Raw genomic sequence first — 72,089 nt, 5'->3', positions numbered from 1 at the left:
GGTTCATCACCGAATTAACCAAAGCCCTCCACCGGACCCTGTCCTGGGCCAACAAAATCCAGTCTCCTTCAACTCCTATCTCCCATAGATCCCGCCAGACATTATCCTCCCATCTATGTCTAGGTCTCCCCAGCTGTCTCTTCCCCTCAGGTTTCCCAACCAATACCCGGTGCACACCTCTTGTCCCATCCATGCGTGTCACATGCCCAGCCCATCTCATTCTTCTCGACTTAATCACCCTGACAATGTTGGGGGAGGAGTACAGATTTTTAAGCTCATCATTATGCAGTTTTCTCCATGCCCCATCGTCTTCCCTCTTAGGCCCAAATATCCTCCTCAAACACCTGCAATCTGTGTTCCTCCCTCTGAGTGAGAGACCATGTTTCGCACCCATACAAAACAACGGGTAAGATTATTGTTTTGTATACTTTAATTTTCAGATTCTTAGAAATCAGACGGGAAGACAAAATATTTTGAACTGAGAAGTAGCAAGCATTTCCGGAATTTAATCTCCTCCTAACTTCCTCATGAGTGTCATTTTCATTTGTTATTGTTGTTCCCAGATATTTGAACTTTGTAACCCTTTCAAAGGATTTAATAACTCCCTACCAAATTTTATTCGACGGATCAGATTTATATGTTACCTAAGCAGTCTACATTGCGAAGTAATCGAATGAACAAATTCTAGAGATGTCTAGATGTTGTACACACACGTAAAATCGGTGTTTCAACCGTCACAGTTGGTTCAGACTCTGTCGCAATTGGTGCTCGTATGTCTCATTGTGCTCAGAGCGGTCTACTAATACCCGAATAAAAAGACGCCCTTAGGCGTGAGAAGTTCAGTGACCTTTTCGTCTCGTCTCAATTGCCGCTAGGGAACGGATGTAACTCACATTTACACTACAGGGCACTTCAAATTGCAGTGCTGTTTCTTAACCATTTCTTTGTTTATCTCCAAAACGGCGATGAGGTTTTCATTCAACCACTACGATGAAAAAAATATCGCCATTGTCAGTCAGCGCTCCCATAAGTTGGAAAGATGTAAACCGTACGCGAGAGGTTTTGTTCCAAATGCGTTCTCTTCAACTTGGCATTCTGAATGTTCTGAACACTTGCGATGAACACATCTCATGCACAAGAGAAAAAACGTTGAGCGCATTCCAGTCGAATTTAAGTGTTTCATGACCACATGTACTCCTCCTACTTCCCTCTACCGCAGGAATTCACAGACAACAGACGGACACTGTGTGGAAAAACACACCTCAACAACTGACATTTGATTAGAGGCGTCAGCTACGTCGGAGTTGTCCGGAGTCAGTGACGCTTACAGGAACTGTCTGGTATGCGTGATGCCTGTCTGGCCGGGCGAGGCCCTAATAACGGCGACTGTCCACGTGGTCGCGCAACAAGGGGAATACCATTCCCGGTATTCCCCGGTTCGCGATTTTCCCCTCGGAGATTCTTCATAGTCATTTCGCGTGCAGAAATGGATGTAGTCTTCATGCAAAGTGACCGATCTTGTTATCCTGTTTTAAACTTTAGTGTTAAAGATTCACAGAAAGTACCGTCTTATTCGTATATCTTTTATGGATTAGGCGTAGTAGTCTGTTCTAAGTCAGAATAACTTCCTGAAATCACGAATCGTTTTAGACTTCCTGTATGACTTTACGAATGGGGGAGATCGGCTCGTTACAGCACAGCACATATAAATGCGAACATACATCATTGCCTCCAGTGGGACTGGAATCAACTTTCCCAGTTTTTGAGTGGTCATGACGCTCGACTTAAGACCGGTTACCACGATTAGAAAATATAACGTCAGAAAATATAAGCAAAGATATGCTTATTCAGTAGTCACCAACACCCACCAATTAATGAGTCGCAAATAGGATGGAGGAATTCATGTTCGGGATGTACTTATGATTTGGGTGGTTGTGTAAACAAGACACTAGGAGGAAACATTTGGGTTAATTTTCTTCAGGACAGAGACGATAAAATACCTCTCAAATTTGAATTTAGCTCTGACCCAGAGAAATTTCAGATAATGCAAATGACTTCAGAAACTACTGGTTATTTGTTGAAACTTTTAAGAGCATCGAAAGACGACCGCACAGCTGATAAATCTTTCTGTTGAAATTCGTATTATAATGAACGAATCCACTGTAATCGTGTGACTGAGTAGTATCCCTCTTTATCGGCGCTGTGTAGTGTAAGATTTCAGGTTCTCAAGGCGACGAATATGACGATGGTTATCTTATGGAATGTTGCGTCATATAGAGTCATCACACTGGTAATGCAAGCAGCATGTTGCTCTGAAACGTCTGTCATTATATACCAGGCTGAATTGTGCGATATTACAGATGACAGCCAAACTTCAGGAATCATATGACCCACTGTGGTATGTAACGAACGGAACGCTATTAAATTGCACGCGAGTTCTTTGCGACTGACTGCGAGACGCCGAATGAAATACATCCAGCTTTATCTAAAGCTGAAGATCGTACAATCAGAAGAAAACCACACAACGGGATATGACTCAGGAATAAAACACTCGTCCTCAACTTATCACCTTCCTCTCCTGATACTTTTACCATTTTATCTTATTTTTCTACCTCTCCTCATTTATCCTCTTCAGTCTTCTTTTACCCGTCCTTTATCTTCTTTGTCCTGTCCTTCACTTTATAATCTCCTTCTTTTACCTCTTTTACTCTTCCTTCTTGTACTTCTTTCGCTCGTCCCCTTCTTATTCGTCAAGCATTTTGCCCGAAGCCGCCTTCCTTATCTGCCCATCCTTCCTGGCTCACCCATTTTTCACATTCCGCAAGGTCTACACAAGAGAAGTAGGCTGCTGTTCGTACCTGGATTAAACACCTGTCTCTGTATCCCACCTCAGTACGGATTCCCAGCGTTATAGAAGCCTCCAGGTCATATGACACCAAATGGGCTGTCTTCTGGGTTTTTTTGCTACGTGTAGTTCTGTAGTGTTTACCGACGTTTCAAATGTGCTTACTGACAGGGCGACAATTACTGAGGGAGTAAGCACCTCTGAAACGTTGTTAAACCACAATGTCAAGAATCTATTGTGCAAATGAGCTAAAGCTGTTAATTATAACGATCTTAAACAGTTGTCGAATTCTTCGTACCGCAGTCAATAATCCCGAAATTGTAGCAGTCGGAGGAACTTGTTTCCTTTGCATTTCGTGGTAAAGAAGAGGGAAATAGGAGATATTTACTGATCAATAATGTCAGACGACACTCAAAGTCGCAGGTAAATAATTCGCACAAATGAGAGTACATCTGTGCCAGTCATCGAGCAGAAGGAAATCCGGTGCGCTGTCACGTGACACAAACACCGTCTTCCATGCGTAAACTTCATCCCAACCGCAGTGTTTCCGTGATGACATTTGGCTACGTCTCTTGATTACAAATCCATCTCATTGATAAACCCCGTCGATGCAGTGAAAACTTCTGACTCTTGTGTGATGTGATCTGTTGTATTTTCTTTGAAATAATTATTTTATAAAGTGAAGCTTTCGCGGCGACTGAAGTTGATGAAAGACTCTAGAAACGTTGGCATCATTCACCATTCAGTCACCTGACGCGGCTTGTAACCCGAGAGTCTTTCATCAATTATTTTATATCTTCATCGTCTTCCTTTTAAGGTACAGGCCCATTAGTAAGTCATGTTCTAAGGTTACAGAAACTGCTTAAACAATCTCGTTCGTGATACAATAATTAATAACCGCCAGGCTCTTCGATTGTCCAAAATTACGAAGGACGAGTAGGTTTGGATAATACGTGCTGGAGCTCAGTTTTATAAGCTTGTTGTTTATAAGCATCTCAGAATAGTTTCAGTTTATTCAAGATCGCTCTTCGATGCCATTTGGAATGTCAATGACTACCAAGAAGCTGTTATTTGTGGAAATGCTTCGGAGTCGGCGCTCATTGATATCACGTGATCATTATTTCCGACGTTACATGTATATGGTACCCCAAAAATAAATCCTTTCACTGACAATTGTGCCAAGAATATAGTTACAGCATGGGTAAATACCATCAGTAATATCCAACACACGCGGAGAACTAAGACAAATTGGCAGTCCGGCAAACAAAATACTGCAAAAATATCCTAAGACTTCCTTGACATTCCGACAGATTATGTTAATGCAAATATTACGCGATTGTCGCTTAATGTAACAGCACGTTGGTTTATGTTGTGAGGGCGAGTCCTAGATTGGTGTTTTCCCGCTTCGCTCGTTTAGATGTTGCGGTCACGTGGTCTGTGAAAGTTTATTTTGTGTTAGTTGTGTATCGATAAATGTCCAAAAGCGACGGACGTCATAGAAAATATTTACAGAATCTATTGTTAATTGTTAGCGATTTCCGGATTTGCTCTGTCGAGTTGTGACGTCCGAGGATCTTCCAATGACGTACCACGCACTGGCTAGTTGACCATGGACAGTACAGTGTTTCCTGCTGACGTCTAGATGCTAGAATAATCAGCCCAACACCCCCACTTTCATGGTACACAATTTATATCGGGTATCATCCTGTCCAGTGCTGCATTATCGATTAATACCAAACCATCCGAATGTCGAGTTCTTCGTGAAATGAGGATTTCGGGTTCGATACCATCCTGCTGCAGCTATTACCGAAAATTAAAAATATAAAAGTATTTATGAGTGTAATGACAACCACACTTGTGAATTTATTTATTTATTTAGTGTTCTGTCTGACGACAGGTCCATATGAACAGGATCCTTCCATCCTTTTCTCGGACTGGGACCTGTTCATATACGTTCTTGGCAGATGATCCAGAAGTGGTTTGCCATTGCCTTCTTCTGTGTGTGAATGGAGTAATTGTTGGGATGCCACGGAGGAAAACTCCGTGTTGCCTAGACCACGGCCTTGCCCAACACAAGTTATAAATTCGGGCACCGCCGGGAATCGAACCCGAGACCCCAGGATTACAAGGCCAGCGTTCTAACCGCTAGACCACCTCATCTTATTATTATTTAGTGTTCTGTCTGACGACAGGTCCATATGAACAGGATCCTTCCATCCTTTTCTCGGACTGGGACCTGTTCATATACGTTCTTGGCAGATGACCCAGAAGTGGTTTGCCATTGCCTTCTTCTGTGTGTGAATGGAGTAATTGTTGGGATGCCACGGAGGAAAACTCCGTGTTGCCTAGACCACGGCCTTGCCCAACACAAGTTATAAATTCAATTAAAATTAATTTCCTAAAGATTGTGTGTGTCAAATATGCATACAATATTAAATGTCTAACTTAATTACGAATAGACGACCTACAGAAACCTTTAATGAACCTTTCTGTTAGTATATTATTTGCATAATTAATCCCTTGCGAGATGCTCTAACAATTTAGTTTACGTTGCCTGGAATCTTTGTTTATTCAACGCAGTTCTGATTAAAAAAAATTGTAAAACGTATAAAGAGTGGTAGATTTAAAGAATCTGTTCAGATACGACAATTGGTAAAAAAACGATGTGAGAGGATAACATTCATACGGATCTGACTGTAATAGGTTATGGGGAGGGTTGATAGAATCATAATAGGATCCTGTCGAGTGGTAAACCTTTGGGTTCTATTACCTGAGATGTTTTCTTTTTAGTTAAGCTGTGTACAAAATAGGCCATAATGCTTAACCTCCTTGTCATGCTTCATAAGTTTCAAGTCGAAGTCCTGCTTAATGGAATGAGGAGCTTTAGTCCTGAACTTCACATGGAGTTGGCGTCATTCCAACGTCCAAAATAGATGTGACCATCTGGTGGAGCCTCGCCTGAGGTCATATGTTGTGAGAATACAATTCTCGCTTGTGCACATGACAATCGGTTCAACTTAGAAATTTTGACGGAAGGATAAGTAACTGAACTTTTCCAGCATCACTTTCAGCTGGCACGGCTATGAAGTTCTATCCTTGTATTTGAGGAGTACTGGGTCAGAAGGCCGTTTCAAAACATGACTGTGAAGTCTGAATAATCACTTACGAAACGTCGATAAGATTTGACGCTTTCACCTTGTCTGCAACTCCGTATTTACACGGCTGATCACCAGAGAAGACTTCATTACGTAAGAAAAGTAGTTGCTAACACAGCAACTTGCATGTTCTTTACCAGTAGCGTTAGAGAAATTTACTTGGAAACATAATTTAGGAATGTTATTTTAGCTCGTGTTACAATCTTGGCACTAAATTTCTGGTCTGAAATCGACTGTAGTAAAGTTGTGGTGCTGCTCTAGTTTGCCGAGTGTCGTTCCTGTTAATATGTAAATGACGGTTCTAGAAATTCATAAGTATGCAAAGATAGCATACACAATTTAAAATTTTTTAATACTAAAAATCTAAAACCTGATAATGGGTATCTGTGTTTTTAAATACTAAACAGTAAACACATTATAACATGACAAGTATGGTAATTATAGCTAGCAAGGTTTACATAAACGTATTTTATGACATAGTTTAACCCTCTGAATGTCGACACTTAACTAGCTCGGTGTTTAGTTTATAGTTTCGGATTTGATCCTAAGAAAGCTGAGAACCTGATGTACTCACAAACAGAAAATATTGACTTTATCATTGGCGAAGAATGGGGAAGCTGTACTTAAGCACTGTATACCTCAAGTACACCTTCGGCCATCATCTTACCACTGTAAACAGTGGACCTACCTTACTGTTTTAATAACGACAATCCGAACAAAGGTTTGTCATAATTGTTGATTCATTACACCTCAACTCTTTGGATGTTACCCAAGGACAAAGTTAAATTTTATGTATACGACTTTTGAGAAGTTGACGCTAGAGCCTACATGTGACTGGTTGTGCTAAAAGATTCTTTGTACTGATTTTAATTCAAAATTTGTGGCAAACATAGCAATGGAAAAGCACATCGCTTTGTGGACTGTCCTTGTATATTAATCACAAGAGCCACTCCTATCGCGCATGGAACTCTGTAATTCTAGCGGCTGGAGTGCAATGCAGAACTTCGATTTTCGGGGATGAACAGCGTCGAATGTTAAAAATTATCCAATGTTTCGACAAACATTTTAGTCACCGTCTTCAGGTTGAATTGTGGTTCTGTGAACACAGAGAACTAAGCAGTATTTTTTTTAGTGGTAACACTGAGGTATCTGTTCAGGAGGTACCGGGTGATATACGATTCTCTGTGTTTTATTCACGTATTCAAGACGAATTATGTCACAGTTCCTTAAAACGGGCCACGAACGCCTTCTTTCTTATCTGGTCACCCACTACTCGTAACAATCTTCCCATCTCATTGACGCTTCTCGTATATCTGCAGTTGAATAAGTGGCTTTGAATAAATAACGAGAATCTCGCAGATGAGTACAATGCCATGAGCGTAGCTCTGCTGTGTACTGATATTCAGTGAAGAAGGAAGGAGACCCGTAGGTGTTGACACTAATACCAACCAACTGCCCCCGTTTCACTGACTATACTTTAGTAACCCAATGAATGCAGGGACATTGCCAGTCATTATCAGCGTGGACCCATACAATTATCGTAATACGTTCCAGTTTCTTCTTATATGTCCATCACGTGGACAGGAGAATGTCAAGGACTGCGGAATAGAGAATCAGTCATGACACTGATTCAACAGACGTCACATTGATGCTTTGTTTGTGAAGAGTTTAGGGTTCGGATCTGGACCCAGAGACATTTCTCTCAATGCCGTCATCAAACTAAGGTGACTTCTTGTTCTACCTGGATCGATTCTTGACAGGGGCGCTTTATTCTTCGTCATCACGTCCAGTGAGACTTTGGGACCTATCCAGTGGGTGAAACTGACCTCTGTTGAATGACACGTTATTTACACGTTCTTGGAAGAACTTTAAGCTGAAACTGAGTGATTATGTGATTATCTGGGAGAATTCTGAAGATTCTGTTAAAGTCTATCTCAGGTTGTTGGTGTAGTAAATAGTAGTATGGACTGTAACTTACGTTTTTCGTACTTTCTTAACCGACTGATTGAAGCAGGAGAGCAAAGTCCTTCCTGAGAAACTAGGAGTGCTGAGCTGTTGAAAATCTCGAAGGCTTATTACCGTGTTCACAAGCATCTGGTCTTAAAAGTGTATTGAATACTGAGGGTATCATGCCAGAATGGCGTATCATTATTTGTAAAATGGAAGATATTTGGTCTATGAAAGTAAAATAGTGGGATATATGGTCGGTGGTCTAGCGGTTAGAACGCTGGCCTTGTAATCCTGGGGGTCTCGGGTTCGATTCCCGGCGGTGCCCGAATTTATAACTTGTGTTGGGCAAGGCCGTGGTCTAGGCAACACGGAGTTTTCCTCCGTGGCATCCCAACAATTACTCCATTCACACACAGAAGAAGGCAATGGCAAACCACTTCTGGGTCATCTGCCAAGAACGTATATGAACAGGTCCCAGTCCGAGAAAAGGATGGAAGGATCCTGTTCATATGGACCTGTCGTCAGACAGAACACTAAATAAATAAATATAAGGGTGTAATGCTTATGCTGCTTGGTAGTATGAACACTAATTGCTCATTCGTCAAACCAAGTTAGTGTTAAGAATTCAATCTCTTGTCACCCTTCTGGCATGATGCCCTCAATAAAAGTAAAATAGAATCAGACTACTCAGAAGACCTAGACTTTGGTGTGAAGATAATGTTAAAATGGGTTCTAAGGAATTCAGATGAAATGTTGGTCTTATATTAAAAGTTCTTCATCAGATAATAGTCAGTTATGAGTATGAATGCGGCGTGCTATGTTGTACTTAACGAAAAAGTAACACAGTTTGTACAAAGCATGAATACATAAGTAGTACGTATATTGTGATTCTCACTGTTGTTGACAATTATTTTTCCTTTATTTTTAATAATCAGTACGTGTATTACACATAAATAGTGACTTAGCTTCAATTTTAATGCATTAAACATGAATGCTGGCATTTATTCCAACCAGTTTCTGTTTTATAGCAATGTTCTCTAACCTAATACATGAAAACATGTGGTGACTCGTTTGGAGCCATACGTTCAGTTTAGATAGTTTGGGGGTTGATTTGCAGTATAAAACATAACAGACATAGTACATTTTGATTTTGTGTCCTTCATACCAATTATTAAATTATTGCGTCAGTTACAGTATTTCACACCAAATTAGAATAAATATTCGCGCTTCTATTATTTCATTTTAAATGGCTTTCATGTCGTCTTAGTTTGCGGATGAAGGGGGCGAAATTCTCTGGCGAGCTTTTGTGAAGAGGGCATTGAACCTTCGGCAGAGAATTTCTTGACTACATGAGAGACTATTATCTTGGCAAGAACGACGTTGCCCCGTCGCACTACATATGGACTAAAAGTTATGAATAAGAAAACACACGAAGCTGTTTTGGCCTGCTTATGTTTCCAACTGTTCCTTCAGCCCTTTCACATCCATTGCATAGCCAGTCTCACAGTTTGTACACTTTTTTTAAAAAAAAGTTGACAGTGGAGCCACGGTTCCGGAGAATTAGACGTAAATACGTCTATACGGAAAGGAAGTTTATATATTGGCTTTATTCTAAATATTTCCTTTATACATGCTTTACAATTGAGTAAAGTTTGATTAAGACTTTGCTTATTTAATTTGAATTAGTTATGCTTAAGATGGGTCTGTGGTAGCTGAATGTAATGTAAAGTAATGTTTTATAGGTAACAACAATGCCGAGTAAACAGATGACGTTTCCAAGATAACAATAATGCCGAGTAAATAATTGACATTTCCTAGGTAACAATAACAATTGAAGTTTCCTAGGTAACATAACAATACAGTTACACTTTTTCGTTTCACTTTTTCGTTCCACTTTTTCGTTCCACTTTTTCGTTTCACTTTTTGCCGAATGACACTGACCCTAAAATATAGACGTATTTACGTCAAAAACTGTACCCAAGACATTAAACACTTCGGGTTTTATCACACAATTACCGTAAAGACCCACTTCAGATTCACCGGTACATTATTATTTCTTTCTTGTCTTTATCCCAAGTCCTCTTTCTTCCCCCTTTCTTCCGTATTTTTCCCCAACCTCCCCACATCTGAGTGAATATTTAAAGATACATACGAACAAGAACGTTTCGGAAGTGGTGTCTCCATCATCAGGGTCTACAGACTTCACGGCACAACATCCCAGAGGCAGTGAGAGATCTTTAGAAACTGTTTTATCTCTATATGGACACAGGAAGAAATTGTCTTTAAATTAATTTCTGCCTCAAGGATTTTCGGGCAAGGTCTCCATTTTGTGAAACGCGTTTGGTTGTTAAAGATTATTTACCTAAAGGCATGTTTATGTCTTCTCCTTACGAGCCATTAGGCTTAGATTCCACAGCAGGAGGACATAATCTTACAACCTACAACGTCATCTGTTTACTCGGCATTGTTGTTACCTATAAAACATTACATTACCTTAACTTATGTTACATTACCTTACCTTACATTTCATTACATTACTTTACATTACATTCAGCTACCACAGACCCATTTTAATCGTAACTAATTCAAGTTGATTAAGCAATGTTTTAATCAAACTTATCTCAATTGTAAACCATGTATAAAGGAAATATTTAGAATAAAGCTAATATATAAAATTCCTCTCCGCAACCGTGGTTCCACTGACAACTTTTTATCAGTTAATTACAGGTTAGTGTGCTTCAAGACCGTATGTCTATCGATGATAATCGGTCCCAATGACGAATATAAAAATATCTTGCCAAAGGCGTCAAGTTTGTCCTTCACTAACACTAGTTTCGAAATTTGTTTGTTTAAGGAATCCGCTTACACGAGTCAAAACTAAAGTCATATGGAAGCATAAATAAGGACTTGCGAAGTTGTATTCTAGCCTCATGGCTGAACGAAAATGACCTACCTCTCTGTTGCCCTATTTTCTTCGTTCATAGTTTCTTTCTTTCTTCCTGCCTTATCTTTCTCTTTCCTTATGAGTTTCTCTGCCCCCTTTATGTCCTTTTTTCTATTTTAATCTTCCTTTCTGTCTTTCTTCTCACTCCTTTCCTGTATCTATTTCCATTTTCTTGTCTAATTAATGAAACAAGGCTAACGTCGCTGTTGAGTGGTTAACCCCACCTTCTGCGTATTTACAAAGCACCGGGCTCAGTTCTCGACCCGGAAACCGGCTGTCTTAACAGTTCTTTCGCAATTTCCTCAGTCCGTCCATATAACTACCTGAATAGTTCCCAAAACTAGGTCATTACCACTTCTTTCAACATCCTTTCAAACACACTTAATCATTATATAATTCGAAGCTGCAGACTATAATCTGAATAACTGAAATCATCGTTAAGTAAACCCATAACAAATGAGATACATAGATCAGCTGTATGATTGTATGTTGACACAACTTATCACCTTTAAGCAAGCGCTTAGAACGTTATAGTCTAATATATAAAACTTGAGTTTTATGATACGCGAATGAATAAAGAAATGCGGTGAAGTAATACTGGCAGAGTAAAGCCGAAGGACTCCCAGAAGAATCTGTCCCAGTACCACTTTTTCCTCTACAAAGCCCACTGGATACCCCGGGCGCAAACCGGTCTTCCGCGGTGAGAAGCCGGCGACAAACCTCCTGTGCTGAGGATTAATTCTTCTTGTCATAAAAATGCAAATTCTACTATCGTTGTTTTTCATGGGTGTGAATATTCGTATCTGATTTAACGGAACAGCGTAGACTGGCTACCTGAGAATAAGATGTTGGCCTAGAACATTCATATTTAATACAAAGAAAATATAAGAAAGATAAAGAAATGGACAACGAGGAGTTTCTTAACACAGTTCGTTTTATTGGATCATTACAGCTGGCGTAGTTCAGCCAGTATAGTGACTAGCTACAGACTGAAAGACCGGGGTTCGATCCCCGACGGGGGCAGAGGATTTTTCTTCTAGAGTCTGCATCCAGACTGGATCCTCTCCCCCCAAGCGCCTAGATGGCATATAGTGGGACAGCTTTGCTTCAATTTACTTTTTATTACAGTTGTGAGTTGTTATATTGCTGATGTTACTACTATTACTCAATACTAATGCTGTTTCCATTCTGCGCAACACTTTATTATTAGTTATGTTGCATGGATACATATTCCGACATGTGTATCATCTTCAGAGCATCACGCACTAAGTAAACAAGTATGATAGCCCGAAAGTGACATACGTGTGTCGAAACATATAGCCACATGACGTAATAAAGTGTTGTTAAGACAGAAAATAATATGTGTATTGAGTAATTCGTAATTTTTTCTATTTACCATATCGTACAATGGTGATCAGACTAAATAGTGTAAAGTTGTTAGGATATATGGTACGCATTGGAATTAGAAATGTGTGCATAATTTTGGTGCGGAAACAGACAAAAGACCACTTTGGAGACTTAAGCGTAGATACGAGGATGGATTTTAAAGAAATACGATATAAAAATATGAAATATTGATCTCTGGTTCAATATGAGGCAGAATGACGGGGTTTTATGAACAGGAAAATGAACCTTAGATTTTCATAAGAGGCTGAAATGTCTTTACCAGCTGAGTGATTATTAGATTCTTAAGAAAGAATCTATACCACTGTTAGTCACCTGAAATAAGTGGTTATATTATTAAATTTCCGTGTATGTGTGTAGAAAATCTCGCGCACAGAACAATTTATAATCATTCCTCAAAGGTTGGATGGATTTTCTAGTACCTGTGTGGAAAATTTAATGTACTCATTGTAACTGAAGTTCCTGTAAAGGATGTACTGTTAATAGAGGACAATTAGTATCCTGACTTCAATTGTCCACTCACAATTCGTGAAGCTAAAATACAGAAACGAAAACTTCCACATGACGTGTCTTCGACGAAGAACATAAAACAACTCTATAGTCTATATTCCATCTCCGAATCTGCTTTGCTAGATGTAACTCTTTTTTAACTTGGGATCCGACACTGACTAGCTTTTGGGAGGACTTAATTTTCATTTCTGCACAATTCAGCAAAACTTAATTTATATGAATACAAAATTATGTGAATATATTATTATTTTTTATTTTATTTATTTAGTGTTCTGTCTGACGACAGGTCCATATGAACAGGATCCTTCCATCCTTTTCTCGGACTGGGACCTGTTCATATACGTTCTTGGCAGATGATCCAGAAGTGGTTTGCCATTGCCTTCTTCTGTGTGTGAATGGAGTAATTGTTGGGATGCCACGGAGGAAAACTCCGTCTTGCCTAGACCACGGCCTTGCCCAACACAAGTTATAAATTCTAACCCGTGACCCCAGGATTACAAGGCCAGCGTTCTAACCGCTAGACTACCGTAGCGGTTCACTTAATTTATATGAATACAAAATTATGTGAATATATTATTAAGTAAAAATAAAAGTAATACTTGATTATGCAATGTGACGTCTTCACTGTCATAGATTTTTGCAACAATATCCGCAGTAAATGAATATGTATTAGGACAAACGCGTAATATAACACAGAGCGACTCCATTTGAGTTTCGCATTTCCAATTTTGTCCGTGACGCACTCAATGTGCGTTTCGCTTCCTGCAATTAACTGTTACGAGTATAACAGGTTGTTTGTTGGTCTCTGGAGAAAGTATCACTCCAATCGCAACTTCCGTCTGCCCTAAAAATAGTTGTGTCATGTCTGCCAAACTGGCTCGCTCCTACCAAAATGGCAGTCGAAATAGAACTTCGCAAAGCCGAGTTTATCCTTACCCACATCAGAGTTCTAACTCGCGGTCCGCCGATACGTTTTATGAAACCCCCTTACACTATACGTAATCCTGTGTTATCAGAAAACACGTATTATGAATTTGTTTAACTCCTCCACAACTTCATTTCTAGTATGTTTCAAAATTAAATTATCAAATATATTATTTTATTTTCTATTTCTAATTTATTAATATTCATTTAGTCTTTATATTATTTACTTTACAGGATGATACAAAAACAACAACAAAAACGTTCACCCACACAAAATCATGTTAAGCACGACGTACATATACAGAACAACTTCGAATACGATATTAAAAATACAATAAATCTGGAAGAAAACATCATTTGAAATCTGATAAACATCTGACTAAAAAGTTGCATTTAAGAAATTATATTTAAGTTTATATAATTTTATACACCTGAGGATGGTTCTTTAAGAACTGAAACATGTCGTGTAAAAAGTGATATTCTAATGTAAATCGAACATTTCGATAGAGAACATCATTTAATATATTTTAAATATTTAAATGTTAATTATAGTAATATTTTAATATTTAATAGAAATTTTATTGTGATTAGACTGACAAGATTTAAACAAATATATATATTTATCAAAATATGACGCAACTTTATCATCTCACGTATTATGAACTTGAAGCACAGTGGTCTACCAGACTCTTTACCATTCACTGACTATACATTTTCTCACTGTGTCCTTATGGGTTCTTCTAATTCTGGGAGGAAACGCCGATTATGTTCTTGAACAACACTAACCAGGCCATCGTATTAACAGAGATGTAGTGTGTTTTCTTTGAGGTACGAACTCAACTTCAGACTTCAGATGGTTAATGACGTCATATTTCACTGTGAGTAACTGTACAGCCTTAATGAAGAACACGAGTCAAAAACTAGGGTTAATATCGCGAACAATTGGCGTTTCGCAACATAAATTAAATTAATTAATTAATTAATTAAATAAATTAAACATTTTGTTGAAAGGTTTCTCAAGTAAAATCAGTGTTAAATGTTAGACAAAATGAGTAACAAATCAACTTATTTACAATAAAATAACTATTTAGTAACATTTAAATAATCTCACATTAATTTATAACCCTGCTGTCATTACTCAGATTAAATATCCTGACTGCTTTCGTGGTTTCCGCATTCAATCCAGGCAAATGCCGGGATTATTATTTAAAGTAGGCCGCGATCACTTCCTTTTAATTCACTAATATTATCACCAGAGCCAAGAAGTCTGAGCTGATGAAAGCTTCGTCAAACAAGCCACAAGATGATATGGGCGTGGTTTCTGTATGAGAAATTGACTCTACGGATGCCCGAACATGCGAACGCAGGCAGAATTTTGTGTGGTGATCGATTCTCCCAGAAGTTCACAACTGTTATGACTTTGTCGTAGAACGCAATGTAGTAACAGCAGGACAGTCACGCCACAAATATATTTATAACTCTAGAACGTATATTTAGAGTTTATCATTTGGATACGATGAAGGATGGATCGTTCAAACATGTCACGTCAGACGTCGTAATACAGCATAATCGGCGTTATGGACATACCTAGGATATAAGGTTCAAACCCTGGGCATGTCTCCGGTAATCTAAGTGCTATCTGTGTAGCGAGATTGTAGTCAGCTCGGATAACATGAAAACTATCGGTTGTCATAGATACTGACTTAGTGGGTGACACAAGAGAAGGAAACCGATTACAGGTAGAATGGCGATTTAAGGCTCTAACTGAAGTCAAGAGTTGATGTTCGCCTTCCGAGTGCTACGTGAATTTAATTGTTTCCATCTTCAGGGACCCAAATATCTGCACACAACTCTCTGTGGTGTTATAACCCAAATATTAACGGAGGAAGACGGAATTAAGAAATATGAAAAGAAAAACTTCTGGAAAAATTAAATAAACTCTACGACGTCTGTTTTCGAGATAAGCCGAGACGAATGTTATCTAACGTTTCGGCAAACATCACGGTTACTATCTTCAGGGTGAATGTGCAAAACTTGGATGTATTTTGGAAGCTGTATATAGAGCAGGTGGCAGGTGGCAAGTAACCTCTGTCTGCCATCTTCTTCGTCGCCCAGTAATTCGTACTTTAGAATGGAGTATCCTAAGCTTCAGTTGAAACAACGCTGTTGAATAACACGTTAGACCCGTTTCTTAGAAAAGTTTCTGTCTACCTGTAAGCTTTCTCAGTTGGTATGTCGCTTTTAAATAACATAGGACCCCTATGATACTTGAACGTTCTTTCGGTCATAGCCTATATCAGACCGGGGCGGTAGAACGCATTATGAACTTCTTCAGTTGATACAATGTTGTTAGATAATCCATTGACGCCCTCCCTCCTGCTTCATAAGTTTCTGTCGACCTGTACCTGCAGCAGAGTGCGACGGCTGGTATCGATCGTGTGCCAGTAGAGGGCGTCACGTGTCCGGTGCACATGTACTGACTGCGAACGCCGTCAGCTACAGCCACCCGCTAAACAGGCTGCAAATAAATTGGAGTCCTTGTTAACAGGCGTCAGCATTCGGTTCAAGATTCACGCCTGAAAGTCAGATAACAAACTGATGTCCACAGAAAAATGCCGGCATTTAAGAAAATTAAATATTTATCAAAATGCGATAATACGGAAGATAAAATAAAGGACATTTTGATGGCTGTCTTCTGGAGTGTAGCGCTGTGCCGTAGGAGACAGCCATCTTCGTGCTCTCCGCCGTGAAAACCACAAATCCTACTTTACCTGTTGTTTTGTATGGATAAGAGAAGAACATAGACTCAGGATATGGCCTCCTGGCGGGATTTTATTAGCACGATAATGAATGTTCGGAGTCTATAGAAAGGTCGGGACTTGTTGAGCAAACAGATCTTTCAAGCAAGATTTTGCACCGTAATTACGTACGTGGGTCTTCCTATTTAGTGGATTGGTTAATGATCCTTACGTAAAATATTATCCTATTTATTTATTTTGCATCAATACAAACGATAATTGTCGGACGAAATGACAAGTAAGCTTTATCTTTCGTTGTTGATAGTGACTTCATCAGTCAAGTGTTACTCTTACGTCAAATAAGTGCGTCAGTGGACAAAGAAGGAAATATTTGTATTCTTTAAGAAACCCTTTTCATATTAATTGACAATGGGCGTGTTTAACGAAACAGCAAAAGCCTTAATGAAATATTTGCTTTGCCACAGAACATATTTAAATTAATTCTCAACGAAATTAATTTTAGGGGCGTTGGACTACGTAGTTCTGAAAGGAAATGAAATAAGGGCTTCTTAGGTGTTTGCTGAATCCTAACAATATCACCGCGGCTATCAAATATTAGTTTTAGTCGTAAAATGTGTTTGAAGTTTTTGGAGTTCGTGATTCTGTTTGCTCGCCAGTATTCAGTGTGATGTCATTTGAAGTGTACAAAAACAATGACAAGGGGGAAAAAAACTGCGAAGTTTCCATTGGCCGGTTCAGCGAAAATATTGTCGCTGCCTCATATCGTTCTGTAAGTGGGATTTATGGTTCGTTGAACAGGTGACTTTGCGAAACCTGTCTAAACGGAACCTGCATTAAATGGACACCATTTTATCCATTTTTGTCAGAATTCGACCTTTCGCTTTTAATAAGTGTAGCATTGGTAACCATGGTAACTAACATTTCCTGCAGATCGCACACCGAGTCACCTCGCCTCAAAAACGAATTCGAGTTCTTTATGTTCGATTCCCGGCGGTGCCCGAATTTATAACTTGTGTTGGGCAAGGCCGTGGTCTAGGCAAAACGGAGTTTTCCTCCGTGGCATCCCAACAATTACTCCATTCACACACAGAAGAAGGCAATGGGAAACCACTTCTGGATCATCTGCCAAGAACGTATATGAACAGGTCCCAGTCCGAGAAAAGGATGGAAGGATCCTGTTCATATGGACCTGTCTTCAGACAGAGCACTAAATAATAATAAGATGAGGTGGTCTAGCGGTTAGAACGCTGGCCTTGTAATCCTGGGGTCTCGGGTTCGATTCCCGGCGGTGCCCGAATTTATAACTTGTGTTGGACAAGGCCGTGGTCTAGGCAACACGGAGTTTTCCCCCGTGGCATCCCAACAATTACTCCATTCACACACAGAAGAAGGCAATGGCAAACCACTTCTGGATCATCTGCCAAGAACGTATATGAACAGGTCCCAGTCCGAGAAAAGGATGGAAGGATCCTGTTCATATGGACCTGTCGTCACACAGAACACTAAATAATATATAATAAAATGTAAAGTACCTGTTATTTTTTCCCATTGTAACTAAAAGCGAAAAGTGTCGACAAATTTTAGAGAAGCTTTCCAACATGTAAATTCGTTCAGCGTTTCTCAAATTGTTTCATGCTTACAGATAGACATACAGATGAAGCGACATTGATAGACGCTCCACAGGGATACCAATGCACCTAAATACATTGTAGTTTTCATCGCAAATGACAAATTTAATGGAAACGGAAATTCCCCATTAGCTCCATATCAATTTTATGAACTTTGTTGAAATTCCGTGGAGATACGATGAAGTTAGATAAAATTGTTGATCTATTCATGGCTTGTGCCCGTTGTTGAGAAATTTGTTATAAATTGGTTAGAGCTTCATGAAAAGTAACATGGTTCCCATAGAAATGCTATAGGCGGTTGAAAAGTTCGCTGTTTTTGCTGCTGTTAACTTTGAGCGATTAAATTTAATGGAAAATTCACAGGAACTTTCCATGGTATTTTTCCAGGAACGCAAATTCAACGTAAAATACGACGTATATGCATACATAGAGTATACCTGTGCTAATTCAAGGTAGATTCTTGATTATTTGTTCGCCATAGCTTAAACAATACCTGTTACAACATCATTATACGACACTGGTTGTACATGTTAATGCTCAAATATTACAACAGTCCCAAAAGAGTCAACAACGATCAATGTCGTAATTTCTACTTTGTCAACTTAAGCAAATAAATCCTTCTGCCCTATGATGTAAAGTGTGAAAATCGAAATAAAAGGAAGTTGCCATGCAATTATTGATCTAAAATATTAACAATAACTTCTGTGAAAACCGTCTGACGTCTTTTATCCTCTAGAATTTCCCATTTATTTATAGAAAGGCTAGGACGAATTTTAAGTTCACATTTATATGGCTCAGTGCTCTTTTACTAATATAGAATTCCCATTTCCTGAAACGTCTATGGCATAACATTGAAGTCTTGGACCTTTAACAAGTGTGTAGTTTTTAATGTGCAAGAAAGTTTTAAGCAATATTGGCAAGACAATTTGCTATCAGATCAAGGGGTATGCTATCTGCGGAACACGTAATATGATGAGATGAGATGAGAAATGAACACGAAATTTTAATCGGAAGCTCTGAAAGAAAAGTCTACATGGGAGACATAAGTTTTGGAAGATAATATTAAAGTCAGTTCTAGAAAAATCGGATGTGACTGTGTAATCTGGATTCAGCTGGTTCAGGTAGGATTCTGTGGCGGGTCCTCTGAACAAAGAAGTGATATTTAGGATCACATAATTTTTTGGCCTGTTAAACAAGTATTGCATTTTCAAGGACTCCAATTCATGGAGTTCGTTCAACTGCCAACAACGTTAATGCACTGTATAACAATACTACCCGTACCAAAAACAATAAGTGGCTAGTATTAAGGGTAAGAAGACTTGCTCCTAGGTAGTTAGGCATGTTCTTTCTTTGCGAGTATAATACGCAGGTCCCTCTATTTATTCAGGCGACAAATTAGATAAACTCCTGGCCTTGCATATGGTAAACACGGTATACCACATAGATAGAATGTGATAAATTTGTTAAAAATTACAAACATGGAAACACAGTGAACTTTGAGGTTATAATCTGACAAATTTCATCCTGTGAAAATGTATTTTATCCTTATAATAGACAGGCGTTGGCTGGTGATAAGTTTAAATATCGCTATCAACCTGCAGCCAATGTAAGCGTTTCTGTTCAACATAAGTTTTACTTACTGATTAATTCTTTCATTCGTTTATGGTCAGTCCGTGTGATCTGTCATTGCTGTCATATGTTCGAGTTTGTGTTTAATTTTTGTGTATTTATGTTTCGAATGTTGGCTATGTTGCTACAGTCTTACATTAATAAGAACTTTGAAATAAATTTCGATGTCTGATAGAAAGTTGGGCTGTTAAATGTTTGGTACCTACTCCTTGTTTCGCCTTCGGAAGGGCTTAGGTCCAAATATCGTCTCGAAGATAGGCTGTACTCTATCATGATTTTTGCACTTTTCCTCAGTCCTTCCAGGAAAATTCCAGGATATAACTTTAAATTAGGTCACGATTTATTCCTTGCACGTAATTTACAATTGGTTGATTATTAATCATCTTATCATAAAATTACAGAGAAAGCTATATATTAGTACCGTCTTCGAATCAACCACAAATACAATAACTCGATGTGGTGAATACATTATGAAATGCAAAGAAACATAATTTTTATTGTTCTCTGCGTTCTGTAATATATGCACTAAGGTAAAGGCTAATGAGGTATGTAAAACGACGAACTCATTGGAAATATGTCTCCAAAGGAGAATGTTTTTCTGCTGTCTTCAAGACATACGACCCGAGGTAATTTGCACTGGCTTTGAGCTTTGTTCCCAAGGTAACTTGGCACCCCTAATGGGTTACATCAGCAGATTCATATGTGTTGCATACATGTCGGCGTTACACAGAGTTGCTATGCATCGCACGTGTGTTTACCAACAAATGCGCGTAGCAGACACAATAGCAAAGTGTCGCTGCTTGTGCAATCCGTTTCGCAGTATTCGTACTGTTTGATTCATTATTGATTTCATTATCACTTCTTTATATCAGCTGCAGAGATTGCGTATATAGACTGAGTGGCTCTAAAGTTTGTATATTTTGTAGCAAGGAACTACATGACACCGTGTATGCGAATCAATTAGTATTATTAAGACAGTGAAATATGAAAGATGGTGGTGCCTTGGATGTGTGTCTCGGGTGATGGGATATAATAAACGCATACAGGAAAATGTTGAGATAAACCTCGACATTAGAAGCTGGCTCATTGCCCCGATCATGGAGGCAGCAAGTACCTCTGAAACAATAGTAAACTTCTACCAGACTACATAGCACTGTAACAGCCGCGAGAACCTCAAACCAAACCTCTAAGAGTACCATCGGAATTTGATGTTCTCTGGTATCAGCGACGAGTGCTGTCTGCGTTGCCAGGTGCATATTTTATCTGCTGGTATTAGTTAGGGCTTGCTGCGTTCCAGACAGGGACTATATTAAATATGGATGCCAGCATAACGTTACATTGTGTCATTAAAGCGTCAGTTTTATTCCAAATTACACTGTGTCGTTTGTTACGGACTGAAATGTTTGGTTCAAGAAAAATACACAAAATAGGATACGTATTGTGTCTGTCGTCAGATTCAAATGAGAACCTCGGAAAGAAATTCATGCTTAGTTGTACATTAGTGTTCATTAAAGGACTGAAATTTGTCTGCAAGGATGGACATTGTCTGTCGACACATTCAGTTGTTACTTAAAGAAGCTGAAGGAGGAAGTACTCGCGTTCATGATTGCTAGTTTAAGAAATCCAAACGAAGAAGATTGTTTGAACTCGCAAACCCTTGTTGTTTTATCTCCAGGTTCGTGTGTTGAGTGGATGACTAAATACCTCGCAACGCCCTTGGTAGCTTGAGACTGAATATACACTTTAAACGTTCGAAATACATATTGAAATAAAATACAACATTTATGTTATATATTTGCATAAATTACTTTAAATACGGGAAAACACCATCAGTGGGAAATCCCAGAACGCTCGGAAGGACGTAGAAAATTCCACTGATCAATCACGTGCCTACTAGAAAAGGGCAATAGTCGTATTAAAAACGTGGATAATGTTCAACGTTTCGGAGAGTGTTTCTGCCCCCGTCATTAGGGCTACATTGCCACATACTGTCCAGATGCTTCACATCAGAATCCACATTCCTAAGACCCAGAATATTATCATCTCATATACAATACAATATTCCAAGTAGCCGCTGTCAACATTCCGAAAGCCTTCATGTCCAGGCTATAGTATAGTATAGCAGCTATAATGACTTGGTAATTTTCGTTGTCTTCCTGAGTATCTCCAGGTAACATTAGGGATAGTAGGCTGAATTGAAATAGGCCACGCTCGTCTCCTTTCAGTCCAAGTCATTATCATCTTCCCGTATAATTTAATGTTATGTAATAGCTACAGCTGAAACGTTATTGTTAAATTATCTAAGAATGAATGTAGGCATATTGTGTAATATAAAATTAAAAAGGTCACTGCTGCTTATTCCAACATCATTATCAACACATCATTCATAATAATTTATCATCTGGTGTTACATAACCATTGAAATTGACAGAATGTCATTAAAGAAATAAAGACCCATCGACATTTTACGAAGGTCTCTACAGTCTTAACAGAAATGTTGTAGGAACAGTTGTCAATTATACAATATCGTGGACAGTGACATCATGACACATACCATTTCCTTCTGTCTGCAGCGTGCGAAGATCAAGTGGCGACTTACTTTATTTGTGGTCTCAATACAAAAACCAGATGAAAATTCGAACGCCTTTACAAACCAATAGAACGATATAGGCCACTGCTCTCTCCATATTTACCTCTCAGATCCAATCGACACGTTTTAAACTGAATAAGAAAAGACTCTGCTATCCGTGTCATGTCCTAAGCACACAGTTCTGCAGGTCATGAACTGGCAGGAGAGAAGGAACACAAGGAGAGGTAGAAAGGAAAAGACTTGGAGTGAAAAAGTGACAGACGACAACGAGGATATATTTTTTTTATTTTTACATTTTACGGAATTCTTAGAGTAGTCGGTTTGCAGAATGAAAATCGAATCCGTAGACCCCCCCTTTCTTCGAGTACGAAGAGGCTCTCAGGGTCTAAAGTAAAATGATATAAATGTGTCTGAAGAAAATGTCGCATGATTTACACTCTTAAGCCAGAAGAATTTCCGATCACCCACCGGAATCATTAGTGAGATTGGCCTTGTGATGGGTCTTTGGTCCAGACCTTGAAAGGAAGAAGACAAACAAACGCCTTCTTGTAATCACTTCAAGTGCAGAATCGCGTCATAGTTCATCTGTCACTGTGTGTCGACCAATACATCGAAACACTGCCTGATGTCAAAGGTACTAACTAAGAAATTTAATGAACCTGCAGTGGCTCTATGACTCAGTTATATTCGTGTCTGAAGGGCAAGGCCAGCTTTTCGGTTTCATTCTCTTTTCCATTTAACATGAATACTTGCTTGTAGGGAACAACTTCTGGCTACTGCATGTATTTAATAACCTATGGGTATCTGAAATCAGTTACTCATAGTACAGACGCAACACTGCTACTGAACAGAACACATAGGGCGTGATTTTGAGCTGGAACTGCCCGGAACATTCTTCTGGTTTCTCTTATAGCTGTCCGGTTTCTTATTTTCGTTTCAATTTTTGAATATCATTCAGCATTGTAACGATTGCCTAAGTAGTGTCTTTTACTCTAAATAAAGGGGCAGATTGTTTATCGAGTAGATTATTTTTAAACATTAACTGCTTTAGTCTACTAATGAGAATATGACAACATTATAATAAATTCAACACAGTTTTTCTGTAAAACTATTAGTCTGTGTTCTTGTCCTTAGTTCTTCGCTGCTGTTCAGCGTACAATTTCGGGTTTCGGGGACGATCCGCGTTGAATGTTGAAATTTATCCAACGTTTAGGCAAACATTTCAATCGCACTCATCAACCTGATGAAGGTGGTAGTAAGGTCCTCTGAAAAGTCAATCAATATCTACCGGAAACATCCCAAGCCATCTTCCTACTCGTCGCAATAAGAACCTTGAATACTAACTTTCATGCCATTTTAATGAATATGTAGCCATATTCTAATACAGTGTGAACAAATCGGTCTGTAAAGTAACTCTTCCTGGACTGGACGGCTGTGGTTCGATTCTGGGTAGGAGAAGGAAAGTGTAACGACGTCTTTGGCCCATTCGGACAGTGAGACTGATCACTTACCTGCATGTAGTGCCAAGGTTAAGAACGTTTGACGCTTTGCCTTAACTTTTATCGCCTTCATAGGGATTTCTGACCACGTGTCAATTTACTCTGCTGTGCAAATATAAAACGCGCCTCACAACTCAGACCAGGAGATAGATGGACCTCCAGAAATGTCAAACGCACTGATCTCAAGAGATTGTGTCTTGTTTGCTAACGACAGGTAGGAGTTTTTATCAACGAGATAAGTTCAGAAATTCAATGCAGGAATTAACGTTGAATTGATATTGGTCTCATTTTCCTCTTTTGTCAGAATCGAACGAGCCAGGTTGGTTTCTATCTATAATTTGTTTAATAAAAAAAAGCAAATTCAGGAAAACCAAAATAAATGATTAGTGCTCGTGCGTCCTAATTCGGAGACTTGGTATCCTCGTTGATACTTCTTGTCATTCCCTTCAGTGTCTCCAGGCAGATGTTTGTTTAGTACCACAGAATAGACCACCTCGCCTTCTTTTTCCATATTCAGAATTATCCTACCATTCAACGCTGATAAAATCCTCTCGGACGATCAGCCATGTCAGTTCGGGGCCCAAGTCCAACATCTGAAAAACTTCTTTGTCTCCATCATCAGTGAATGATTAATCATTTGATGTGAACAAAGAGATCTTTGAAACGTTGGCCTTCACTCTGAAATAACGAAAGGATTTTATCACTTTTAGTAGCCGTGAAAGTTTCAAGTCTTAAACGAAAAAGTGTCGTTGAGTTAACCAAAATGCAATCTCCTGTCATGGTTGACATTAGTAGAACTTGGCTAAGTTCCAGTATCGTCTGCAAATAAGGTGATCCTGGGATTATAATCCCGGCAGAGATGTTTCTTACTCTTATTCAGAAGTTGGGCTATTTGAAATTACCATAGGTTGGACAGCCTCGCGAGAAAAGACAGTACTTAAAAATTGTTTAAATAACTTCAAATTATCACTGACTGAAAACAAAAGATATGACAAAAAACTTAAAATAATATTATTACTAAGAACAGTGATTATAATTAACCCACAGGCAAACTAATTCATTTTGCCTAATGTAAATGCCTACACATGGTGTAAGGTTTATCATAGGACCCTCGCGAGCAGATGTACCACAGTCGTCAGTCTATGCCAGTGGGACTAAATCAGGGTGACACGTACACAGTTCTTCGCTCGCAGTCTTCTTAGAAGAATAATCATTGTTCTTTCAAAATTATTTAAATCACGACAATTGACCTCCTATGAAAAATACAAAGATACAGCTTTTGTGCACGCGATGTAAAGTATTTTCCAACCAAGGAAAATTGTTATGTGACGATAAACGGAACTGCTCGTTCAACCGGACTTTTTACTGTGAGGCTTTCACGTTCATATTTATTATCCAATGACTGCGGTACCTCATAGTTTAGATAACCACTGGCCTTGTCAGAATATACATACACATACTTTTTTATATAAAAAATAATGCTTTTTAGGCTTAATTTAATACCCAAAACAGCGCTTAACATTTTAAAATCAAAATTGTTGTGGGATACGAAATAATGAGTATAGATACAAATCTTGTCATGCTAGAATAATGAATTGTGTTATGCGAAAACATGTCGTGGGATAGGAAATGCAGTGAAGTCAGTTTGACACGATATGATTTAAGGCTTATGTAATATAACAACAGGAAATGGCTTCTGTATGGACTATTGAAATGACTACAAAATTAACAACAAATTTCAGGAGTCTTGAGACAGCGAGAAACAAATAGCCAGAGGAAGCCGAATGCGATATCACAGTCTCCTGTTCTGGACCGAGTGTTCTAAGTTGAATTGTTTCCAGACTTCAGTCGGACTTGAATATAATAGACTAATTTCCCGATTTTCATTCATCGTAGGTTTTTCTTGAGTGATCATATGGTAATTATAAGGGAAAATTTAGAAATAGGATAGGAATAATTTATCTTCATTATGAGCTACGTTCAACACCACCATGAACAATTACTCTCCTCTATAATTTTGATATTTTCTACAGGAAGTCGACATCTACATAACATTTTCGCTGTGAAGATGTCTGTCTTCAGGGCCGTAGCGCCGTGTAGTCTGGCAGAAGTTTGCCAACGTTTCAGAGGTCCTGACGCTGGATGCAGCAAGGACCTCTGAAACGTTGGCAAACTTCTGCCAGACTACACCGCCTTAAACAGACGAACATGAAGTATTTTTCTACATACAAGTTTGCAACTTATTATAGCTCTTCTTGGGAATTTAAATATGAATTATATTAGGCCCAATAAAATCTTCACGGCCCCCTTTGGGGGGAAGGAGGGGGCCGCTTAGGTAAACGCTTGTCGTTTTGGCCAATGTGAATCTGTTGATCCACGCTTGTTAGCCTTGAACTTTTTTTTTGCAGACAAACGAGTTCATCGAAACATACCTGTTCAGCATTTTTTTTTTCAAAAATGGCCGTATCATCCGATGACTTGCGAATTATAAGCTGTTAACTGTTCTCCTAAATTACAGGATACTTTATAGATACGCTGCAGAGAAACTGGCATTTGTATTAATACTGCCCGCCTTAGTTTCACTTTTGATTCATATTTCATTCGAGTCCTTCGGAGTATTTAGGAGTTCCCGTTTAGAACTCAGCTCAGAGAGCGGTCGTCCTGATATAACCGTTCACACTATTTACAAACTCATCAATACACAGTGACATTTCAGGTTCTCATGGCGGCGTGTATGAAGAAGGCTGTCTTCTGGGTTGTTGCCCCGTGCAGTCTGGTAGAAGTTTACAAACTTTTCTGTGGAATCCGTAATAGCCCTCTACCGGATCTAATATAATAGGCGTCTCTCGCTTTTTTAGTGAAGACGAAGCAAGCGTCGAAACGTTCATTCTTCGACGGGGATGCGTCCTCTGTAATAGCCTGCATCTTTCTTGATAAGCATTTCAATATGAACGTGTGATGCCACCCGACTGTAAGCGTCTGACGTCACACAAGAAAGCGTAGATTACCGAGGACTTGAAACCAGCTGGCGGGTTGCTTCACACGCCATGATAGGACTTAATCTCTGTCATGTTCAGAGAAATACGAAGACCAGGAAATCTGCTTACGTTTACTCCACGAATGCAACTACCCGAAGAAATGCCTGGACTGCCTCGTCATTTTCTCGCACATTTTGCCTAATTCGTACGTTTCATTTTCTCACTCGAAGTTTTATAAATGACACAGATGAAACAGCGCTTTTAAATAAAGTGATAAATATTTTTAACACCAAGCCTTCGAGCTATAAAGCCTGATATAACATGTTGGATTTATAAGATACGTATTACATACTCGGTTGAACAACCAAAATTTGATTCCCAGCAGGGAGAAGGGATTTTCATCGTTACTCTGGGGCACACGTTGGGGGCAAAGTCGCTGGAGCGTGGAGTCTTCCACTGACTTCCATCTCGCCGAGATTAAAAGTGCTTTCCCATACGTCTTCATAGAGCGATGCAAGGTATCTTATTGAACTACACTGCCAGCAGCTCTGACTGTACAGCTCCGAAACACAATAACAGGAAGAATGTGGAAGGAAGTGGTCGTTGCCTAATTTAAAATACCCCAACAGCGATTGGCTCGGGTGACTGAGGAAAACCACGACGAAATCTGTCAGGGTAGACAGGTTGCGGGCCAAGATTTGAACCAAGAACCTCTCGAATACGAAACAGGCGTGCTAACCACCCGACCGCGACTTTCGATACCAATTTATCTTCGCACAAAGTACGTTTCCATAAGTGTTTAAGTCATTTTACGATAGCGAAGGTGTGTGACACTTCGTGTGCGTAAGGTCGTTGTTAAGTTATGGCTGGCAAAGCAGCTCCTAACACCTGCTGCCAGATAGGACAGAATGAACCGCGAGTTTACATGACGTCAAAACAAAAGTATTCTACCTACTGACTTGCCCTGAACTGCTGAAGGTTCCAGACAAGGCTTTTCTTTCGCCATGGATACGTCATATTACAACAGCAGAAAATATGGCAGTGGTAGAATTTAAACCAGATTATCTGCTAATGGATGACAGAACTATACTTAAAAACTGGATGAAGTCTGGAAGGTCGAAATGATTTAACTATGCCAAGGTGCCATTTATGAAGGATCCTAAGTAGACCAGCATGACACGTTGTATGCCAGCTCTTAAACTCCACAACTAACTTCGTTTTCTTTTCTCTTAAGTCATTGTGTATTTGTTACAAGAATTATATTTATTTATAGGAATATGTGGAAATTTTTAATGTGTTAAGAAAATTACTACATCAGCATTGGAAGGCTTGTTGTTTAGTTTTTAGGAAATTAATTAAGTTTTGTCATAAAATTGTTTTCCTTAATAATTTGCAATTTTGATTAGAATTTTTTTTTTTACATATTTCTGCAAGCTCCAGTCTATTAAAGTGATGTTAGACCAAGAAAAGAAAGTCAGTAATTTTGAAATGGATAATTTTATTAATCACTGTATTCCGTATAAAAGCCTGGAACAATATTATTTTCAATTCTTGTTCTCTTATTCAGCTGAGCAATAGTCAATTTCAAAAACAGACACCAATCCATTCTATTAACGTTTATTTCGTGATTTGAACAGGTCAGAGTAACCTATTGATGTAATTAACCAAGAAAATGGGCTGAAATGTTAGTAGGACGAGGGACACAAGTCATGCTTATAGAATTTCAGAAGGGAATGTGACAGGTGATGCGAGGATAACGTCTTGATGGGTCTTGGTGACGACAAGTCTGCGGTTGGCAGTCACATGATTTCTGCATACATCGTTAAAATAAACATCTAAATAAAATTTTATAGATATTTAACTGATCTTGAGCAGATTAATTATGACTCTTCTAGTCCACTTCAGATAGCATTAATTTAACACAGCCAGATACAAGTTCTGTTTTAAATTTGAGAAACCAGCACCTCTTTGTCAAACAGCGTGAAGCGTCAAGGTCGAGACCTCATTATGTAAGTCTGTGTTGGGTTACATGTCAGCACAATAAATAATTAACACTGCGTATTCTTAAGACAGTTTATTAAACAAATAAATCATTGCATCAAATGCAGTATGTATGGAAAACATTGAACTATGCAAAATAATATAATGAGAGGAACAGATTCAGGAAATAACCATGCCAAGGCATGAAAAACAACCTTAATATAATGCCTAAAATAAGCGGCTCACACTGTTTTAAACAATAAAAGGTAATGTACCTTAAACAATCTTAAAGTTTTCCTTCTATACTGGAATCTGTGACACATTTTTCATCAACGAGTAAAGTTTATAAATTGGATAACAGTGGCTATTTATGGAGCAGAAATTTGGCAACTCTCGGAACAAAAAAAGAATAAGTCGAGAATAATCGAAATGGATTTCCTAAGAAGAGCGGCTGGAATTTCCAGAAGAGAGAGAGTGAGAAACGAAAGGATTAGAGAAATCATGAGGATGGATCGAGATATAATTGAGGAGATGGAGAACAGACAACTGATTTGGTACGGACACGTGCAAAGGATGGAGGAGGAAAGGTTACCAAAGAAGACTATGAAATAGCAACCAAAAGAGAGAGAGGCCGAGACCAGGATGGAATGACAGAATTACAAGAATCATGATTGAGTGGAAACTACCTCTGGAAGGATGGGAAAATACAGAAGAATGGAAGAAAACATTAGGCACTGGAAGACCGAAGTAACGGTCAGGAAACTGAAGAAGAAGAAGAAGAAATTGGATAACAGGTGAAGATTTCTGTCTTCTGGGTTCTTACGCTACCAGACTACAAAGTACAAGAACCCAGAAGACAAAAATCTTCACACTCGCCACTGTGAAAACCCTCAAATCTTACAGGTGAAGATTTATATGATAATGGAAGCCAAAGTTTTAAAACTCAAAGAGATTTAGACACATTTCTCTGCTACTGTTCACTGATGAAACATCACTTCGTATCATACAAAAAAAATGTAACCCTTCTTCTGCATTTAATAATTACCGTCATCTTTTTTTAGAACAAAGTGAACTGCTATTAGGACAAGTAATGTTTCTGAAATAAGGGATGTTTGACAGACCCAACATGGCTAAAAGAAATGCACTTGTAAATGTGTACATACTATTTTATAATGCCAGACACAAAGTATCTTTAAAGCTTTTAATTCATTCATTAGCATATGAATAAAAGAACTTCCATTTTCTAAAAATTCTAATTGGATTCCTACTCCAATTCTAAGTAACTTAATACAATTATTTCCATTGCACCAAAGAATGAAACAAATACACGTAAATTTTACAAGAACATTCCTTTCCGTATTGTTTTTTTTTCAAATGAAAACTGATGACCCGCATCTTTGATATTTCCTTAACTACTACGTTAATAATGTCGCCCTTCAGCACGTAAAAACTGGATTTATCTTTCTGCCTATTTTCTTTTGGTTAGGAAACACTTCTAAAGATCTGAAACCACATTTAGTCTCTTGCGTACACCACGTTGAAAAAGGGCTCAGTCTTGATAAAATCAAAGTGTTGAGTTAATAATCTAATTTAGATATCCAGATTTTTTTTAATGGCTCCTGCTTAATTTAATATTAAAATTGGCAAATATTATTCACTGATGTGTTTACATTTGTCCTGCAGAATTTGGCAATGTGTCTATTTTGTACTGCCACCAGAAAGTTATAATAATACAACTATTCGCACAATTGCACCCCTTTCTCATTCTCCCATCAAAGGATCACACATTAAATTACCAATTAGCATTTGCAAAAATACACACACATCTTATTACGTGACTACTACTTACTTACACACTGTTGTGCACACGAATCTGAAGAAAATGTGTCCTTAAGAAGCATAGTCTTCACCTTGTCCATATCACAATTAAAGAGCAAGTTATATACTTTTAATACCACAGAGTTATTTATTTACCTTGAAAAATTTGTGCAGACTAACAAATACTTCGGTCCATAAAGCTTAATCTGTCTCCACCTCACTTTGGTGAAATCAGTATTGATCATGCAGGAGTGGGAAGATGAATTTCTACCAACTGAACATATTTCTTTTCTTGTATTGATATAATGTTAACACAAATCAAAAATTGAAATTTCTTTTTCAATGCCAATTAACTAACCTGAGTTATAAACTTCAGTTTCACCAACATAAGACTAACTTCTTGCTGACTAATATTGTAAACATCAACAACCCATCATAGACTTTGGTTTTTCAGTTTTCTTAGAGTGCAGAAACGATCACACAGCTCCACCAACATCATTTTGATAACGCGTTGTCAGGTACACAGCAGCTTCAGTTATTTGCTGTAGGGAATGATGAAGCCCGTGAAGATGCCTGCGGAAACTCTCGGCTACTTGAAGTGAGTAGTCGGAACCTTGTCCGTTATTTTCTTCGGCTTCTATCCCAGAATCATTCTCATTCCCTGTATCAGAATCAGAGTCTGAAATGGAAGCTGTGGAGTTTATTGAGGTCATAGATACTGTTGATGGACGCCTGAGGTGGCCCTTTACAGAGCCAGAAGAAGCTGAAGTTGGGGTTACTGAACCAATTCCACCATTCAGAGATTTCTGCCTTTCATCTTCTTCTTCTGGTGCTACATTCTGTCCCCACAAGAGCTCATTCTTGACACAGTTGACCATCGTATATAGGTTGTACAGATCAGTGGATGCCATGTCATTTAGGGTGGACTTACATCGTTTCCCACTGTTGCCACTGCCTGCATGTTTCGATGAAGCCTTCATCTCTACAACAGTATCCCCAGCATCTCCAACTTTCAGATCCATGAGCCTGCATGGAACTAGTATCGTCTCGTCCATATCGTTGACAGCTTTCACAAATTTCTCCATGACATTCATTATACTCTGATTTGAGAATTCCGTATCGTCGTGACGAGCAATCCTCCTGAGGCAGTTCCTAGAAATTGTAAACATATTCACTATTAGAGACTACTGTTTTCTCCACTCCCAATTACAATGGCCGCTAGCTTTCGGCCATAATTATATACCACAAGCATTTTTTTTAATCCGGAAGAATAATTTCTTTTAATCTGACATCAAGGGCGCAGTATTGAACTTCCATATCGAATTGGTGACACTTTTTTTACCTATTACAGAACAGCTTAATGGTGCCTTAATATGGAAACACTTCGAAAACTGTTACTTACTGGCTGTTTGTACGAAATACCATGTAACTATTCACAACGAAATAATGAAGCTGCAAACAATACCGACTCTTAGGTTACATTCTGGCAAATGAAAACATGTAGGAAAATGTCCGGCTCAAACCGAACATGCACTATGATCAAAGGAACTGACGATAAGACAAATAACACTTAGTGATGCAGATTATAGCTCACCTAGTGGTTTCCATATTTGAAGACACAGGAATATTATCACTATACACGTTTGTAATATCACTCGTTAGCATTCCTATGAATCACAACTTTCACAACCACGCACCAGCACCAACACTAACCGACAAATTCGAGTGCTAGCTGAGAAGGCTGTAACCCACTTATATGAGCATGGTATGAACTCGTTGGGGCTCGGGAAGTTTGTCGGCGGACTGCGCACTGATCAATTTTTATTTCGCGGGTACATATGCTAACGTATTGTTACGTCAAATTGAATTTAAAATACGTCACATAATGAGTTATATAACGTGTGACAATCCATTTTTATGTATATGACGACAAAGAGTAAAACAATACCTTACATTTCCAATGTAGATTTTTTTTTAGAATACTGTGAACATTTATGTGTGTTCTTGTAAAACACATCATACGTATTGTGCATTCTAATAAAATACATAACCAAATTCAAGAACGTGAGGAGTCTTGTGAATGATTTACATACTGACAAATTTTATTATTCAGAGAATTGTTACTCCTTAGAACAGTATGTACTCAAATGTGCAACTAAAATCAATTAAGACAAGGGAAATGTGCCAGGCAAATAATTTTAACTGAACGCAATTTAATATTTAATATTTTAATATTTTCCGTCAAATCACAATTTTAATAAGATAATAAAATATAAAATATTTAAAATATCATTTCACGTTCCGCATCGAATGATCGATTTACAATATATATATATATATATATATATATATATATATATATAACCGAAACATGTCGTAAGAGACGTTCCAATTTGTAAATCGATCATTCGATGCGGAACGTGAAATGATATTTTAAATATTTTATATTTTATTATCTTATTAAAATTGTGATTTGACGGAAAATATTAAAATATTAACCTAATTCACAATATAACGCAAATATACTACCTTATGAAAGCAATTTATGTATTGAGTTCAAAGGTACCGAAGAACGGAATGCCTAATACATGATAACTTTTTATTTCAGCAATGAACGTTTTATATGATTATTACTTATTAGGTTCTGAACTATGCCAATAATATTAGTTTATTTGTCAAAACTGTGTAAACCGTAAATATGTTTGGAGTTAATCCAGAAGTAAACGCGTTACTATACTACAGGACAAAATCTTAATATAAGATAACTAATTAATGTAAATCGTTCGAAAATATGGCAGTATTTGAGAATTTGGAAACGACGATAACAAACCAAAATTTCTTTCACGAAGAAATTTAGACCAGATTAAATTCTGGAAATATTTGCAGATTGTATTTGAGGACAGGGTTATGAGGATAATATCTGGACCTGAGAGGCAGGACAAACCATCGGAACGATGGAGAAAATTGTATAATGAAAATCTTCACAACTTTTATAAAATTTTGGCCGGAAAACCTGAATGAAAGATGTAGACGTATATAGGTGGATAATATTAAATCGATCTATTAAATTAATCGTGGGGAATTTATTGTGTAGCTGAGTGACTTTTAGGTTCTTTCGAAGGTGTCTACTCCTTGGAGGAAACTTATAGACCAACATAATATGTAATTTATCAGTTTTTCTAATTTATACGCTGTATTTTAATTTAAGAAACCAATTAAGGATATACTGTAAATGAGAAAATTGACATTACATGTGACTTAATTTCAGTGAAGGTCTGAGAATTCATGGGACCTATATATTATAAAGTAATCGTTTTTCAGATCAACCTTTCTGGAGAGTAAGAAATCAAGCTCGTATTTCGTTGTACAAACAGGGAAATAACCTTGCTCCGCTCTCTATCAGCGAATTTCAAAACTAATCTGAAACTGCCATCTGACGGAGGAACAATATGTCTGTACCATGAAAACGAATAAATGTGTCTTGAGAATATATTCATGGATCGCGCTAAATTATGATGTAAGAATGTCTACGTATGCACAACTTCCTAAATGTTATGGCATTGTGCAATGCTACGGACATGAAAGTTAATTTGTGTTCTTAGCAAGTATAAGTGAATACAAGAGACTCTGTCGTCATCTTCTACACTGTGAGGGCAATTTATAGAGTTACGATGGTATGCGTCATCTGGTCCATAAATACTATATGTAATTTATAATAACATATACAAACGGTACATAAAGGAGAATAAGATGAGTGGGGTATGTAGCACGCATGGGAGATATAAGTGCGTAAAAATGTTAGTTAGAAAATCTGAAAGGACGAGACCACTTGCGAGAGACAGACGCGTTTGAAAAACAATATTTATCATAAATAAGGTGGAAGGGTGTGGACTGTATCCATTTGGCCCAGGAATGGGATTGATGCCGGTCTTTTGTGAATCTTCGGGTTCGATAAAACAGTGAGTTTCTTGACTTCCCGATCGACTGTTACCTTCTAAAAGACTCTGCTCCATGGGTTACATAAATAATAAGGAAACATCTGTCGATAAAGTCAACTAATGGTTACATTGACATTCAAATGACTTCATATGCATTCATAGATATGCCTTTTCCCAGCCACAGAACTCAGTTTCCGTATAAAGGTCATAAACTTTATAAGCGCTACTGAATTATGTCTGTGAACGAATATTTTGGCAGGCATTAATAAAAACCTGTAAGCAACACTGTTATTGCGTGGGTGTAACTTCCATTTAGTTTTATTAATTTTGAAGTTCACGTCAATGATGAGCCTAAATACATTATTTGGGGTATTTTGTTAAATATTCAAATTATCGTTGCCAGGGCTTTATGACAAAGCAGGGCACTTAGAATTACATCAACCAGATTTACGTATTACTCGTGCAAAGTCTGCATATAATTCCACACTTTTTTCCTTTCACTAGTTCTCAGAGCTGGATGCCCGGGGTTCGATTTCAGAAAGAAGACAGGAGCTTTTCCCTACATCATCGCGTCTAGACCGGTTTTAGGGTTGGAGGGTTATTTATCTTGGGATAAAGCGACAGGCGCTTAAATATGTCCACTTATTTTCATCTAATACTTACGTTAACAAATGGTAGAGCTTTATCTCCATGTCTAAGTGAGCCTTCATGATTCTTAAGTACACAGACAACTTTACCTCATTATTTTTACAGGAAGTAATTTCTTATAACGTTTCCTACATTGGGGGGAGGCCGTATTTAAACTCCTAATTCACGGCCCCCTAAATAAGGGCCAGTAATGGGATTTTATGATTACGTTTGGATGCGACAAAATTGAATTTGCTGAGGAGCTTAGTTGGTATCTGATGCTCGTAAAGATGTTGTGCCGTTGAGTTGCGTAAGTAGTCAGTTGCGTCACTAAATATTAAATAAATTAAAACAGACGCCATACTTTAATGGATTTTTAAAAACACTTCTAGAATTTGATTGACATCACCTAGAAAACGACATATCGCAATAAAAAATAGCACGTAAATTATCATTAAAGCAGGATTAATAATTAACGAATCGGAAAAAGAGAACTACTCAAGCAAATAAGAACTTTGTTCTTGGAAACGTGGGGAACAGGTTTTATGTAACCAACCGAAGCAATTATTATTCTGTAGCCGTCTTTTTTATCACCTCACAAAGTAAACGGAGTAAAAATATATTTGAATAAATTAATTTATTAAAATGTAGTGATGTAGCACATAACCGTGAGAATCGATATTCAAATATCGATTCTATTCATTGCCTATGGGACTCAAAGGAAATGACAGGTGTGAAAATGAAAATCGGTTTGTTAGCCTACGAACACAGACGTTTGCTGACAGGAGTTGAACAAAGCTTTCAGTTTGTAGTATACGTGTATTTCCCGAATGCTTTCTTTGCCATTTTGCGTGCCAAATGCTGTATTGGCAGATTAAAATATGTTGTTACACGGTCAGCATGTAAAACTGACACGTAAAGTATTTTGTCCTTGTATTTCATAAAATAATTCTTATCAATAATAATAATAATAAAAAGGAATATTACATTTGAATTTATGTCGATTATACACCTGAAGATGGTTTATTGAAAACCGAAACATGTCGTGAAAAAGATGATGCTCTAATTGTAAATCGAACATTTCGATAGAAAGAGCATAATTTTAATATATTTTAAATATTTTAAATATTAAATGTTAATTGTGTAATAATATTTTAATATTTAATAAAATATTTTATTGTGATTAGACGGTTAATATTAAACAATTAGAATCCCACCCTCTTCTCAAAAGTAAGAGACCTAAATGTCCACTGTCAATGACCGATTTAATCAAAACTAAAATGGAGATTGTGGAGGGCAGTATCACAGATTTCTTAATAATTCTTATATAAGATAAGTACCTGTGATATTCTAAAACGATTTTACCAGCACAATATTATCTAGTCTACGACGCACTTCTTCAACAAGCGATTCACAGCTGTTCTTTCCGATTGTTGACGTAAATATATACTAATACAACAATGCCGGGGCGTTCCGCTCCCTTCCAAGTCCCTGCATAGGCATGTAGCGGGGCGCTTTATTTATTTATTATTATTTACAACAATGCCGATGAAAACTATGAAGTAACAATTATTGTTTCCTCCATAAAGGAATTATAACCGAGCATCCGACTTTAGTTTAGTTTTCTTAATTAACTTAATCGTTACTCTTCATTAGGTTATGAGCCTTTTATATCATACGTAAATACGTCTATACGGAAGGGTCATTCGGCAAACAAGTGAAAGGAAAACGTGGAACGAAAATGTGTAACGAAAACGTGGAACGAAAAATGTGTAACGAAAACGTGGAACGAAAAATGTGTAACGAAAACGTGGAACAAAAAATGTGTAACGAAAACGTGGAACGAAAATGTTTAAGATCCGTATCAACAAATCGACAACAATGGTTACCTAGGGAACGTCGTGTTTACTCGTCATTGTTGTGTTACACTACTGTCGTCAACAATCCGCTTTCGTTATTGCGGAAAGAGCTGAACTGTTAATCGCTTGTAGAAGTGCGTCGTAGAGTAGATAATTTTGACATTACATTACATTTCATTACATTCAGAAACCTTCCTTTCATTGTATTTATTGCTTAAATATAATTTAAATACAGAGACGTATTTACGTCAGATTCTCCGGAACCGTGGTTCCACTGTCAACTTGTTTTTATTTCACAATCATTCTTAAAGGATTTGTTCAATTTAATACGTGTTTCTGCATCACGCAGCTCAAGGTGTTCATTGCATTACAACTACTTTGGAATTTTAGCACATGTTTAGACCGGAAGTGGACACCCGCTTCTAAGCGAACGGAACCAGCAGAAATACTTCCCGATCTTATTTTCTGAAATGTTTCGCAACGGAAAACTCAATTCAGATCTACGAGGTTTTGTTGGATAACCAACCTCAATCACATGCTCCCAAATTAAAAACATTCTCCACCCCCTGGACGGCTGCTGATGTCAACCAGCGGCACCTTAGAAGTTAAGCAGTGGACGGTTACAGAATGCAGTGCATTTCAGTTTATTCAGACAATTATTAATAAAAATAAAACGAATTCTTTGCAGTTCATGGATCGAGAAATCTAAAGTGACAGAATTATCTTTCGTAACAGAGGCCCCATTTATTAAACATTTGATGTCGAAGCTCGTCTAAATATCACTGGAAAAATTCAGTCCGTACCGCACAGAAAACACTACACTTCACCATTACAAAGATCAACCGGTTAATGAATTTAAAGGAAATTATCACTCTTTACCCTGAGAATCAAACGAATCCCACAAATGCATAATGAAAAGTTACTGACTGTTAAAGCAGGCAAGTGGTATATATACTTACCACCAGGCTTTCAAGGGTTTAAACAATTTCATCAAGAATTTCGGCTACTGACATGTCTTGTTGTTTCAGAAATTCGAATCCCACACTGTTTAACGGAATTATTTTATTATAAATGACGACGTAAACAAACAGAATTCAATGGAATAAAAAATTGAATTTGTGTTAGAAAGAAGACAAGCCTAATTCTCTTCCAAGATTTCACAAATGTAAATGAAAATCTGTAAATGTTATAAGCAACTCTACTCTATTACCACCTGAGACACTTTTATGGCATAGATAAGACACCCGTTTTTGCCGTACTCTCCTGGGGACATTGAATCCGTCGTTGAGAACGACAAATGTAAAATTTATTGGAACTATTCGTTCCCCACTACCAGGCAGTTACTCAGCCGAATGCAAAAGGCCGTGCTTCTCGGGTCACTCCGACTACTGCACGTGCGTACGACCCCAACTCACTGTAGCCGCCTATCTCGTGGTTCGAGCCGTGACTACAGTTTCATCTGGGCTGCAAGCATCCGAGTTATGACGGCAACACGCCTGAAGTTTTTGGCGGCTTGTGGACCAATTAAACAATTGATCATAATAATAATAATAATAATAATAATAATAAATAGGATGTCCTTACGTCATTCTTTCTTCAAGAGGAAGAGACCTCGATGTCCACCGTCAAAATAAAATGGAGAGAGTGGACAGTGTGAAGAATTTATTAGTAATTCACAGAAGATAAGTACTTTGGTTATTGTGAAAGACTTTTAAAAGCACAAAAGTATCTCGTCTACAACACACTTCACCTACAAGCGATTCACAGCTCAGCTCTTTCCACATTGAAGAAAGCGGATTGTTGACGCCTTTACTAACGCGACAATGCCGAAGGAAACTATGACGTAACAATTAGTACTCACCCCCCATCTAGTGCCGAGGTCAAGAATGAGTTGGAGCTATACATCCACTCCCCCAAAGCGCCTACATGGCGTATAGTGGGACAGCTTTACTTTATTATACTGCATGTAATGAAATGAGAAATGAGCCTTACGGCATGCTCAGTCAATATTGTTGCAGGTGTGGTTTAGAAATTCCATTCCCTTGTGAGTGGGGAATTTCCGGTCATTGAGAAAGACCCAAAATTGCCAGGCCATGCGCACATTATTTTCTCGATAGTACTATTTTTAGGAGACATATTTACGAATGTGGGTTGCGTATAAACAATCATCTGTATATAACCGATGAGAATCAAAATTCAATTCGATTTGATATTTCAGGTTCTCTCATTGTTTCTTGCAGCCTCCATCATCAGGACTAGAAATAGAATACCTATCATGTGAAAACAGCCTTTTGCTGAATCTAGGCAAGTTTAAGCGTATAAGAGCAAAAAAGTGAACTTGTTTTGTAACATATTGTGACATTAAAAAACAAATAAAACGTAGATGTTGGTGCTAGATTCAGCAAGAGCGTGGATCAAACCCCTGAGATGTTCTTTACTTATGCCAAAAAGTAAATACCATAAGTCCTACGACGATTATCGAAAATCACCGAATAATTCATTCGATACTTCCATTCTCCTAGAAATCACAGATAATGCCAGCATATGATGATTCCCTTTGGCAGCAGCTGCAGCATGATTAATGGTGGAGTGGATGCTTATGTTCGCTGTGTCCAAGCTATACACATGTATTAATTGCATTTCTGTAAAGTAATGGGATTGAAAAGTGAGGAGAACTTTCAAAAGAAATGTAGACTCTGTGGCCGACTTGGAAGACGGTTTACTGACATTTTTACTCCCCACCTACCGTCTGCCGTAACTAAACCAAACGGGAAACTGTCGCAACTTATATACAAATGCCTTCAGCTACAAGTTAGTATGAATGCATATGATCTTTTATCGTTGTCGATCTACATGTTTCGTGAGTGACTGAATGTGAAATAGAAGGCCTGTAGCCATCGTAATTTTAGTTAATAAACCGCTCCGTATGCCGTGTTCTAACTTAGGTAGTTTTCATTTAGGTTCTTACTATGCAGGAATCAAGTTATTCAGTACCCTTCGAACGTACCAATTTTGAATGTTATAAAAGCATTTAAGCCATCATTGAAATGTCTTTTGCTTCACTCCTACTTTGTAAAAATTACAAATGACAGTCTTTTTTTGTGGCATACCGAATTAGGTGTGAATATTATACAGTACCTACCTCCTAACTAAATTAACAGGCTTTCATGAAGCTCATAGATTCAGGTACTTGACATAGTGTTCCATGGTACTTCCATTATGAACCAGTATCTGATGCACAATATCTGGTCAGTAGTTGATCTGTTGTCTTAAAATCCATGCTGATGATCTCCAATAATTTTGTTTGTTTGTTTGTTTGTTTGAATCTGAAGAGAGAATTGTTGGATAAAATGTATGTAATTTATAACAGTGATATTCTCAGTAATGAACACTTTTATTGCCCTTTTATAAATAGGTTTAATAGTAGATTACTTTCTGTTCTGTGGCAATTCTTCCTATTTCAAATAGAAGTAATAAGTCTGTGAATAATGTTGTGTCTCATACTTAATGGATCATTTCTGTTACCTTCCAAATTTACAGCCATTTAGGTCACTAACCTTACATAACCATCATCACAGCAAGTCAGGTAGCACAAATGTGAGATATTAATCCATAGTCATATTTCAGTAAATATGAATCTGCTCATTATGACATTAGCTACTTCAATGGCTGTTTTGACATTTTATATCTTTAGTGTTCAAATTCATACAAAGACATCTTCCACATCCTTGGCTTGTACTATGAAGGATCTATAGAATGTAAATAAATTCTAATTTTAATTTTGGATGAAATCAAAATTAGTTTTGTTACAATTCTAAGGTGTTTATTGCAAAATCTTTTAGCTGACATTATGTGTGTACAAGAATGCAATGAGCAGTTTTTTGGGGGTGAATTTAGAAAAACTGCACATTATAGTCAGAAAAATACTGGAAATTAATACTATTTGAATGAAAATGTTTACAGGTTAAAGAAGATGACAGTTTACCAAAGAAAATATGTGATGATTGCAATAAGAAGCTTGCTTCTTGGCAGAACTTTTATAAAAAATGTGAACAGACACAAAAGAGATTACAACAGTACTTAGAGAATTGGCAGAAGTCATCAGTTCATGTTTGCAGTTCTAATCAGGACAGTGTCACATGTCCATGTTCATACATTTGTAAAGATTCATTTCAAATTTCACTTGGTGATAAAACTCCTGCAGAAACAAACCAAACAAACACATCTGCACTGTCTAAGAAAGTGGAGAATTTTTCATCTGTGAGTTCAGAGACAAAAATTGGCATATCTATGATAACTAAGAATTATAAAAATATTGAATACGAACATAGGGAGGAGACTAGTTCTGTAAGAAATGTAAGTGACAACAGTAATACCTCTGAAGAGAAAGTGAAGATGCCATCAGCTGGAATTCAGAAGAAAACTGTCAGTCCTGAGGAGACTCATAATGTTATAGAACAAGAACACAGCATAGTAGGATTAAAAGAAAATGAACAATTGCAGATAACAGCAGAGGTTATGGCCTGTGTTAAAAGAATAAAATTCTCAGAACGTTCCTTGAAGATAAAGAAATCTGTTGAAGTTCATCAATGTCATATTTGTGAGAGGACTTTCTCCAGTCATGGTAAATTGAAAGCACATGTTACAGGTCATCTTTGTCTATCAGAATTTCAGTGCGACAAATGCAACAAGAAGTTCCGCTCCAAGTTCTCACTCAGGTACATTTATATGAAGCATTTTTATTGTCAAATTTGTCCCTAAAAACATAACCCTCGTTTGTCAGGCTATTTCATCTCATTCATGTTGAAGCTATTTGAACTTCATCATTAGGACTTTTGCTGTTCTCCAGGACCTCTGAAGCAACTCTTTCTTATGATTTCAAGAAACAAATTTGGTCCTCAGTACAGAATGTGATTTATTGCAGCACCAAACTGATTCTTTGTTTTCATTTTATTTTCAGCATTTATTATTATAGGCACAGTAATAAAAATGGTACAGTAGGATTGAAAAGATATATTGAGGAAATTGCTTTTTATCCTTATTTTTCAAGACTGTAGAAGTTTCAAAGTCATTTTAAGAAGAAGATTCATGCCTTTTAAGGTTACAATTTTGCTGATATGGCCAATTTTGTTTTTCCATTGTGCTATGGATACTGGCCAGTGGTCATTTCTTATGAACACAATAATGAACACTGGGTTTTATAAAATGAAGGGAATTTATTGTCTAGCTATGTTCCTTTATCTTATGAGAATAGGGGATTTAATCCCTGTATATAGGGCGGCCAGCCAAATTTATTTCCAAATGGTAGCAGTATGCTACTGTGACATAATTCAACTGGATTGTATGTAAGTTGTGAAATATATCTGATAGAGGTTAAGAGTATTTAGTGAAATAAAGATATTAAAACAATCTTTTGTTGTGTCTGCCTCTCTACATGCTATTTCTGGTTAGTCATTTGCTGTATATGGAGTTTTATTATGTTGCAAGGAGCCACTTGGAGACTCATTCAGCAAGTCGAAATTATTGCTGCCACCTCTGCGGGAGATTGTTCCACACAGCCTCAGGACTTTGTAACCATGTGAAACTACACAGTGAAGAAACAAAGCGATTCTCATGTCCACTTTGCAGCAAGCAGTTTCGTCAAGCTGGTCACCTTGAGCAGCACCAGCGCACCCACACAGGTCTGCCATGTTTTTACTAGAACAATAAGTCACTATATTTTAGAGTTATGTGTGGATTTTTTATGTTGTTTCCTTGTAAAAAATAATTGGATCACGGTATTATCATGTCTCTGTGTTTTTCCCATAATAACTTTTAAACTGACTCATATTTTCACTAAACCTGGTATGAACATCAAACATTGTCTATGTACTTTTAATTTCATACCTTTGATAATACTGATTTGCAAACTTCAGAGGTGGAAGCAACACCAGTGCCTGAAATTTTGTGGTGATAGGTCTACAAGGAACATTAATGTTTAGTTGAGGTAACATTTTCATGCAATGTAAAAGAGCATGATGACTACAAAATGTTTATTTAGCTTTCAATTTGGTGTGAACAGGAAAATATCACTGTTTTGTGTTAGTGTATGGCCTCTCTAAACAGATGGAAGCATTTAAAGAATACATGTTCTTCCCAGAATTTGTATTTAAATTCTTCTGTGGAACCATAGTCTGGAACATCAGTGAATATTTCCTGACTGAAATGATTACTTTAATTGAATAGGTAACTTCTGACATTAACAAATACTACTTAATACATCATTAATGGAAAGAAATTTATGGAAATAATTCACTAAGAGTATACAAAGCTTTTGTGATGAAGTCCTTGTACTGTTTTCATGTGGTTGTATTTATGTGTTGTCCTGTGTTACACAGTACTGCTGAAAAACTGAACATGATGTGTTAACTTATATCAGTGACTGCATTGTTTAAACACATAACAAAATTGTTTCCTCTTTCAGTGGTTGCTAACCGTTCAGCAGGTATAGACATATCTTCTCTGATATGTATAATTTAAACTTCCAGGTGAACGTCCTCACCAATGCTCAGAATGTGAGCTGAGGTTCACCACACGCTGCCAGCTGAGTCGTCATGTTCAAGGTGTGCACCGCTGTGCTAAGAAGCATAAATGTCTTTTGTGTGGCAAGGAGTTCCTCTACAGCACTAACTTCAAAGGTGTGTGATGTACTGTAAACATCCAATTGGCCTGTGTTTCTTTTGCACTGTTTTACATTTGATCCTTTTTTGAATCTGCAAGGTGTAAAATATGTAAACAACCCTGTAATGTAGTACATATTTTTTCCATGATCATGTATTTTGGATACTGGTGACTCTTATTATTTGTGATTTCACTATCCATGGTTTTATTTCATTATCATGAGGAATATAAATACCCCATGTGTAGCCAGGTATTAAAGCCTGTTTACCTCCATCAACCTTCTCCAGACTTATCAAAGAATGTGATACAGATGATAAAATTTAGCATTAAAGAATTCTGATGCCAGTTTAACGTCAAAATGGTGATTGTTATGTGCATTTTGTTTCACATGGTTTCACTATATATATATGCATCAGTTCTCAGGAACACAACCCTAAGTATAGCGAGAGTCACCTATATCTCAAAACCAGTTTATTGCTTTCATGTTATCTATCTCATGCTGCTCTCTTGTGCATGAAATGAGTACTATGGTTTACATAAGTTAAAATGGTACAGGAGATGCTGTCAGCATAATAACACAAGTACAAAGAAAAAAAATATAACATCAACAGCATAGTCTCTTAATATAAATTATTCTTGTGAATTTTTGCTCACTATTGTACAAAGTCAATTCCCTCCAGGTGAGCAGGTGACCATAAAGAACGTACATCTCATTTAATATCACCTAATATTTATAATTTAATTTTTATCACTGTCATAAAGAAGATACATCACTCTTTGCAGCTTGTAATATTTGTCATTTAATTGTTATTACAAGCACATTTGCTGAGGCACGCAGGTCAGCGTAATAACAAGTGTGGGGAATGTGGCAAGACATTTGTGACAGCAAACGCCCTCTTCAGGCACCGTCGGTCCCATACTGGCGACAAACCATTTCAGGTAAATTCACATTACATATGTAAGTGCATTGTGCAATGACATGCCATTAAACCAATGACAGGAACCTTTACTTGACAGGTAAAGTCTCAGATGCAGTTTGTTAAGCTCCATTCCTCCTTACATTTCAGTGTAGCATCTGCGGGAAGAAGTTTGCTGATTGCAGCAACCGCAAACGCCACATACTGCGTCATTTGCAGCAACCCGTCGTACCCAGGGGACGGAAAAGTGGGCCTCGACCCAAGCTGGCCCGCATAAGTAATCTGAAAGATCAGACTTCTGTTCATCAACAGCCTCCGCCAAGTAATGAGGCAGAGGTATTGGAAGGCCAAGGCACTACTAAGGAATTCAGTAAACTGGTACAGGTATCTGCTTCACCCTCAGGAGGTGGCTGTCAGGCTGAGGGAAATAGCAATATAAATTCTAGTCAGGACAATCAGATTTCAGGTGAAGTTATTCAGTTGTGTAGTAGCAGTAATGTGGAGCTCAACAACCTTACCAGTGTAAGTACAAGCCAGTTACCACAACAATTTAATATTTACTCAACCAAAAATCAGTTTGTGTCTTATAACAACATGATAACTGATGCTTCAAATATTTATGTAAGTCTTTCTCAAGATGTGCCCCAACTTATACAGCTGTCTGCACAGGATACAAATAATTTTGTAATTCAGCCTGGGGACCATGATGTCTCTCACTTTGTACAAAATGATGATACAGAGAGGCAATATGGTGGTAAGTTGGATTCATCTCTAAAGGAGAAGTTGAGTCATTCTGTTCATATACTGAAGCCCACTGCAAAAGCAAATGATCTAACTTTATATACCAAGAATGTGCATCATGAAAATTCTATTCAGGATAATGGAAATGTTGTCATTGACAAAGATGACAAAGCTAAGTTGTATCATAATGAAGAAGATAACATAGACATGGAAGCAGACAATCCCAAGTCATATGTAAACTTGCGTACGTTTCTTGAATCTTCTGAGGTAGTGGAAACACTGACGAGCAGCAGAAATGATGAAGTAGGTGATGGTGATAATGGTCTGGTAAATCTTGAATATGTAACACTAATGGCAGATGATGGAAAGGGAGGCAGCTTTTCATCACGGGTTCAAGAGATCATTGTACTTCCTCGTGACACCATAATTTCAGATTATGATTTGTCAAAGAATGCTGGAAGTCTTCGAATGGTTGTGCAAGGTAATGAGGGGAACAGTGACAGAAAACCTGCCTGCTGCACGGAACAAATCGTAAAGGAACACACTGAGCCCCTGACTGTTTTGACAGAGGCTTTTGTACCATCTCAGACTATAAATGATGACAGTCATCTGTCACATACAGCTGATAAAAGAAAGGTGACACAAACATCCAGTACTAACTGTAATAATTTAATTGAGGTACTGTTGCCCAGCACCAATGGAAATAAATTATCATCGAACACTGGCGGTGTGAATGATAAAGTTCAGAATGATACACTGGATTCATCTAATTTAGTACAAGTTCTTTTAGAGACAGAGGGCAGTAATACAAGAACACAGCAAGAATACACCATCAGAACTCAACAAACTTTGCTTGCTTCATCTGATGGTTTTGGTGATGAAGATGCAATTATTCGAATGCTGAGCAGTCAGGGAACTGTTATGTTGTCAAGAACTCTAACAGATTTTGACTTGACAAAATCACCTGTTGCTGAAGTAACGCAACTTACTGAAAGTGGCAGTGAGGCAGTAGGAAGAGCTATGAATGAAGATTGTACTCAACCGCTTTTAAATTTTAAATCATTTTCTACTGTAGATGCTACTGTAATGCATGAAACTACTGTCAGTAAAGAAGAAAGCAGTAGATGCATTGATGTGACATCTTCTGATTACAGCCATGAAATTTCCCCTACAACTGCATTTACCTCGAATAATTCAGATGTAAACTCAGTTCGAAAAGCTTTGTCAGAAGAACTTAAGGATGGAATGACATCTGGTGGCTTGCAGACAAGTGACCAAAATGAAATTTCAACAGGAACTATGGATGACATTGAAATTTTTGAGCTGTGTACTGAAGAAGACTTCCCAAAATTTGCTCCCATTTATCAGGTTTATCATACTGGCAAGTCAATAGAGAATGTTTAAATTAAGTGACATCCTTGTTTGTAGTTATAAACTGAGCAAACAAACTAATAGGATTAAGAAGACTAGAAAGTTGTACACTAATTTGGAGTGCACTGAATTACTTCTTCTATGGCTCTCCGGTCCCTGGTCCTCCAGGTTGGGGGTTGGTCGCAAGGCTAACAACCTTACACCTTAAAAAGGAAGATGTTTCGAAACCTCAATCAGAGCCTCGGACAGACGGACGTAACAGAGGGCCGAATGGAAGAGGAGAATTGAGGAGGCCATGGACCGAATACGGACCGGAGAGCCATAGAAGAAGTATATTGTAAACCAGAAATGTTTTTGTTGACAAATGTAGTCAACAACAGAATGATATATCACTCTTTATGTAAGGATGATTTAGGAGGGTAATATTAAAATGTTTTCAGTAAAATGGGTTGTGAGAATGTGCGCTTGATTGAACTGGCTCATGATTATTTGAGAGGTATTGAACCGTCTGTTGCCAAGGTTACATTACATAAGGATGACAACAAAAATGAAGTGGGTTTCTAGATTATTGAATGAAAACTAGATGCCATACTGGAAGAGAGATACATTTTAAATAATTTATGTCTAATGGATGTATCATGAGCCTGGGGAATACTACATTAGAATGTTAGAATTGTTTTAATTAGAAGTAAACAGGGTTTAGTTGTGTAATTAGAACACATTCCTTAATGGTCATAATGTTTGAAATTACTTCATTGCCATAATTTTATTTATTTTTTAATATGGTTCAGTTTTTTATGAGGTGTCACACCAACTCAGCTGTCTAGTCACAGGTCAAACATCATATCTAGTCAATATCTAGTCATATTAAATTCCTTTCATGTCTGTGAGAAGTATCCTGCGTTAATAATATATTACAATTAGAAATATGTTTTAGTTTTATATGAATATATAAGCTATATAATGAGCAGGGTGCCTGAAACAGCTGTAATGTATTGTATACTGATTCTGTAAAGGTGTGTGATAATGGTTGAATTAGTATACCAATATTTTGTTGAACATATATATTATGTGACATATATTTGTAAAAGGACTTACAGCATTCTGCCTTTTGGGTGTGCAAAAACAGATTGGTTAGTTTGGCAGTGACTTATCTGTGTTATGTATTACATTTTTTTATTATATGCAAGTATCTCATGTTCTGATGTGCTTAGAATGTAGTAAAATGAAATACCCCCTGCTGCACTTAACTTGCTGTATGAAAAACAATTAACATCCACCCAGTGTTTGACAGACAGTCTTCTGTATAGAAAACTTAACACATTTAACAATTTGTTTCATTCCTTTGATACAGTGATGTTAAATTTAAAGTGTAGCATGTGAAGGATGTTTGAGAAACAGGTATGGTATTGTCAGAATACAATGATTTTAAATGGTGTGGCATTTGCTGCGGAATTTTGTGGTAGTGAATTGTTCTTACACTGGCATATTTTTTGCTTTTTGCCTGAAATGATAAGGAGTTGAATACATAAATTATTGTGATAAATGTAGTATTATAAGAGCTGAAAGTTAATTTTTAAATATGTTCATTATGACAGCTGTATTTTTAAGAACTTTTTATAACTATCAAACATTCCTTTGTGATTTTATGGGTATCTTTGATTATATGCAGTGCTTTTTATTTATTTCATGTAATACAAGAATGATTAGTTTTTTATTTTAATATCCTGCTAATTCAAGTTTATAGTTCATTCACTGTCCATTTTATGAATTGTTTTTTAACCTGATTTTCTTCCAAGTCAGGCTTACGGAATTGTGGTGGCTGTGTGTGAATGTGGATGCACATGCATCTGTAAATTAGTGCAGGTGTCTGATGTGCATTGCTTCTGGATTTTTAGGTTTTAGGACTGTCCATCATCTGATTTTATAAAGTTATTCAGCATTTTGAGGTCCAGTGATTGAGATTAGCTTAATCTAATGGATGCCACAGAGTAGGTGCCCTTCCTCTTCCTCACACTTGAAGACGAGGATATATCCGTTCCTCAAAGAGTTGTATGTAATTTTATAAAATCACACAATGGACAGAGTCCAAAAATTGTAACAATCCAGATTGTATTACACAATTGTTAGAACCCTTCAGAATAGATTTGATTAATTTCCATGACAGTCTGATTCAAGCATTCTCAGATGTGAAATACACTTCTCGTTTTGCCACAGCTTTCATTCAGGTAAGTGGGTTTCATAATATTTTTATCACAAAAACAAAGTTCTAGAACATTGAATGTTTGAGCTACATTTTCAAAGTGTGATGGGGAGTGCATGCTGACCAGCAGCAGCGTCGTGTTCAATACAAACTATTTGGTTGCTAAGAGGGAGCAAGGAACAAAAATAATCAGTTGTTTAATCATAATTATTCCCAGCTGTTTTTGTATAGATGTCAATGTCAAATGTCTTCAATTTTTTTATTCAGTCCAGCATAACCTAGTGATTTGAATGTTGGTGGTGGACATCTGGGTTGTGCTGTTTAGTGTTTTGTCTGTATATCAGTTCTTTGAAGGAAGTACTTCCATCTTCAGCCAAGAAAACCTAAAATTAATGGGACTTTATTTTAATATTACCAACTATTTACACATTAAAGTAAAATTGTTAAAGAGTTACATGTTATTATAAGATGTAAAGTTGCAGATGGGAAGGTAGTATTAAAGTTGATCGCCAGCGATTTAGAGTATGATATTGAAGTAGTTGATTTGGCTCAGGTGAGGAACCAGTGGTAGGATCTTGTGAACATAATAAAGAGTTATGTGGGCCATCTCTTGATTTGGTAAGCTGCTCAACTTCATGAGGACTGATTTATGTAATTAGTTACTTCGTAATAAAAGGAGATTCTAGAATGATTAAATATGGAGTATTGTGAATGCCGTTAGCTATGTTGCGTTTAATTGATTTGAAATTTGCGTTAGGCCGTACCCTTTTGAATTATCGGTACAGTTCAGCAGAATTTACATGTGACGCCATTTTCCGCCAACTTAATTTTGAGACCGATATGTCTGTGGTACATCTGTGACATTGAGATAAAATAATCCGTGGTAGCAAGATGTGTTTATAATGTAAGTAGTTGTTGGGTACCAGGATGTGTTTGTAATGTAAGTAGGTGATATATACCACAAAACGAATTGAAGTTGTACAGCAGGTGGTTTCAAACCGTTAAAGATATACATTCACCCCTTTTTTTAATATCTCTCAGGCCTCGTCGTTGTAAATGACAGAATACTGAAATGTCATACCATTAAAATCTGTACTTTCAGTCGTAAACAGGTTCCCGTATTAACCTAATCAATGCTTTTTAAAACATTTGTTGATATATTTCATTTTAAATATTTATTTACAAATTTTTAACTTGGGTGGTAACTGTGTTTTATTACAAGTTGCCGCGGTATGAGAACCCATGCTGGTAGGCAAGCAAGCACTCCTTTGCGAAACAAATTTTAGTTTCTAGTTCCTTCGAGGCTAGTGCAGGGACAGTACCTGAAAAATAGTCCATTACCCTTATCTCCAATGTCCTAAACTCATAATTCGTCTTCATCATGTCATTTGTCACTATATAACCCTTGGAGTTGACACATTATCACTAAAAAGAGAAAAATACGAAGCAACTACAAATAATACTTTCTTTCAAAACTGCCTGTTTTGTGATTCTTTTGTTTGTGTTAGGAAGGTACAATTTTTTATTTTTTCAGTTAAAAATGGAACTTTCTTCATCATTGACTTCTGTTGGTTTGGGTGATGTAGAAGGATTTGGAGGTCTTTTGGGCATTCCTCTTGACCAGCCACATGCACTGGAAGCACTTGGTACTAAGCGCAGAAGGTGAGATGTAAATGTCATGTTGAATTATAAATACTGTGTACTGTTAGAATGATATATACTGATCCTTTGTGAAAATTGGTCAGGTCATTTGAAAACAGAAGCAGAGCCAGCTTTCAAAGCACTGTATGGTTGTCAAACCAAGATGAAATAAAATATCCAAATATATACTAAATTTAAATGTTTGTTGTTTGTAATACATAACTCTTTATTTAGGTTGACATTCTTTTTGAACTTTGCAGTAGTTCTCGTTCTATCAAGCGACGAAGATTTGATGATGAATTGGTGGAGTCAAGTCTTGGTACACCAGGGAGTCTTGCCTCAAAGGTAGCTCGTGCTCGCACACAGTCAAACTCCAGCCCCGGGCTCAGTCAGTACAACACCACGTACAGTTCTCGAGTTCCCTCAACACCTAGCTCCAGCTGTGCACCAGGTTAGTGCATATAACAGAACACCTCTTGCATGAAGCACTTATGTTTGCTATGTATGCTGTCTGTACTGAATATAGTATTTATTGATCCCTTGTGAAAATGTTTAGCAGAGCTGGGGTCATCAAGCAGTGTTGTGGCATTGCCTTCAGTGATGACTCCTCTGACACTCCCAGAAAATCGTCAACCACGTCGCAGTGCTACCAAACCATCATCTTCATCTGGAGGTCGACGGAGCAGGCGACCTCGACACACTCACTCAGTAGCCACCAAAGATCTTGGACGATGGAAGCCAACCGATGACTTGGCACTTATCATCGGTGTTCAGCAGGTTAGTCTATTTTTAGGTATATTTTCAAATGAAAGTAGCAAATTTTTGCCTTATAACTTCATCTTGTCAGTCTGTCTGTCTGTCTGCTTACCTACATGTGCCAACTCAAGAATGGCTGAACAGATTTTCATGAAATTTGATATTAGGGAATTTTACTGACATTTCAGTTTTAGGACTTTTGGTTTTTATGGCTTCGAGTGTGAAAATTACTGTCTTCTGGGTAGTAACATCATGTAATTTCAAGAAGGTTACTGATATTTCAGAGTTTCTTGGTGCCTCTGAAATGTCAGTCAACTTTTAACAAATTACATGGCTCTTTAACCCAGACTGGTTGACAATATTGGGAACTTTGTGTGAATACATGCATTTCCACACATGGAATTACTAGGTGGGGATTCATCAGGTTATTCTGGTTACCATGATAGCCACTTAACAGCTTCATGGTCTATTTTACTGACATCTAGTTCAGTATTGTTGTATGGCATCCTGCCTTGTGATGGGCCGATCCCTCGTCCAAGGAGTCCTACCGAATGTCCATAGATCAAGTCAACTAAAAAAAAAAAATGTTGGGGACCCGTGAAAGGTTACCAGAAAATGTATAAACATTGTTAAACCGGAAAAAGAAGAAGTATGGCATCCTAGATCTCATTGATGGTCTTTTCCTTTGAGGTTTTTAGATAAAAATGTTAATGGTTTCCTTTCAGGCCAATGACCTCCGTACGGTTCATCGAGGCACTAAGTTTTCCTGCAGGTTCACAGTGCAGGAACTGCAGCAACGTTGGTATGCCTTGCTGTATGATCCGTCCGTGTCACGTGTGGCAGTGGCAGCTATGAGGAACCTTCACCCTGAACTCATAGCTAATGTTCAAAGCCGCACGCTCTATTCCAAGGCTGAGGAGCAGCTGCTTGGCACAATAAAGTCTGTGAGTGTACTGCCCAGTGTCATGAGATTAACTCGGTATGGAGAGCAGTAGATGTTAATGTCTGTGATGTATAAATTCCCTGCTGCTGTTTTATTACAGTGATCACATAAGCTTGCAGTTTGGTCCTGAATCTGTTGAATTCAGTTCATATCTTCAACATGAACTGTTTTCTTGTGATTCGTTTAATATCATCTTGAATGTGCCTAGTTTTCTATGCAAAACTTTATACACATTTATTGTTTTCCCACATAATCCTCTGTTAGTCATTGTTTTCATTGTAAATTCTTCATTATAAGTTGTCTTCATTTTTCATATATTGTTTCATTGGTCTTTGCTTGTACCTTTCGTGTTTCAGACGTCACAGCCAGGACTGGAAGTTTTCCAGAACCTTCTGGAACATAACCCACACATCCTGTACCCTGCACGAACTGCCAAGGCATTGTTAACACACTGGCAACTTATGAAACAGTACCATTTGTTGCCAGATCAAACAGGTAACAAAATAATTGTGCATTCACTGTGATAGCACATGAAGCATTTCTTTATCATAATATGGCTCCTTTGTGAGTGATATTAGAAAGGTATATTTCTACTCTTGTCTGCTGTTGTCTGTATTGGAAGGCATTCTCAAGAGCTTGAACACTACTTTCAATACTTCCATTGCAAAGGCATTAATGAACACCTTTAAAATGTTCCATATTTTGCACAACAAATGTCTTAAAACAAATTCTACGTGATTTCAGACTGTGGAATTAGGAGTCTGTGCATCCTGAATGTAGTGGACTTAAAAATGTGTTCAATGATATTAAATAGTTAGTTGAAAAATTTTGATTTGAAAGCCGTAAGGGGCGATACCACCTGAAAGACCTAGGCATAGATGGGAGTACAGTGTTAACCCATTAAAGCCCAATCATAACTATACAGTATAATAAAGAGACCTGCATTTTCTTCACAGAATATTATATGTATTTTGTGTGATTCTCAGAATAAACAGCAATTATTTACATAAACTGCGTTAACCAATTGGTCTTTGCAAGAGAGAGATGTGTTTTCCCTGAGGTAGGCACTCCGGTTTTAAATATTGCCTTGAAAGGCTTAAAATGGATCTTGAGGAAATTGAGTAGGAGGGTGGTGTGCACTGTATTCATCTGGCTAAGATTAGGAACTGGCGTTGGGCTCTTGTGAAAATGGTGCTTCATGGAGTTAATTGTGTATGTTGTTTGTTATTGTTTAGTTCAGTCTCTGCCGCGGGGAGAGCATGTTCTCAACTTCTCAGATGCGGAGGAACTAATCAATGATACAGAACTAACTGAGACGCAGGATGAGATCTTGGAACAGGAGCTGGCAGTGGCAGATAGGTGAGGGACCAATCATAGTATTTTTAATTAAGTGTGTGCCATATTAAGAACACTTCAAATGGAAGCTGTAGATGGCCAAAAGATCTAGATGTTATACTGTGTACCAACTTCTTATATTTTTTTTTGTGAAAATAGCAAAGTTCAACTTGAGTGGTATGTAAAGTAGGGGTTATTTTAGAACAGTACAGACAAAATAATATTCACGTTGTGGTTTTTAGTGTAAACTTCAATACCAAACTTAATTAAAATCTATTCAGTAATGTTAGGGATGAAAGATACAGATATATGGCCATGTTGTTATACATTAATTTATGCACTGTATGCAAATAAAAAATACTAATCATTTAATCTAATATCTGCTGTTCTAATTTTAAATACACACAAAATATTATACTTCTCTTTCATACACTCAGTTTTTCCTGATATTTCTCCTTAGACTGAATATCGACAAACATGTAATAAACTTATATAATCGCATATTTCAGAGACTTGTTCACAGCTTATAATTTCCTTGTGTTGCAGACATGCAAAGAAGGAGATCAGACATCTTGAAAATGAGTTAGGTCGATGGCAGGTCCTTGTTGATTCTGTAACTGGTATCAGTCCTCCTGATTTTGACAACCAAACGCTGGCAGTATTGCGGGGTAGGTTGGTGAGATATCTCATGCGATCCCGAGAGGTATGTAAATCTCAGCTCATTTATGTATCATGCTGTGAAATTGAGAAACTTGTTGGCTTATAACATTAATATAATTGAATTCACTGCGTGGTATCTAAGACCTACATATTGGAATCCACATTAGTATTTTATAACTTCCAGTGTTTGAAAATATTACCAGTGAAGTTCAGTAGTGCAACGCACGACTTCCCAGGCCACATACGTCAAGGGACTTACTTAACTCTTGCGTACTTTGCAGGGGATATTGTTTTCAGGAACTGATGATGCTGCATCAGCATATCTATGTATCAAAGTATTTTGCTTATATCTGGAACATAAAAGTGTCAAATAAGGCGATATCTTGGGGAGTGCGGTGGATTTGAAACACCGGGAAATATGTTGTATCTTTAGATCACAGTCGGACGTTCAACGCATGACCACAGTGTGGATGTTGACCTCTCATTAGAGGGTCCTGCCTGGAAGGTATCACGTCGTCAAGGCACTATCCGTCTTCGAAACAATGGTGACTTCTTCCTCTCTAGTGAAGGAAAGAGAGCAATATATGTTGATGGACGTCCAATTCTTGCAGGGAATAAATACCGTCTCAATAACAATTCTGTTGTAGAGGTAAGTCAAGTCTGTATTTTTTTATGAGGATAATAAACATTATCAGGTCTTCAGAAATATAAGTTATGTGAGTGATTAAAATTGAAACCACAATTTTCATTGCTCCTGGATGCCTCCGTTGGCTGGAAATCTGTCCTAAAAAATTCTATTCTACAGAGATGAGGCAGGTTTTTACACATAGAGGGAGAATGCCTTGAGAAAAATGCCAAATATTAAACTGGTAATATGATTTATTGACATGCTACGATAAATATTGAGGATCAAATTTGAACTGTCTCAGTAAATCTCAGCTGCTGCATTTTCTGCCTGCATTAAATTGTGTATAATTCTGGAGTTATGCATTATCGCCAAATTTATGCCAAGTATCATTGCTGACCTCTCAGTAATTTACTGTCTTATTGATCATTTATGTGACTGTGCATAGCAGTTTTATGGAAAATACTGGAAATAAACCATTATACTTGTTATGGGTTGAATGACTTTATGGTTACCTATAATTAGAGGTGGAATTATGCATGTTTTAAGTGATCTGAAGGGTGATCTTCTTGTTACAGATTGCTGGACTTCGTTTCATATTCTTGGTGAACCAGGACTTGATAAGTGTAATCCGCCGTGAAGCTGCCAAGATGAACCTCCAGCCATGAAGCTTCTGTTTAGGTGATGGTTGAACTTCATGCACCAGTGTTTCTGTAAAATTAATTTCATGTGAACTCCCATTTCTGACATCTTAATCCTTGATAAATAAATATTAGGTAAAATTGTGCTACATCAGATACCTACTGTCTGTGAAATTTATGTGGATTCTGTATGGTATGCAGGTAGGTATTTGTTGTTACTTTCTGTAATGCCAAAACTAAAATACATTAACAAGTGATTTTATTGCTTTTATTGTGAAATGTGATTTCTAATTTTGAAGAAAATATGAAATGTACTTAAAAGAAAGTGCTCAGGAATGTATTTGGACTTCAGAAGAAGTGCAAAATGGTGGATATCAATCCTTTATGTGTAGAACTAGTAAAATTATATGTCACTTGCTGTGCTAAAAAGATGAGTGTATACAGAACATCTAAGTGAAGTGATCTGATAGTATGAAAGTACAGTGAATTTAGATGATGCAGCAGAGAATTGAAGTAACAAAGAACTCATAAATTTTATAGCTCAGCCGACATTGGTAGGGTAGTCATATTAAAGAGGTTATGAGTGAGTATGTAAGCTCGAATGGAGGAAACAAGAAATATGTGCAGATGTTTTGTGGAAAGCATTCATATGAGAGACCAAGAAGGAGATGGAAGAACAATATTAAAAAGTATCTAAATCATATAGTATCTGGTATGCAATGAGAGCATGAAGTTGAGCATTTCCCCGAATCTAGTATTGAGGTCAAGAATGCGTGGAGCTTTACTCTAACTGATCTTACTTCCTCATGTTCATAGAAAAATGTAGAACGTTTCTGGTTTTTTGCGTAATACTTGCGCAGTGGCGATGCTAATATTATCTATGTATTAATGTAGTGCAGCTGTGACCAAAGATGTATAGATATATTACAAAATCTAGTACAATACTTTCTGTTAATGACAATATATACTCGTTTATGTTGTTTGGTAGAGAAAAATATGTTTACAATCATGTATATAGTAACTAAAGGTGGTTTTCGTATAAAATTGTTTTAAGCTATGGAATGATGCCCTCTTCCACTGATATAGTGCTCTTTGCCCGAGAAAGGAAGTTAATGTCACAGATAATGTATGTACTTTCTATGGATAATATTAACGTTTTAGTACATCTGTAATGTGCTTGGGTTGTGGTGTGTATGTTGTAGTGTCGTTCTGAGTGCGAGGTTATTTAGTTTCTTGTTCACATATTTAACGTATTTTAGTATAGTTAAGCAATAAAGGTAAGAGCGAGAATGAAATCATTTTCGGCCCTCCCTGGTATTGTGAGAAAATTCGTGGGTTTCAATAATTTATTTGTGTCACATTGTTTCAAGATATGTAGAATATCGCGTAAACCTTGTTCAAACACGCGAGTAATTTGGGGCGTGATTCAGCAAAGATACTGCTATCAACAGTCGCAGGTAATGCTTAAATTGGGAATTGTTTGTTATACGCTTTTGTCGTGAGTACGATTATTGGTAAACCGCTGAAATGGTTATGCGGGGGCCGAACCTAACCTATGTAAACTGAGAAAAAGGACCGGCGAAAGGGGTAACTTGTGGGATGGTGTGCCGTGTAGTCTGGTTCGTATAAGTTTACCTACATTTCAGAGGTGCGTGCTGCCTCCATCATGAAGGTGATGAGTCATTGAGGAACTCATCACCCTCATGGGCAGCAGTCACCTCCAAAGCGTACTTAAACTTGTATCAGACGACACGGCACAGTCATTTTTATACTCGCCGCCATGAGTACCTCAAAACTCAAAAGGAATGGTGTTTACACACTCCTCTGACTAAACATAACCCAGGAGGAATGTGAAAGTTGTGTTGGTGGTAGTTGTTCTGGATAGACCAATGTTCTGCAAGCTTCTTTCACCTGTGGCACACCATAATTTTTTATAGATACATGATGGCACATCACAAAATTTTGCCTCATGAAAAGGGGGTACAAAGCAATACATGGCCCTAAATATGTATCTACATGTAAATCCTTGCTACTATGTGTATTATGAATTATAATTATGAAAAGCAAGACTTTGCTTTTTTCTAACTATGAAGAATGAATTTCCAATTTCATATAAAAATTTGTGGCACACTGGTTGTGGAACACATGGATAGACTGAAAATGGAAGGTTGTGAGTTGATGTACATTCATCAGCCTCTGTTTTTTCTCTTGTCATGGAAGTAAATGTTTGTTATACAATATAGAGTTGAAAAAAGAAGTATAATTTTAATTAAATGAGCCAAATTTTTAAATGAAGAGAATATTATGATTGAACACTTCATTTTGCTAAGTGTGCAGCTGAAAATGGTCACAGTATGTGTCACTTATATCACCATTTTTACCTTAAGATTGTAATAAAAAACAATTTTTGCAGGGACTGCTTTCAGTAGATTCACAAAAGGCAACACAAGTTTTACTTCAGAAACAGATGAAGCTGATATATCCAATTGCAAGAAGAGATGAAGATGTGGTGGATAATTACCATGGGCACAAAGTAAATATATATATATGACAAAGTTTTGTGTAGTTGAGATTACTACTATAAAACAACATTATTGTAAGGCGAAGCATTAAAATTTAGGCTGGGATACTGTTCTAGGCATACAAGAGCTAGTATGTGACATAAAGTATAGATCTCATTAAGATCTGGAGCTTCCTTTACAAAAATATTTTTACAAGGTAAATGTTTAGTGAAATAGGACAGTATGGCACAGAAAATCAGTCCAGATCCTGGTTTTGTAAGTCTTAAAATTGCATTTTAATTAAAATTTGCATAATGTATGGAAATATGAGTATGTGCATCGTTGTGTTTCAGATACTTGACCCATACCGCTGGTTAGAAGACCCTGATTCTCCAAACACTTCAAAATTTGTTGATGAGCAGAATGCATTGACAAGACCCATTCTTGAGAACTGTTCTTCTCGTTCTGATATTCTTGCTCGATTAACAGAACTGTGGAATTTTCCAAAGTATTCTTGTCCATATCGACATGGTGATAAATATTTCTTCTACATGAATACAGGACTTCAAAATCAGAGGTTAGTTTTACAGTTCATCTTCTAACAACTTGAATGTTTTCATATCAGTATGGGTGCCATATGTTTCCTTTCAGCACTATATATATAAAACCAGGCAAGACTTATTGTTAAACTTCATATGGTGGCAGTATATAAGGAAATATTGTCATTATTTGCTTAAGCCACTTTTTCTTACATGGATTTTACATAATTACAGTATTTACAGACACTTATGTGTGACTGAAAGACAGGGTTTTGTGGTTTCCTTAGTCCATCCAGACAAATGCTGGAGTGGTGTATTAAATTAGGTCATGACCCTTTCCTTCCGCACTCTTTCAAACTCACTATTAATTTATCATCATAAAGACACTATACAGTCTTAGCAACAAGAATAAAATTAGATATTTTACTGTTAAGTGCTGTATGCCTGGAAGACATACAGATATATATGTATATAATTATTGAGTACTAATTCTTTAATTTGTTTCTCTTCTGATAGTGTGTTATATATCCAAGACTCACTAGATTCTAAACCCAGAGTTTTCCTTGATCCGAATCTGCTGTCAGATGATGGAACTGTAGCATTGTCAAGAACACGTTTTTCTGAAGATGGGAAGATTTTAGCGTATGGACTCAGCAGTAGTGGTTCAGATTGGGTAACAATTCACTTCAAGTTGGTGGACACAGGTTAATAGACATGTTTTCATAATATGGCCCTAATATATTTTAAGGTACAGTGTATTTATAAATGCATCCAACATCTAAAAGGGAAATATTTTGTAGATTGCCTATAGGCTAAATGAAAAATTGAAGAAATAGGTATGGCTTCTGTTTTTTTTTTAATTATCTTTCCCCTTATATGGGCATTTAGTATCTCCTTCCTCAGCATTTCACCGTTGACTCTGAATCCTTTGCTTCTCATGTCCGTTAGTTAGTCTTCAACACTATAGTTTTCACTTCAGCCATGTTTTGATCACAAATAATGGTTATAAGAGATGGTAGTTGGTAACACTGTGCACAGATGTGAGGTGGGGGCCATGCTAGTGGCTGAGTGGACAGTGAAGATACTGGAAAGGTAGAAATGTGTTGAAGGATGCACCTGTTTCTTCACTTTGGTGGGATAAATTAATGCAGATTTATGTAGTGATCTAGTTTTATTTCTTCATTTCAAGGTGAAGATTATCCTGAAGTTTTAGAAAAGGTGAAGTTTTCATCGATGACTTGGACTCACGATAATGAAGGATTGTTTTATGGAGTAAGTATTATGTTTTCAGGTTTTTAAGAAAGAAGAACTTTGTAGGTTATTTTTCAGATTCTTACAGGCATGTGTATGAAGATGACTGTCTATATGATATTGCATCATGTGGTCTCATAGAACCTTGCCAGTGTGTCAGAGGTGCTTACTGCATTCATCATCAGGACGATCGCCATAATGATGGATGCAGTGGGCACCTTTGAAACACCAGTTAAGTTCTTTCCAGATTGCATGGCACAACATCCCAAAAGATGGTAATCTTAAATTAATCGACAGTTTACAATGACGCTTCGTGACGTAAGCTTGAATTGTGTACACATAGAGTAAAATTCATCATTGTCTTCATGGTATGTCACAGTTGGCCTGTTTTGTCTCGGAGGGAGTCTTTCGATCATATCCCACCACCATTCCTCGTTCCATGCACTGAATATGTTTATACCATCAGAAGTATACATTAATAAGAAGTTAATTCAACGTTATAATACTGTTCTTTGCAATGACATTTTATTGTAAATGTACACTTTGGAAATATTCTTAACAGACAAGCAGTTCTTATGTACAACCACAATGAATCTCAGGTGTGGCAAATGAATGTTGCAGGAGGTACTGGGTCGAAGTTACCGCAAGGTTTTAAATGTGTAAAGGGATTACTTCAGAAGGGCAAGATGCATGCATGAATGAATGAAGATGTTGAAGTAATTTTAAAATGTGTTCTGAGCTAACCTAATTGTAGACTAAGCAGCTTCTAATTTTAAAGAGTTTTTGTTAAACATTTTAAAAGTGTCAAAAGAAATTTTTGCTCCTCACTCATACAGACATTCCGCTGAAAACTTTCTGAATTCTTTCAATCCAATTATCACTCCTCGAATAAGTATTTACAGGTAATTTGTGAATACGAAATAACACCGCATGGTGTTTTATCGTTTCTCTGTGTTTTAAAAGTTGTAAACCTATTGATTGATGAAACATTAAAAAACAGAATTTTGACTGTTGACATTTATTGTGATGTCATTATTACATTCTGTGTCACAACTGAATTGCAAAACATATAAAAAAATTACATTTCACAGAGATACCCTGACCAGGTCGGCAAGGCTGATGGCTCAGAAACTGTCGGCATGCAACACCAGAAACTTTATTATCACCGTGTTGGTACACCACAATCAGAAGATATATTGGTTGTTGAATTTCCTGAAGAGCCATTATGGAGAATGTAAGAAAATACTTTCATGTCCAGTGGATAGCGAATGAGGGGAAATATAAAAGCGACAGTGGGGATAGTCATACCTTTATATATTCTCTGATTATGTTCCTGAAAATCACTGTGTACATAAAATATTTGAAAAGAGACCAAATTATTATATAAAATAAGAGTTTTGTTGTTAGACTTGTAATATTCACTATTTCGTGTTCGTTATCATTCTAGCTTATATCATTTGAAGCTACGTTACTTTAGCAGTTGTTGTAGCATTGTAAATTGACAAAATACGCAGTTGGTGTTGTCCAGATATAATTAGTATTGTCAGCATAATAAGTCTAGGGTTTTCTTTTTTGCATTATGTGGTTAATAGCGTTTTGTCGTTATGATGTTTTGCTTTGTATTTAGAGATGCTGAAGTGAGCGACTGCGGTCAGTGGTTAATTGTGATGCCACAGAAGGACTGTCGTGATAATCTGCTCTTCTTCTGTGACCTGAAGAGCCTGCCTGATAATAAAATCTCGGGGAAACTGAATCTTACACAAGTAGTTTACAAATTGGAAGCTGACTATGAGGTAATGTTGCTGTTTTGTTTCTGCACCGTGTTCCAGAGTAGAAACTTTAATAATCTATACTGTCTGTCAGCACCATCAGTATGGTCTCTTCATTTATAAGGAAACCACTAAGTACAGAGATGATGAGATGGTGCAGAAGGCATAACACAAGAGTAGTGAAAGAGCCATGAAAGAAATACGATCTAGTAATAATCAGTCCTCGTACTTTGTTATCAGCGTGGTTTTATATTGAACGTGTGCATGGAATGAGATAATCTTTTATAGTTTTAAAACAAAACTGTAATATTGCAACTAATTTGTTGTTAATTTTCTCTGCAGTATGTGACAAATGAAGGCCCTATATGTATTTTCCGCACCAATAAAAATGCTCCCAACTATCATCTGATCAAGATTGATTTCACTAATCCTAGCCAAGAAAACTGGACTACATTGGTCCCTGAACATGAGAAGGATGTGTTGGATTGGGCTAGTGCAGTGAAGAATGACAAATTGGTTGTGTGCTACATTCACGATGTGAAGGTGAATTTAATTGTTTGCTAATGGTGAATGCGGTAGTGGTTGGAACTCTTGTTTTATGTTTGGGAGGTTTTAGAGATTGGCTGTCATGTCAGAGGTATTTGTGATTTTACTGAATTTTACCATGCACTGAGGTAGTACATTAAAATAGGCCAAGGTTGGTTCCACATGTTTTGTACTTAATAATTTTAATATCTACTTCCTGTTTTCAGAAATATGTATGTTCCCAGTAGTCTCTTTTGTGATATAATATAAATTTCTCTAGTATTAGCTTTTCATATGGTGAATTATGCTATGATCTGATTGTTTGCTTCAAATTGAGGTCATTGTAAATGTTTGCAATGTAACATTTATGACAAACCATGAAAAAAATGTTAATTTCATCCACACATTTTTATTGTTTTTATGTTTAACAAAGCACGAAATTGAACTTTTTTTTTTGAAATTCTGTCCTAATAAAGTTTATGTGTTGTTGTACAGAGTGTCTTACAGCTACATGAGCTCAATACTGGCGCTCTGCTCAAGACGTTCCCACTGTCTGTCGGCACAGTTACCGGCTACTCGGGCAAGAAGAAACACACAGAGATATTCTATCAGTTTACGTCATTCCTCAGTCCTGGCATTATATATCGCTGTGATCTCACAAAGAGTGTGTTAGAACCAGAGGTAAGTAACTTGTTCATCACTGTTTTCTACAGAGGACTTTATGAGTTCAAACCTACCTATGGCAACATTAAAAAGTTTATTTCCTTAAAATATTAATTCATTTAATTCATGTTGTGTTGTAGAAAGTCTGACGTGAAATATAAGGAGCATCGTGTTGTGAATCGGAACTTAAATGTTTATTAGTTCCATCTTTACACAGCACACAGGTATTCTTTGTTTGAGTCTTATATTAATTCACCCCACTACCAACAGGGAAACATCTCCAGAAGAATTTCAAGAAAAATCAACATTACATTTTGACTTCTTAATCTTCATTCAGAAAGAAAAACGTCAGACCTGATTCAAAGCTACCCAACAATTTCAACGGTGTACGAGCTTGTGAAATGGAAAAGAAACGTGAAGATGGGATAATCAGTTCAAAAAAAGTGGTGTTAATATAGGATATGAAGAAAGAATGCTCGTGTCTTGTGTAAAGACTATACTAATAAATATTTAAACTGGTTTCACCTGAAAATCTGCCATGTTTTTAAATTAATATGGCTCATAATTCACATACTTACGGTGCCATTTGTTGTTGGAAGTCAACACTTTCACTTTCCGTTGCTCTTCTAAATTCAGCCTTTTGTTTATCATCTGTAGTGATGACAATAGAGATCGAGTCTGTTTATTAGAATAACTAATTAAGAATGTAGTTGTATGGACGAGAAAGGAGATTTTTTTCAGGGAATAAAAAATTAAGATATTGAATAAATTGCCATTTGGGATATCAGTGACGATGCGAGGAGGCCAAGTGAGGGAAAATACACGCATGAGAGTAGAGATGGAATGAGCACAGCTAAAGAAATGGAAAAGACGGTCATAATAGAGCTGAATGGTTGACCCTGGTAGAGAGGTCGGTGGTCGGTGGTGACTATATAAGGTTGTCTAAAATTACAAATAGCCATCTGTGGTTTCTGAGGACTTTGTTTGTCAAGATAATGAAATGTTTACTATATTTTACAGGTGTTTAGAGAAATCAGAGTTCATGATTTTGATGCATCTCAGTACGAAACTAAACAAGTTTTCTATGAGAGTAAGGATGGCACCAAAATTCCAATGTTTTTGGTCTACAAAACCGTAAGTAATAGTGTAGTATCGAATTAAGAAGCTAAGTGATCACAGCTCTTACCAGGAATACAAATGAGTTCAAATATAGTTTTCTTTGAGTTATTTATGTGAGATTTTAGGTTCTAGTGGTGGTGAGTATGAAGATGGCTTTCTTCTGGCTTGTTGCGCCATGTAATCTTGTAGAAGTAAACTGATATTTCAGAGGTGCTTGCTGCCTCCATCATCAGCAAGCATGTCTGAAATACCAGTAAACTTCCACTGCCAGAAGCCAGTTCTCTTCACATCCACCACAGTGAGATCCTCAAATCCTACTCGTGCATGCACATTTTTTAACGTCACCCACAAGCTACTTTACCTTTCCTTCTTATATGTATTGTATTCTCAGACTTTTTTGGTATGAATTAGACTTTCTCTTACTGACGTACAGAATTACTTTGAGTAGATGTGATGTTACGCTGATTTTATTCCTTTCGTTGCAGGGTCTTGTGAGGGATGGTAAACAACCATGCCTCTTGCATGGTTATGGGGGTTTCAATGTCAGCATTTTACCCACCTTTAGTGTCACCCATCTTGTCTTCATTCAGCATTTTGGAGGAATTCTTGCTGTACCAAACATTCGAGGAGGCGGGTGAGTTTGCTCTGCTAGCCATTGCCATTATATTTTCTAATGTAATGAAAGGATTAAAACTTCAGAGAAGAAATTCATGAATCTCTCTCTAATCTTTGAGGGTTTGTCAATTTTATCAAAAAACTTACAAAAGTTTTTAATTACTATCTTCTGTCTTATTATGTTGAGGACAGAAACACGTGCCTTCTGTGCCTTGCCAACCCAACTGGTGTTTTACTGCACAATTGAGTTTGAGGATGTTTGAAAACAAGATGCCTAGGAAATGGTTTCAACCCGAGAAAGAAAGTAGTAATAGGTTGGAGAAAATTGCATAATGAGAAATTTCATAATTTGTACACTTGACCTAATATTGTTACGATGATTAAATTGTGTGTGAAATGAGAAATGCATGTAAGATTGTTGTCAAAAAACTTGAACATAGAGATCACTTAATCCAAATTAGCTACCATGGTGAAGAAATATTTTTTTTCCAAAATAGCAGGCACTTTCTAAGGAATACTCTGCCGTGAGGTTAGTTTATCTATGAATAAAGCGTAGGTGACGTAGTAATCGTCGTACATTTGCAGAGAGTACGGAGAGAGATGGCATAATGCAGGCAGACTGCTGAACAAGCAGAATGGTTTTGATGACTTCCAGTCCGCAGCAGAATACTTGCTGAAGGAAGGCTATACATGTCGTGAGAAGCTGACCATCCGGGGTGGCTCAAATGGTGGGTTGTTGGTTGCAGCATGCATCAACCAAAGACCTGATCTCTTTGGAGCAGCTATTGTTCAAGTTGGGTAAGAATCTCATTGACTGCTTGGCATGAAACTGCATAAACATGTAGACACTTGATGCCAGTGAACCAGTGTTGCCAGTTTCTGCATACAAACGTCAGTTCAGTTATTTATCTATGAGACTTCGTAGATGTCTGATTTGCTTTCATGATTTCTTTTACAGTGTTTTAGACATGTTGAGGTTTCACAAATTTACGATAGGCTATTCCTGGGTTTCGGACTATGGCAGCTCCGACGAGAAGGAACATTATGAAAATCTAATCAAATATTCACCACTGCACAATGTGAAAGTGCCTCATGGTGATATTATTCAGGTCAGTGAAGCTGAATGCAAAACTTGTCAGAACTTAACCGACCTAAACTGTTTTCATACTTTTGTTGTGTAGAAGTTTATTACTCATTTATTTTTGAAATTTATTAATTGAATGTATAATGAGAATTTAATGTAGTTGAACCGTATGGTGATGAATGTCTTCTTTGAAGAGAGTGTTAATTTATTTTTCTTTGTCTTAGTATCCTGCCACTTTGCTGCTGACAGCTGATCATGATGATCGTGTGGTTCCTCTGCATTCTCTCAAGTTCATTGCTACCCTGCATCATGTGTTGAGAAATTGTTCTGATCAGGTAAGTTCAATCGTTAAAGCATTACAAGCTACAGAGCATTTGTATAAGCTCTGCACACTTTATGCTTTTGTGATCAACACTTTGAGAGAGAAATGTCGATTTGAAATAAAATGCGTGAAGTTTCAACATGTCAGATTTATTCTTCATATTTTAACTTTGGAGAAATTCGATAGTGAGACTGAAGATCATTGAAATTTGATCCTAAAGAAATGGGAATCTTTAACCTAAGAACATACATCTCATAACCACAGCAGTTTATAAAGTTCATGTAAAAGTAGAAGATGTTTTGACCATTTGTGTAATTCTGTTTTAATGGAATGCAGATGCACCATGAAGGAACTGACTTCATTCCTACAGAACTCACAGCTACAAGTATTTTGATAATGTCATCTGAATTGTTAATTTAAAAAAAAATCCTCATCTTGTTTTGCAGACAAATCCTCTTCTGATTCGTATTGAAACTAAAGCGGGCCATGGACTTGGTAAGCCCACAGCAAAATTGGTGAGTAATTACTTGAATGTTTGTTCCTTTTATGCTGTATGGCATTATTTGGGTTTAAACCTCCATCTATTTTCTTTTTGTCTAGATTGAAGAAAACACAGACATCTTGTGCTTCCTAGTGGAATCGTTGGGTCTTGAATTTCAGAAATGATTTTCAATTTTGTGTGATGAAAGGGTATGAAAATGTATTTGGTGTTAGAAAAGAAGTTTTTGACCTTTATCATCCATGCATCACGCCTTCATGTGATCCAGCTGGCTGTGCTGGCATATTGCTTGGAGGTAAAGTCCAGTTGGCAGCCCCATAATGTGGGGATTTAAGTCCCATATGATAAATTGTATTATTCACATTTGTTTCTCACTGGTTTTGGTACACACAGTTTATGTGTGTTGTTGCTGGAAGACGCGAGGTCCTTACAAATTTTGGTATGGTCTTCATTATTTTAATTATTCTTTCCTGAAATTACAGTGTGTTTGGAATGAAGATGTTTCCAAGTTTGGTGCTGTAATTAATTGCCTATTTTTACATACTTTGTCTAAAAAATTTGAGTGCTTTGATTAGGAGAGGATGCCTCATACTGACATCTTCCGACGCTATATAGTCTGAGCTGCAGACAGTGTTATTAAATAAACTGAAGCAATTTTGTAAATGTTCTATTTTTTATGGTTTAATTTTCATTTTTCCAAAAGTTTCCCAATCCTGTTTGTATCTTTTACCTTCTTTTTCTTCAGGAAAAATTTAGAGTTATGAGATGACCATGGTGTCTGTGTGTTTTGCTCCTTTTAACTTTTGACCAGTTGACCAATTTTAACAAAATTTTGTGCATGATTTATGCTATTAGAAGCTACCCCAAACTTGTCCTGCTAAATTTTATACAATCTGTAATAACATAACACTAGCTATGAAACATGTAGTTGGATAATGTAAGAAGTGCTTATTTTAATGAGTATTTTTGCAAATATAATGTATGCAGACATCAGGACTTGAATTGAAAGTATAGCTTTTACCTCTGTAATGCTACAGATCTGGTCACTCGACTCGGAAAATCCATTAACATTAATTTGTGGTTTTCTTGAAATTGGCAGACTTGCTGGTTTTTTTACTTGGTAGACTTCTGGCATAAATAACTGTAGTTACTATAAGGCAAAGATAAGCCATATACAGATAAATAAAAGGATTTTACAAATTATTAGAATTATGACAGTCTGCACCCTTACATTGGTATGGGATTTTGAAAATTGCGAAGCACATGTCTTTTTATTTTATTGGGAAGAAAGCAGGACCATAATCCAGCAAAAAAATTTGTGAATTCTTTTAGTGTCTATATGTAGTGAAATTTGCAGCATTCACTGGTGATGGTCCAACATTGCTGACTATAATACAAACTACAGCTGTTCAGAATAAATGTTAGTGGTAACACAAACTAATCTTTATTATCCATGCATCATGGCATGCACATTCCAGCTAGCCACGTGTGACACTGGCGTACCACTAAATTGTTTACCCCGGAGTTAAAGTCTCCCACGTGATAAAGGTTAAAAAATGACTTATAGCCATCACAAAATTGCATGTATAAAAACAATGGAAGGACTTCACCCCCTTACAACACTTCTTTAAGTTACCAGCACAACATTGCTGTGCTGCGAGTTCTGAACTGTCTTCACTTGCCTGGGCTCAGCTGTACAATTTGCTGTGACCTTGAAACTTGCAATTTGGTGACAGCTGCCCAAGAAACTATATGAAAGGACAAAAAAAAAGTTTCTTGAACACAACTGATAAACTAGATGTCAAATCCTGCATTAAAGCCTAAAGCAACAGATTGTATTTAGTCAAAACAAATGTAATGATTTTATGATAATACCTTGCTGTTTAATGGATTAACAAGGTGAGGATTCAAATGTGATGTCATCCATATAAAATTAAAATTTGCCTTCATCAGGTATTTTGTATTAATATTGCATTAAAGTTTGCTGATAAATTCATTTAGTTGTAATTTTTCATCCTTCTTCAGCTGTCCAGCGTGTTCCAATGTATAGTTTTTGTCATTTAGACATTTATTAGGACTCATTGGAGGGATTTTCCTGCTTCACAGGACGTTGCGGCACAAGAGAGTACAATCCTACATCAGTGCCTTCAACCTGTGTGAGGTTTCAAAAACCACGCACATATGTGTGGTCACAGACCATTGTATGTTTATTAAAGTTAAGTAATATTTTCCTTTTGAACTTTTTTCCTTCATCGCTGGTCTTCCGCTCTGGTATCTTAAAAATATTATGAAGAGAAATATTTTTAACCATGGAGTTAAATTATGATCTTGTATGATAAGTTAAAATTTTCTTCGAAGAGGTCTCTGTTCACCTTCTTGCTTACATGCATGTCATATACCACTTTGAAAGGAATATTTTCCTAAATAGAGTGAAGAAAATTTATGAAAATTTCTATCAGTATTGGTCACCCTGACTGGTATTCAGACTAGGTACATTCAAATCTTCTTCTTCTATGGCTCTCCGGTCCGTATTTGGTCCATGGCCTCCTCAATTCTCCTCTTCCATTCGGTCCTCTGTTGGGTCCGTCTGTCCGAGGCTTTGATCGAGGTTTCGAAACATCTTCCTTTCTACGGTGCAAGGTTGTTAGCCTGGAGGAGGACCAGGGTACCTGTCTTAGTCTGACCTCTCCCCATCGACCAATCTGGCTAGGGAGACCCTACCAGTAGCTCTTGGGGTCACTGAGGTACTCAAGCCCCACCACCACGACAAGGTGCAGGTACCATTAAGTGGGTCACATTTTTTACAGATCTGCTGAATTGCTGTGGAAAATTGGTTGAAGTACGAATAGTAGTTTCCATTAAAAGCAACTTTGTAATTGATATTCTGTTGCATCTTATCAGCCCTGTAGCACCTTTATATCTCCGCATGTTCATCTTAAATTAAAGGGTGTAGTCAGTAGTAAGTAAATTCATGTGTAGTGATCATCAGATTTATATCAGTAAATGCCTGGCAGAAACTGAACCCCAGTTCTCTGGCCCGTAGCTAGTCGCTTTAACGACTCGACTATCCCAGCGTACTTTTTCATTTTTATTGTAAGCCGTTTTGTGAAAATTTTTGAAGTCTGGTTTCGTGTCATTTGAGGTAGTGGTTACATTAGATTGATGTGGGCTAAAATAGCACACGTCGAGTGCCAAATTTTATATATTGTCTGAAAACTGCTGACTAAATAGCTTCCTCCTTTGTTGACATGTTTCCTCTTCTAACAGTTTTTATATAATACTGTGCAGAATGGAAACTACCTAATACTCATTGTCTAAAGGGTGTAAATGAATACGTTTTTCACATTATATGCAACGCTCTTGCTGTACGAGAAACAACCAATAATTAAAATCAGATAGATTGTAGCTTGTGACACATTTTTTGATTTCGTGAGTGTAAAGTTGTGCGATTTGGATTGGGGGGGGGGGGGGTTAACTGATGATAATGGAATGCATGGAGGGATGGATAATGGGCTCAGTGTGAATGCTTACGGGGGATTTTGCTGGTGATAGAACTATACAGACATACTGTGTCCCCCCTGCATAAATATTGCTGGAGGTAACAGTTGAGTCACTGTATTGTCGAAGATTTGTCTCGCATTTGGTCCTCCTGTGTTCGTCCACTAAATAGCTGTTACAAACACGACTGAAAACGCATACTCTCATTCCGATTTAACGATTTATTTTCCAGGTACTTTCTTTACTGTGTTTGCTATTTTTGTTTCACATCCGTTGTTGAGAAGTTTATCCTCCGAAGCTGAAGCAGGTCGAAATAATATTTTAAGTATTCATCTCGCGTCTCAAAGAAAACAGCTCCTGACAATTACAGCATTAGCGGTGTATGTTTTTAGAACAGTTATTACAGTGAAACTGAAACTGTACAACCAGTCCGGCCAGTTTAATCTAATTCCCCACAATGTATGGAGTTAGCCATGCATACACCCCCCCCCCCCCTTTCTCTTCCCAGGGTGACACTCTTTACGTGTACCAGAACTTGGGATTAAATCTCCCCCACCCTAGCTCATCTTAGACCACACAGAGCCGTCTCTACTGGGAAGGGATTTCAATTTTGTGGCAGTAAATTTATCAGGTGTGGTGAGCTCCCAGGGAAAGGCCGCCATGATAGGTTGCACACGGCACTAAGGTACGTTCAAGCATTGGAGCGTAACCGTTTTTAGGTGTGGGATTTCAGGTTCTCACAGCGGCGAGTATATTGTGCGTTGTAGCGCCGTATAGTCTACCGACGTTTAAGAGGTTCTTGCTGCCTCCATCATCAGGGCGATGATGATAGACTTCTTTTTTTAGGTATGAGCTTTAGCGTAAGTGAGGAACACCTATCAGGTCCGTCCATGTCTCTCGAATTGACCGATTTTCATGAAAATTGGTATGAAATTCCGAAATATGAAAATGCCTACAAAATTTTGGTTAGAAGTCATGAAGAGAAAATGCTACTCGGAAGACCTAAGCGTAGATGAGATGACAATACTAAAATTGACCTTCACGAAAGAGATTGGTTTGATCTGGCTCAGGATGGGGACCGGTTGAGGGCTCTTGTAAACACGGTACATTTTAGTAGGATTTGAGGTTCTCACGGCAGTGAATACGAAGATGGCTGCCCTGATGACGGAGGCAGCAAAGAACTCCGAAACATTGGTAAACTTCTGCCATATTACATGATGCTACAAGCCAGAAGACAGTAATCTTTTGTATTTCTTGACTGACAGCGATTATTAGTTTCCAAAGACTCTGCTTCGTGGAGTTCAGTTTTGTATTTTCCAACCCTGAGATCCATTTATTTGAATTCGAAACCCTTTAATCCTAAAAGTCCTCCGTACCAATTTTCGCATTGATTTTATGAACAGACGTGCCTGCTTTCCACCCAGGTGGAACCAACAGCCGGTTGCTGCAGTTTTATGTTGAAATATGTTGCCTCGTCGAGATCAGCAGTTCTGATATCTGCCGTTGGGGGACGGCGCTGAGGTTGCTTCATGTCGTTCCTAACCCCAAAGCGCAGATTGGTTTTATATAATTTCTATGGCAAATAGAAAATCGAAATTGAAATACAGCACGTGGCTCGAACAGTTGGTTGTGCGGCGAATGCACGTGTGTTTAAATGACGTTCGTAATAAGTACAGTGCGGAGCAGTATAAAGTAGCCCGTGTCTCTAAATAAGCTGCTGACCGTCCAGAAGTTTCTCGAAATTAACGTAATGTTTCCATGTGAAAGGGAAGTATTTAAACCAACTAGCTAAGCAACTAAATTACTCCTTGACGCAGAATGTTTCTTGAAAACTTTATACTCATTCACCTGTTCAAGAATGTCCCCAACTTTATAAAACCTAGTTGTTCATTACTGTATTTGTAACAATGTACCATTGGACTGTACCCTAATCCAGTTTAATCCAGTCTGACCCCTCAGATCTTATTTTTATAAGGTCTGTTAGAATATTATTCTGGTTTTTCTAAGAAGTCTCGTCCCTTGACGTTTTCCAGCTAATATTTTCGATGCATTTTACATGTCCCCTATCCGTGGTGCGTTTCTCCTCAGACCCTTAATAAAACGCATGATTCAAATAACTTTCCCCCCTCTGTGATCATGGAAGTCGTAATCATCTAACATTCTTGTACTTTTTA

General features: G+C 37.4%; 4 protein-coding genes across 7 annotated transcripts; 3 read left to right on the top strand and 1 right to left on the bottom strand.

The window, feature by feature from the left end:
• Nucleotides 1–28,874: 28,874 nt before the first annotated feature.
• On the bottom strand, nucleotides 28,875–32,369 carry LOC110827924 (mid1-interacting protein 1-like). The gene is made up of 2 exons (XM_022060090.2): nucleotides 32,208–32,369; nucleotides 28,875–31,765 (listed from the first exon to the last, which is right to left on the bottom strand). Exons 1-2 carry the CDS (start codon nucleotides 32,276–32,278, stop codon nucleotides 31,090–31,092), a joined length of 747 nt encoding a protein of 248 aa, XP_021915782.1. The 5' UTR covers nucleotides 32,279–32,369; the 3' UTR covers nucleotides 28,875–31,089.
• A 7,225-nt stretch (nucleotides 32,370–39,594) lies between these two features.
• Nucleotides 39,595–48,460, top strand: LOC110827923 (uncharacterized). Its single transcript, XM_022060089.2, has 6 exons — nucleotides 39,595–39,848; nucleotides 41,001–41,755; nucleotides 42,525–42,718; nucleotides 43,565–43,714; nucleotides 44,515–44,636; nucleotides 44,765–48,460. Exons 1-6 carry the CDS (start codon nucleotides 39,690–39,692, stop codon nucleotides 46,757–46,759), a joined length of 3,375 nt encoding a protein of 1,124 aa, XP_021915781.1. The 5' UTR covers nucleotides 39,595–39,689; the 3' UTR covers nucleotides 46,760–48,460.
• A 1,274-nt stretch (nucleotides 48,461–49,734) lies between these two features.
• On the top strand, nucleotides 49,735–56,233 carry Rcd5 (microspherule protein Rcd5). Of its 3 annotated transcripts, none has more exons than XM_087342660.1 (10): nucleotides 49,735–49,833; nucleotides 50,464–50,591; nucleotides 50,831–51,021; nucleotides 51,127–51,347; nucleotides 52,052–52,270; nucleotides 52,626–52,764; nucleotides 53,505–53,628; nucleotides 54,151–54,307; nucleotides 54,698–54,913; nucleotides 55,468–56,233. In XM_087342660.1, the coding sequence occupies exons 2-10, from the start codon at nucleotides 50,470–50,472 to the stop codon at nucleotides 55,555–55,557; spliced, it is 1,479 nt and encodes a 492-aa protein (XP_087198786.1). In that variant the 5' UTR covers nucleotides 49,735–49,833; nucleotides 50,464–50,469; the 3' UTR covers nucleotides 55,558–56,233. The 3 variants fall into 3 exon arrangements, with proteins under 3 accessions (XP_087198786.1, XP_087198785.1, XP_087198784.1); XM_087342659.1 differs by having other exon boundaries at nucleotides 49,786–49,869; XM_087342658.1 differs by lacking the exon at nucleotides 49,735–49,833 and having other exon boundaries at nucleotides 51,130–51,347.
• Nucleotides 56,234–56,662: 429 nt separating this feature from the next.
• Nucleotides 56,663–68,413, top strand: LOC110827925 (prolyl endopeptidase). Of its 2 annotated transcripts, none has more exons than XM_022060093.2 (16): nucleotides 56,663–56,807; nucleotides 57,944–58,063; nucleotides 58,385–58,608; nucleotides 59,087–59,274; nucleotides 59,760–59,842; nucleotides 60,913–61,055; nucleotides 61,449–61,614; nucleotides 61,933–62,133; nucleotides 62,611–62,796; nucleotides 63,799–63,912; nucleotides 64,383–64,531; nucleotides 65,098–65,310; nucleotides 65,471–65,621; nucleotides 65,821–65,931; nucleotides 66,365–66,433; nucleotides 66,519–68,413. In XM_022060093.2, the coding sequence occupies exons 2-16, from the start codon at nucleotides 57,998–58,000 to the stop codon at nucleotides 66,582–66,584; spliced, it is 2,130 nt and encodes a 709-aa protein (XP_021915785.1). In that variant the 5' UTR covers nucleotides 56,663–56,807; nucleotides 57,944–57,997; the 3' UTR covers nucleotides 66,585–68,413. The 2 variants fall into 2 exon arrangements, with proteins under 2 accessions (XP_021915785.1, XP_021915784.2); XM_022060092.2 differs by lacking the exon at nucleotides 56,663–56,807 and adding an exon at nucleotides 56,833–56,987.
• The last annotated feature ends 3,676 nt before the right edge of the window (nucleotides 68,414–72,089 follow it).

The sequence above is a fragment of the Zootermopsis nevadensis genome, unplaced genomic scaffold, assembly GCF_977971745.1.
Source record: "Zootermopsis nevadensis isolate Lab colony 2312 unplaced genomic scaffold, Znev_1.0 Znev_ptg000003l, whole genome shotgun sequence".
NCBI lineage: Eukaryota > Metazoa > Arthropoda > Insecta > Blattodea > Termopsidae > Zootermopsis > Zootermopsis nevadensis.
This window is presented reverse-complemented; position numbering and strand designations above follow the sequence as displayed.

What these genes read in the sequence shown, in the direction of transcription:
- Rcd5 (XM_087342660.1), top strand. Translation starts at nt 50,470, where the DNA reads ATGGAACTTTCTTCATCATTGACTTCTGTTGGTTTGGGTGATGTAGAA. An exon ending in CTTGGTACTAAGCGCAGAAG is followed by an intron (nt 50,592 to 50,830) that starts GTGAGATGTAAA and finishes TGAACTTTGCAG; the next exon opens with TAGTTCTCGTTCTATCAAGC. An exon ending in ATAACAATTCTGTTGTAGAG is followed by an intron (nt 54,914 to 55,467) that starts GTAAGTCAAGTC and finishes TTCTTGTTACAG; the next exon opens with ATTGCTGGACTTCGTTTCAT.
- LOC110827924 (XM_022060090.2), bottom strand. Translation starts at nt 32,278, where the DNA reads ATGCTAACGAGTGATATTACAAACGTGTATAGTGATAATATTCCTGTG. An exon ending in TCAAATATGGAAACCACTAG is followed by an intron (nt 31,766 to 32,207) that starts GTGAGCTATAAT and finishes TACAATTTCTAG; the next exon opens with GAACTGCCTCAGGAGGATTG.
- LOC110827925 (XM_022060093.2), top strand. Translation starts at nt 57,998, where the DNA reads ATGAAGCTGATATATCCAATTGCAAGAAGAGATGAAGATGTGGTGGAT. An exon ending in ATAATTACCATGGGCACAAA is followed by an intron (nt 58,064 to 58,384) that starts GTAAATATATAT and finishes GTTGTGTTTCAG; the next exon opens with ATACTTGACCCATACCGCTG. An exon ending in GCTACATTCACGATGTGAAG is followed by an intron (nt 62,134 to 62,610) that starts GTGAATTTAATT and finishes GTTGTTGTACAG; the next exon opens with AGTGTCTTACAGCTACATGA.
- LOC110827923 (XM_022060089.2), top strand. Translation starts at nt 39,690, where the DNA reads ATGGGATTGAAAAGTGAGGAGAACTTTCAAAAGAAATGTAGACTCTGT. An exon ending in CGCTCCAAGTTCTCACTCAG is followed by an intron (nt 41,756 to 42,524) that starts GTACATTTATAT and finishes TTATGTTGCAAG; the next exon opens with GAGCCACTTGGAGACTCATT. An exon ending in GCACCAGCGCACCCACACAG is followed by an intron (nt 42,719 to 43,564) that starts GTCTGCCATGTT and finishes TTAAACTTCCAG; the next exon opens with GTGAACGTCCTCACCAATGC.